We start from the raw sequence: 72,089 nt of genomic DNA on the forward strand, positions 1-72,089 counted from the left end.
TATAACAAGAAAGTAAGAAGTTAAAAACCACCAAGTTCCAGCACATTTCCATGGCATTCCTCATGTGCAAGTCCAACCAGTGAGTGTCAGCTGAATATTTGACCGTGGAGGTCATCACACCTAAAGTCTCATTTGGTGTTCACATACATGTAATTCCAGTACGAGCTGCTTGATTAACAGCAGGAACTATGGATAATTTTTCCTTTCCCTAGCCTTAGGACATTGAGGTCACAGAGCCAGTGGTTGAGAGTGGTTACCTCAGCACAGACCAAGAATTGAGGCTGAGGGCTAGAATTTGCATTGTTCACCGCCCGGTTTCTCGGCGATATTGGGTGAGAACCGGGTCGGCCAAAAATTCCCCAGCTGAGACACGGCAGCGGTTTCGAAGTCCCGCTGGGGAGCGGACCGCTGGCGTGCAATGTCCACAGATCGCCCTGGCGCGATCTTTGGCTGGGCAGGGACTCGTAGGTAAGTATTAAAAAACATTTTTTAAACCGCCCACGAGGATCAGCGGAGCTGGGCGGTAGGTAAGTGGGTCAAGAAAAAGGTAAGTGATTGTTTTACTATTTATTTTCAAAATGTGTTGGGGTGATTTAATTTAAAAGTGACTTGGGAATGTTTTTTTGGGTTTTTTAAGTTAGGTTTGTTGAAAAAAAAATTTTGGGGGGGCGTTAGGCCCAACCTGCAGCCTTGGTGTAAATTTTTAAGATTTTTAAAATTTTTCGCCCATTTTCTTTAGGCACCGCCCAATCTAGCCGAAATTGTACTTTTCTGCCCAGATTGGGGGTGCAATTTCCATATTTTTCATTGGGCGGATTTAAAAAAAAAATTTCGGGACATTTGTGCCACCGAAAATCTTCCTGGCCTTAGTGGGCTTTGGGGAAATTCTAGCTGAGACTTTCTCTGGCCCGTATAGCTTAGTATTTGGAGCTATGGAGGAGGGTGTTTTGCATCAAATTTGTTTGAAGATGTTCTGTATGTTCCAATTCTAAGTCCTCCATTACAATCTCAAGTGTATTTGAAGTTGGATGAATATTCTGCCAGTCTTTTAATTCCAAAATTGTATTTTTCATCTTTTGATTATATAGAATCTTGTAATCATGATACGGCATCAGAATAGAGCATTTATTACATGTTTTCTGGGAGGCATCATGCAGATTTTTGTAAAATTTATTGATGTCTTTCCCAAGGCAGTATTTTACACACGAACTAAAAATACTAGGAATATCTTTAGCTGAGCTTATTTGATCAAAATATACAATACTATACTTATGCAGATATGAGCCATTTTGCAAATCACTACAAAATATATTTAAGGCAGTAGAATACATGTCCCCTGAATTATTTATTTTTTGATCAATGTTTGTTTTACAAAAAATTGCATCCCACTTCATTTTGGCACCTTTTGAGCATACAATAATGACCTTATCTGCTTTCTCCTTTTGGGAGGCAAGCCACTGAACAGGGCCCATTTCTGCAATGTTTCTCTTTTGCCACATATCAATGATTACTTGGATTCCACTGGAACTCTGCAGGAATTCAGCAAAAGTAAGGACAATATTTTGGAAGAGTGCATTATCCATCGAGTAAATGATTAGAACTTTAACTGGTTGCAGAAGTTGTGTTTCATTGGTGAATAAGATTCTTTCATTGACTTTGTCTGTAAAAGAAGATTGGATTCCAAGTTGGTTTAAAAAATGCTGATTCAAATCACAAATAAAGTAGGTTTTCCATGCAGGTCAGTATCAAAATGATATATAGATTAGATTGTTGCAGTGAAAGACTAAGATTAAAATATATCTGTTATTGTGTTCAAGATCTCTAAAGGAATACTGGATTTGATGATTAAAACTATTGGTGAGGGAACCAAGTTGCCCTGATTTGATTGATGACACAATTATGTAATTAAATGGACTTCATTACTTTGTGGGAGGTTTGCAAAATTACTGGAGTTCAAATCATGCCATGTGTTGATAGGTGGATCCCTCTGACCAAATCTAAAGCTCTTCCTTTCCCTACTTGCTTAAAATCCGTTACATGTCTAATTTTTTCCAGTTCTGACAAAAGGTCATCGACCTGAAATATTAACTTTGGTTCTTTTTCCACAGATGCTGCCTGACCTGCTGAGTATTTACAGTATTTTCTGTTTTTATTTCAGATCGTAATCCACTTTCACCCAGCCTACGGTTCCTTTCTTCTTTGTGCACTTTCACGCAACACTGACTTAAGTTTTGGCTTTAATCTTTCTGGGCCTGAAAGATTAGAAAAGGCTTCTTTTTTTTTTAAATTTGTTCATGGAATGTGGGAGCAGCTTTAAAAAAAATTTGATCATGGAATGTGGGCGTCGCTGACATTTATTGCCCTTCCCTAATTGCACTTGTGATGGTGGTGAGCTGCCACCTTGAACCTCTGCAGTCAGTGGATTGATGGTTCTCCCACAGTACAGTTGAGGAGTGAGTTCCAGGATTTTGACCCAGTGATGATGAAGGAATGGCAAGATATTTCCAATTCAGGATGGTGTGTAACTTGGAGGTAGAGATCAAGGATTTGAGAGATGCTGTCAAGGAAGCCATGGCAAGTTGCTGCAGTGTATCTTGTAAATAGTACACACTGCAGCCACGGTGCGCTGGTGGTGGAAGGAGTGAATGTTTAAGGTGGTGGATGGAGTGCCAATCAAGTGGGCTGCTTTGTCCTGGATGGTATCGATCGTTTTGAGTATTGTTCGAGCTGCACTCATCCATGTAAGTGGAGTGTTCCATTATACTCCTGAATTGCACCTTGTAGATGATACTACAGACACCCCTTGCTGTGCCCATGTGAATATAATCATATAATGGGTGTGATTATTGACCACTACAGACAAGCTGGCTGATTGGCTAATGTCCCTGGTCATCTTGGCTAATGGGCCTAGGACAAGACAATAGCTCCTCTGGTAAGTGCTGCTTGACAGCACTGTCAATGACACCTTCCATCACTCTGCTGATGATTGAGAGTAGACTGATGGGGCAGTAATGGGCCGGATTGGATTTGTCCTGCTTTTTGTGGACAGGATATACCTGGGTAGTTTTCCACATTATCGGATAGATGTCAATGTTATAGATGTACTGGAACTGCTTGGCTAGAGACGCGGCTAGTTCTGGAGCACAAGTTTTCAGCACTACAGCCGGGATGTTGTTGGGGCCTATAGCCTTTGCTGTATCCAGTTTGAATTGACTGAAGACTGGCTTCTGTGATGGTGGGGACCTCAGGAAAAGGTCGATATGGATCATCCACTCCGTACTGATGATTGCAAATACTTCAGCCTTGTCTTTTGCATTCACGTGATGGGCTCAGTCATCATTGAGGATGGGGATATTCATGGAGCCACCTCCTCCAGTTAGTTGTTTAATGGTCCACCACCATTCACAACTGGATGTGGCAGGATTGCAGAGCTTTGATCTGATCCGTTGATTGTAGGGTCGCTTAGCCCTGTCGATATAGTATGCTGCTTCTGCTTTTTAGCATACATGCAGTCCCGTGTTTCAGCTTCCACAGGTTGGCACCTCATTTTCAGGTACACCTGGTGCTGCTCCTGGCATGCTCTTTATTGAGCCAGTGTTGGCCCCTTGGCTTGATGGTAATGGTACAGTGAGGGATATGGCAGGCCATGAGGTTACAGATTGTGGTGGAATACAATTTTGCTGCTGCTGATGGCCCACACTGCCTCAGGGATGCCCAGTTAAGCTGCTAGATCTGTTCTGAATCTATCCCATTTAGCCCGGTGATTGTGCCACATAATACGATGGAGGGTATGAAGACGGGACTTCGTCTCCACGATGACTGTGCGGTGGTCACTGCTACCAATGTTGTCATGGACAGATACATCTGCGACAGGTAGATTGGTTAGGACGAGTCAAGTAGGTTTTTCCCTCGTGTTGTTTCTCTCATCACCTGTGGCAGGGCCAGTCTGACAGCTATGTCCTTCAGGACTCGGCCAGCTCAGTCAGTAGTGGTGCTACCGAGCTGTTCTTCATGATGGATATTGAAGTCCCCCACCCAGAGAACATTCTGTGCCCATGCTACTCAGTGCTTCTTCCAAGTGGTGTTCAACATGAAGGAGTACTGATTCATCAGCTGAGGGAGGGTGGTAGGTGGTAATCAGCAGGAGGTTTGCTTGTCCATGCTTAACCTGAAGCCATGAGACTTCATAAGGTCTGGAGTCCCAGGGCCACTCCCTCCCGACTGCATACCACTGTGCCACCACCCCTTTACCAGTCCTCTGAGCCCAGTACATTTATAGAGCTAAAAGTGAAGCCTCCGAGTGTTCACATTTTGTGACAGTTGACATGGAGGCAGCAAAAGTGGAGGAAAATGTGGCAGAGGCAAAATGAGCAAGGGACAATCAGGACAGTGGTGGACTACACTAAACTTGACAGAAGAGGCAGCAAATGGATGCTTGTTTGATTATGATTCCTCATACCCAGTAATGTTTTATTATCAGAATCTTGTATTACGTAAATTAAGCTTCTAACTGCTCGGAAATAAAATTTTCAACCTGAAAGAAACCAAGATCTGTCATGTGCACTAACTTACATTTCTATATTTAATTTTCAAATAAATGCTCCCACATGTGAAACCAAGTTTACAAAAACATCAACATCAACTTGTTTTATTTAACAACTCGAATGACTTACCTAGTTTACAAATTAAAAACAGCCCAATTCCCAAAGCAAATAGGATCACACTCAGTACGATGGAACCCAAGATCAAATGTTTGTATCCTGTACAGAAAAAAAAAACAAAAATTTACATTTTGCAATTTGGAAATGTTGTCAACCCTTTCTTAGAACCTTCAACCATCAGTCATACCAAAATTATGGAAATGGTAAATTGCTAATTGTAGAAATTAGCTGTATTTTGACAAAGCATTTTCTAATTTTCTTTCACTACTGAAGCTTTATGTAATTTTGTGAGGCTTTGCTCCTGGCATGGAAACTCAGTTGATGGGAAGAGCATAGATTACAGCCCTAGCCTGACCTATGCTCCCACCTAGTCAAACTCCACACAGAATCTTGCAAAATTACACCTCATAAGATAAGAGATATCTCTATCTAATATTGGCCAGCTAAACTTCTGGAATTAATTTTAAAGCTGTGCATTGTTGAAGTATTGTTTACAGCTATAAATTAAGTATGCATCCAGCCACAGCAGTCTAAGGTTTGCAGGCAATTTGTTGTCATCAACTATTCAATCTGAATTTCTGGCCTGCAGTTACTTTTGTTTGTTTGTATCCCGGGCTGGCTGCCAAAAATACATTGTTTTCTTGGAATCCTTTACAGGGCTACTTTATATTAATTAATCTCAGTGATAGAATTCTAAAAATGTAGTTTCCTGTTGGATGTAATCCAGTCTGCTTGGGAGTGTATGAATACCACTCAAGAACAGACAATGTCTGGGTCATTCTTTGGCTAAATTTTGTTAATACTGTTGCCAGACTGCTACAAAGAAATTGTTTGAACTTCAAAGGAAAATACATCCTCTTAACCTAGGCATTTCATTGGGTTCTCCCATTTCTGTTCATTGTGCCTCAATGTGCAGAGGGGGCAATAAGATCTCTGCAAATACCATTGACTGCAATTCTAAAAACTTACTGATACAAACTTTTAAGAATTGTAGTCTTGTGTGGGAGATTTTCAGATAGAGGTCTGATGGTCTGAAAAGCCACAGCGCCTTAATCAAACACTGAGAAAAACAGTATTATACGACAGGATGTATTAGATATGTGGGCATTTGGCCTACTTATTATCCAATCATGCATTGCCAACATTTTTTTCCCATTCTTTGCTTGAGCTACTGTAGTTATTTAATCATTGAAGTGTAGTTTGTCCACGTGTGTAATTTCATAGATGATATTGCATTCATGGAATGCCCAGTTTATTATGAGTCCAAGAAGAATTATTAATCACAGATAAAATCATGAGTGTAATAAACTTGGTATTATGCTCCTCCGATGGCCCGGTGAATAAATACACCACATGAAGAAGCACTGAGCCACAGAGAAGAGGAAGGCTAATACGTTGATTGCCTGACTGCTGCAAAAAAATTCTGCCACGTTACCTGATCTTGGCTAAATCTCTTGGCTCCACTGTTAGTCTACCTATGTTTTTGGCTAGGTAGGAAAAAAAAAGCTACGGTTCATGTATGCAATCACACCCACTGACCTTACTGGAAAGTTTGGAAGTGTGGCTATTCAGTGACTGTTGTGATATGCTGTGTCCTGTCAAGTTTCTGGCTTGACAGATCTCGCACATATTGGGAGCGAGGACATTTGCAAGGGCAAGATTGCAGGGTTTACACATATCTTGCCCAGCAAATGTCCTCAAAACTCTTGCGCCTGATAAAAGCAGGCGCATAGTCTACTTTTACAGTCGTAAGAGTTTAAAAACATAAGAACATGATTAAAATAAAATTTTAAAAGACATATTTGTTAAAATCTGCCCACTCAGGTAATTTTATTTTAAACCATAATTAAAACTTTAAAAAGATCAGCAAATTTTTTTTCTTTAAAAAAACATTTCTATCAACTTTAATTTCTATAGTGTATTTATGTGAGGTGTTTTTTAAAAAAATGTTTTATGTAGTGTTTGGGTGTTTGTGGATGTTTATCATTCATAGTAATAGGAGTTTCCAATTTACGAAACTCCTATTACTATGAATGAGAAAATACTCTGTGATTGGGTGTCCAGGCCCACGTAACTCCTGCGGACGTCCCAATGTGAACGCGCTCCGTTGCGCAAGAAGAGGAAGCCTCAAGTCCGGGATCTCTGGCGGGCATTCGACCAAAAGGTAGGTGCGCACCTTCTCTCCTATTTTTAGTCGAACGCCTGCGGGAAGAAGAAACGGGGATTTCTGGACCAATAAACTCATTCTTCATATTTTTATTGGCTAGATTAAGAATTGAGGAATACAGTGCCTGATTTCCCTCATCTTTTCCACATCAATCTCTCTTCGATGATCATCATTTGTCTCGCTCTTAAATTTACCATTGCTCAGTTCTGTTGTTTGTGATGCCATCCCAGTTACAGTGTTTGGTATCCTGTCGTCTTGAAAGAAGACAATTCATTTAGTGTTTAAAGCCATTATTACATCTAAAAATGTCTTAGTATTTTAGCATTTGAATAAAAAAAGTGGAAACATTTCTGAATTGAAGAATTTCTAATTCTAGATTAGTACATTGATTAAAAAAGTGTCTCAATGGCTGGGAATTTCCTAGTCATTGCTCCCGCCCAGCTGGAAGTGCAGCATTACAAGTGTAAATGGGATGTCCACTGCTCTCCTGAAGTTATGGCGGCAGAAACTACCAGGAAATACCCGTCCAATGCTTTTATAGAAAACAAAAAGGGATTATGATGATGTTTATAAAAATATTGCGTTGTTCACGTATGGAGCAAAAGGAAAGGGAAATAGTCAATCAAAAACCTGCTGCATATATGTGCTGGTGCAGGCATACTTTTAAAATGTTCTTTTCTCCAACCCACCCCACCCACACACTTCCTATTTGGACAATTGAAAAAGGAGTAATACGTGATTAAGTGTATTCGACACAGACAAGATGGGTCAAATGGGCTCATGCTGTGTCGTAAATTTCCATGCTTCTAGGGGTTGTCTATACTGCTTGAAAAGGAAATGTGACATAGGAAGGACGTAGCTTGATAGCCAACCTCATTTGCCCAATAACCTGATTTTTGGCAGAGCAGCAGTGATGCAAAGCAGTTGGCTTCAATGTCTTGGCTAGGAAGGTGAAAAAATATCAAGGGTCACTGCTTGTGATCGCTATGCAGTGACAGGATGGTTGTCCCCCATATTCAAGCCCCACTCCAGAGACTTAAGCACAAAAATCTCAGCTGACACTTGAGTGCAGTACAGAAGGAGTGCTGCACTGTTGGAGGTGCTGTCTTTCAGATGGGACATTAAACAGAACACTCTCAATCTGCTCTCTCAGATGGACGTAAAAGATCCCACAGCACTATTTTGAAGAAGAGCAGGGAAGTTCTCCCTGGTGTCCTGGCCACTGTTTATCCCTCAAATCAACATCACTAAAAAAAAAACAGATCATCTGGTCATTATCACATTGCTATTTGGGATGTGGGAGCCTACTGTGTGCAAAATTGGTTGCTGTGTTTCCTACATTATAACAGTGACTACACTTCAAAAGTACTTCATTGGCTGTAAAGCAATTTGGGATATCGAGGTCATGGAAGGTGCTTTATAAATGTAAGTCTTTCTTTCATATGGTGAGCCACTGGCATTGTTCATGTTGGGAGGGAGGGTTTAGAAATTGGTCTTGAATGACTATCGAAAGAAATCACATCCAGGTTTCTTATAAAATGTCTCAGAATAGGATGCAGTACAAAGCTTGATGTTATAGTCTCATCCCCAATATAATTTCTTCCCAAGGGATGGAGTTCAATATGCTGGCAACCCTCCCATACCCATGCAGGTGGTCATTCTGCTTAAACAGTGCAAGTGGCTATTTCATAGGGGGGGGGGGGGACATCATAATTGAGCTCATCATTACAAAATATCTATGCATGCATATTTTCCAGGAGGAAGTTATACTTCAGTTGTAGAGCCTTGGTCAGACCCCATCTCGAGTCCTGCGTTCAGTTTGGGATACCATACCTCAGGAAGGATATATTGGCCTTGGAGGGGATACAGTGCAAATTCACCAGAATGATACCAGGACTTAAAGGATTAAATTATGAGGACATCAATAACTATCCTTCCAGTAAGTGCATCTCATTAAAAAGACAAACAAAATCCATCAAAAGGTGGGATTAATTTATTCTGAATTCTCCAAGTTCAGAACCTTTAAAGGGTGAGCAATAGCCAAATTACCCTGGGCTTCTTGTATCAATTTACCAATATGAAGATGATACAAGTGAGATTTTTGAAATTGTGAACAATTGGGTGACCTTAAAGCAAAATGTCAATAATAATTACAGCAAAAAACTTACCCATTTTTTTGGAACAGTTGAGCACTTCTTCATGAATTGTGCAGTCAGGGTCACATACAGGGATGTGTGGATATATCTAAAATCAACAGTAATAAATGTCTTCAGTTACACATTCAATATAGACTTCGTTTTTTTTTTTTAAAAAGACTAGAATTCCCAATGTATTGAAGCATTCCAAATTATGATCATCAAGGTAAAACACATTAATGAGAACTACTTACCGTTACACAAACTTGCTTAGAAAGATTCAGTACATCATTCCTCACAAATCTTACAGATATTCTTGATCCATTTGACTAGATGAAAAAAACAATTTTAGTTTGAAACAACAATAGCTGGAATTAGAGGGAGAGAGGGGTGGGTGAACGTGCAAAAAAAAAAAAACGGTTCTGGGGGAGGTGGGACCAGTACAAACCGGACGGTCTGCACCTGGGCAGGACTGGAACCAATGTCCTAGGGGGGAGTGTTTGCTAGTGCTGTTGGGGAGGAGTTAAACTAATATGGCAGGGGGATGGGAACCAATGCAGGGAGACAGAGAGGAACAAAATGGAGACAAAAGCAAAAGATAGAAAGGAGATGAGTAAAAGTGGAGGGCAGAGAAACCCAAGGCAAAAAAACAAAAAGAGCCACTGTACAGAAAAATTCTAAAGGGTCAAAGTGTAATAAAAAAGCAAGCATGAAAGCTCGGTGCCTCAATGCAAGGATTATGCGGAACCCAGGAGAGGGCTCTGAGCTAGTTAGAGTGGGTGAGAGCTCAGATGAACAGGACCCCAAGAAAGAATGCAAAAGGCAGGAGGCAACAGAGCAGAGTAGCACTGGGGTAAGTGTAAACCACAAGGTGATAGTAAGGGACAATATGTATGAATATAAAGGGGCTGCAGGAGGGGTCAAAACTAAAAATCATGGATTAAAAACTAGTATTAAAACACTACAGCATTCGAAATAAAGTAAATGAATTGACGGCACAAATCATTACAAATGGGTATGATTTGGTGGCCATTACAGAAACGTGGTTGCAGGGTGGCCAAGACTGGGAATTAAACATACAGGGGTATCTGACAATTCGGAAAGATAGACAAGAAGGGAAAGGAGGTGGGGTAGCTCTGTTAATAAAGGATGATATCAGGGCAGTTGAGAGACGATATTGGCTCCAATGAACAAAATGTTGAATCATTGTGGATGGAGATTAGAGATAGTAAAGGGAAAAAAGTCACTGGTGGGTGTAGTTTATAGGCCCCCAAATAATAACTTCACGGTGGGGCGGGCAATAATCAAGGGAATAATGGAGGCATGTGAAAAAGGAACGGCAGTAATCATGGGGGATTTTAATCTAGATATCGATTGGTCAACTCAAATCGCACAGGGTAGCTTTGAGGAGGAATTCATAGAATGCATACGGGATTGTTTCTTAGAAGAGTATGTTATAGAACCTACAAGGGAGCAAGCTATCTTAGATCTGGTCCTGTGTAATGAGACAGGAATAATAAACAATCTCTGAGTAAAAGATCCTCTCGGAATGAGTGATCACAGTATGGTTGAATTTGTAATACAGATTGAGGGTGAGGAAGTAGTGTCTCAAACGAGTGTACTATGCTTAAACAAAGGGGACTACGGTGGGATGAGGGCAGAGTTGGCTAAAGTAGACTGGAAACACAGACTAAACGGTGGCACAATTGAGGAACAGTGGAGGACTTTTAAGGAGCTCTTTCATAGTGCTCAACAAAAATATATTCCAGTGAAAAAGAAGAGCAGTAAGAGTAGGGATAACCAGCCGTGGATAACCCAAGGAAATAAAGGAGAGTATCAAATTAAAAACCAATGCGTATAAGGTGGCCAAGGTTAGTGGGAAACTAGCAGATTGGGAAAATTTTAAACGAAAGCAAAGAATGACTAAGAAAGCAATAAAGAAAGGAAAGATAGATTACAAAAGTAAACTTGCGCAAAACATAAAAACAGATAGTAAAAGCTTTTCCCGATATATACAACGGAAAAGTGTGACTAAAGTAAATGTTGGTCCCTTAGAAGATGAGAAGGGGGATTTAATAATGGGAAATGTGGAAATGGCTGAGACCTTAAACAATTATTTTGCTTCGGTCTTCACAGTGGAAGACACAAAAACCATGCCAAAAATTGCTGGTCACGGAAATGTGGAAAGGGAGGACCTTGAGAAAATCACTATCATTAGGGAGGTAGTGCTGGACATGCTAATGGGACTCAAGGTAGACAAGTCCCCTGGTCCTGATGAAATGCATCCCAGGGTATTAAAAGAGATGGCGGAAGTTATAGCAGATGCATTCGTTATAATCTACCAAAATTCTCTGGACTCTGGGGAGATACCATCGGATTGGAAATGTAATGCCTCTGTTTAAAAAAGGGGGCAGACAAAAGGCAGGTAACTATAGGCCAGTTAGTTTAACATCTGTAGTGGGGAAAATGCTTGAAGCTATCATTAAGGAAGAAATAGCGGGACATCTAGATAGGAATAGTGCAATCAAGCAGAAGTAACATGGATTCTTGAAGGGGAAATCATGTTCAACTAATTTAGTGGAATTCTTTGAGGATATAACGAGCATGGTAGATAGAGGTGTACCGATGGATGTGGTGTATTTAGATTTCCAAAAGGCATTCGATAAGGTGCCACACAAAAGGTTACTGCAGAAGATAAAGGTACGTGGAGTCAGAGGAAATATATTAGCATGGATAAAGAATTGGCTGGCTAACAGAAAGCAGAGAGTCGGGATAAATGGGTCCTTTTCGGGTTGGAAATCGGTGGTTAGTGGTGTGCCACAGGGATCGGTGCTGGGATCACAACTGTTTACAATATACATAGATGACCTGGAAGAGGGGACAGAGTGTAGTGTAACGAAATTTGCAGATGACACAAAGATTAGTGGGAAAGCGGGTTGTGTAGAGGAGAGAGAGAGGCTGCAAAGAGATTTAGATAGGTTAAGCGAATGGGCTAAGGTTTGGCAGATGGAATACAATGTCGGAAAATGTGAGGTCATGCACCTTGGAAAAAAAAAAAACAGTAAAAAGGGAATATTATTTGAATGGGGAGAAATTATAACATGCTGCAGTGCAGAGGGACCTGGGGGTCCTTGTGCATGAATCCCAAAAAGTTAGTTTGCAGGTGCAGCAGGTAATCAGGAAGGTGAATGGAATGTTGGCCTTCATTGCGAGAGGGATAGAGTACAAAAGCAGGGAGGTCCTGCTGCAACTGTATAGGGTATTGGTGAGGCTGCACCTGGAGTACTGCGTGCAGTTTTGGTCACCTTTCTTAAGGAAGGATATACTAGCTTTGGAGGGGGTACAGCGATGATTCACTCGGCTGATTCCGGAGATGAGGGGGGTTACCTTATGATGATAGATTGAGTAGACTGGGTCTTTACTCGTTGGAGTTCAGCAAGATGAGGGGTGATCGTATAGAAACATTTAAAATAATGAAAGGGATAGACAAGATAGAGGCAGAGAGGTTATTTCCACTGGTCGGGGAGACTAGAACTAGGGGGCACAGCCTCAAAATACGGGTGAGCCAATTTAAAACCGAGTTGAGAAGGAATTTCTTCTCCCAGAGGGATGTGAATCTGTGGAATTCTCTGCCCAAGGAAGCAGTTGAGGTTAGCTCATTGAATGTATTCAAATCACAGATTGATAGATTTTTAACCAATAAGGGAATTAAGGGTTATGGGGAGCGGGCGGGTAAGTGGAGCTGAGTCCACAGCCAGATCAGCCATGATCTTATTGAATGGCGGAGCAGGCTCGAGGGGCTAGATGGCCTACTCCTGTTCCTAATTCTTATGTTCTTATGTAAGTTGGTGTGAGTAAGAATGTGCAGGATTAGGGAGCAGGGTAGGGAAGGCAGAGTGATGGGGATGAAATTGAGTGTGGTATTGTATTCGCGTTTCATGATCTCCTGAGATCATTTAAATGTCCTGACCACATCCCTGCTTGTGCCTTCCTCTGCAATGTGCAGCTTCGCTGTTTAGGTCTCCTGGGATAGTCTCTTCTACCCATCAGAAGCGAGGACCTCCCTGCATGCTGTGACTTCTTCCATAAGCATATGGAGGAAGTCATGGGAGAACCTGAGTGCAGCCCTGTGCAGTCATTGTCAGTGTTTGCAGAACTTCAATGCTGTAGAACACTGACAGCACAAATGTCAAAATAAATTTGGACATGGTCCCTTTAAGGAAACCGGCTGATGACTGGTCATGAAATGACGTCACCACACCCGCTTCCTCTAACTGAGCCAGCTAATACTCTGGGCAGGCTTAACAAGCCCCATCAACGGAAAGTCATTTCACAGCAGGATGGAGCCAGCAGCAGGGCCATGATCCGATATCGCCTGCCATGGTCTTGCCGAGGTAAGTAAAGTCACGGCTTATATTTCTATTTATAAATACAACTATAATATATTTCTAATTCAACGGTTTCAATTTTTGCCCCCAAAACACTTGGGTTATTTGCCCTACTACTGCCCAGAAAATGTATATGTATGCCTGCGGGCCCAGGACCCAAAGACTATGAAGCCTGGCAGCCAATGGGTAGGTTTGTTTTTTTGGGGAGTAGGAGGCATACTCCAGTCGTACGCCTCCAACCACAAATTTCAGCCCTATATATTGCAGAATGAAATTATTGAACAGGAGAAACTTAAAGTGATTGGGAGGTTACCGCAGATTTCTAAATGCCAGGTTGTGCTTGATCAACCTTATAGAATTCTTCAAAGAAATGACAGAGGATAAATGAAGAAAGTGTAGTGGTTTCTATGGATTTTCAAAACATTGATAAGTTGCAACACAAAAGATTTGATACAAAGATAATGACATGGAGTTAAGGGAATTGTGGCAACATGTTAAGAGAAATGGTTGGAGAAATGGTTGGAGAATATGTATGAAAACCGGACGAGCCAGTTTGGGGAATGTCACACCTCAGTCTCTTTCCTGCACTCCCCCCTTCGCCTCCCTCCTAGAACCATAATAGGGTTTCCCTGGTCCTTACCTTCCAACTCCCCCAGCATCCACATGCAACGGATTATCATCTGCCATTTCCACCACCTTCAGTGTCATGCCACCACCAAACACATCTTCCCGTCCCCTTTCAGCATTCCAAAGGGATCATTTCCTCCGCAACACCCTGGTCCCCTCTTCAGTCACCCCCAACGCCCTCTTTCCCATGACACCTTCCCGTGCAGGCAACACCTGCCCTTTTACCCCCTCCCTTTCTATCATCCAGGGCCCCAAACTCTCCTTCCAGGTGAAACAGCAATTGTACTTCTTTCAATTTCATATACTGTATACGCTGCTCGCGATGTGATCTCTATATTGAGGAGACCAAACACAGATTGGATGATCACTTTGTGGAACACCTCCATTCAGTCTACAAAAGGTGACCCTGAGCTTCCGGTTGCCTGTCATTTTAATTCTCCGCCTCACTCCTACTCCGACCTCTCTGTTCTTGGTCTCCTGCACTGTTCTAATGAAGCTCGAGGAACAGCACCTCCTCTTTCAATTAGGCACTTTACAGCCTTCTGATCTCAACATTGGAGTTCAACAATTTCAGATCATAACCACTGCTCCCATTTTTCCAGAGAGCAGCTGTTGGTAATGGTTCTGCTGTTGCCATTTACACCTCCTCTAGACACATCTTTTGTTTCTTTACTTGTCCCATTACCACCCCATTTTGCCTTGTACCATCGTTCCTTTTGACATTTAATCATTCCTGCCTATCACAGACCTTCACTTTTTTTCTTTTCTCCCCTCCCCCCTTTCCCTGCCTCTCTTCTTGTTTAAAATCTATTACATCTTTGACCTTTCATCAGAACTGGGAAAAGTTATCAACCTCAAACGTTAACTGTGTTTCTCTCTCCACACATGCAACTTGACCTGAATAGTTCCAGCATTGTGTTTTTATTTATGAAAGGAGGAGCTACTGAGCCGTCCCAGGCCCATTAGCCAAGATGACCAGGGACATTAACCAATTTTGGTGGCCAATACCCATTATATGCTTATATTCACACGGGCACAGCAAGGGTGTCTGTAGTACCATCTACAAGACACAAGTCAGGAGTGTGATGGAATACTCTCCACTTGCCTGGATGAGTGCAGCTCCAACAACACTCAAGAAGCTCAACACCATCCAGGACAAAGCAGTCCGCTTGATTGGCATCCCATCCACCACCTTAAACATTCGCTCCTTCCACTACCAGCGCACCGTGGCTGCAGTGTGTACCATCTACAAGATGCACTGCAGCATTGCCAACGCTTCCTTGACAAGGTCTCTCAAACCCACAACTTCTACCACTTAGAAGGACATGGGCAGCAGGTGCATGGGAACACCATTACCTACAAGTTCCCCTCAAGTCACACACCATCTTGACTTGGAAATACATCATTCCTTCATCGTCACTGGGTCAAAGTCCTGGCACTCCCTCCTTAACAGCACTGTGGGAGAACCTTCAACCCACGGACTGCAAAGGTTCAAGGCAGGAGCTCACCATTTCCTTCTCAAGGGAAATTGGGGATGGGCAATAAATGCTGGCCATGCCAGCGATGCCCACATCCCAGGAATAATTTTTTTAATTGGTATGGCTGACCAGCCTGCTGCAAATTCCTGCACAGGAAGATGTCAGAACACTACCTAACTGATTGCTGGGGCCAGAATTAGGAGAGAGAAGTGTCAAAGGATAATCAGGTTTTGAACAGGCTATGAGGCACAGGCCGGAATTTTCCAGGGGGTCAGTGGGCGGAATGGGTACCAGCTGTCATTCCGCCGCAACACACCTTTCCCAAAAGCACGTCTGGTGATCTCAGATTGGACCCTACCCGCAGATGCGGGCGACCCAATTAAAGCAATTATTGGAAGACCCTTAATAATACATTTAACCTTACCTTTTAACTTTAACAGCTCGCCCACGGAGTCCACGCTGCTCGTGGACCATGTCTGTTAACCTGAGCGGGGAGTTGAATGGTCACTGAATCAGCTGATTAGTTGAGAGTTTGAAATGTAGTGTAAAAGCTCCCACCTCGCAGCTGTTTACTTTTCAAGTGCAGAAGCTGTTACTTACTGCATTTGGAAGACAGATTGAGCTTTATGCAGGCTGAAAGTGTTTGGAGCAAACTCTCTATCCAGTGTCACCTCATTGGAACAACCCCTCTCACCATTGAGATATGGCTTCTGTTATCTAAACTTTACCTGCCTTCTATTGCTTCATCATGTGTACCATTTATACTGGTTCACCTTGGTCTTCAGAATCAGTCCCAGCACCAGCAGCACCAGCCATACCAACAACACCAACTTTCTCCGCAATCACCTGATGCTGCACAGGACAGAGGGAGTCAGCACCTAGTAAACATTGCTGCCCGGGAGGCCAGGGATTTATTTCACTTGATGCGGTACACCCTGGCTGCCACCTGATGGGCCAGGTTGGCACCACCCCACACCAACACCATAAAACATCCCTATAATGTTCAAGCCATTCCTTTCACATGCATCACCATTGCGGGGGGTGCCATTATGTCTCACCATTCACTGCAACTCACTAAGCCTCTTCCAAAGGTGCACACCAATCAGACCAAGAATGGATGCGTTGAAAATAAAGGTTTCAATGCTTGACAGCACATTAACAGAAACTTCTACATGAACATTGGATAAAACACCTAAGTGGCTACCTTTGTGTGTTGTTAGCTGGTATGATTGGACTAAGGTGAGGGTGAGTGCGAGGAGTGGCCAGTGAGATGGGGATGTGTTCATGTAGATCGAGACAAAGGGATGGGTAGCGGTGCAAGGTAAGTTGGTATGAGCAAGGATGTGCAGGAGTAGGGTAGGGAACTCAGTGATAGGGATGTGAAGAGAGACACAGGAGGATGAAGGGGAGTGTGGCTTTGTACACACGTTTCCTGATCATCTGAGATCATTGAAAGGTTTGCGCCACTGCTTCCTGGACCTCCTGACAACATCCCTGCTAGTGCCCTCCTCTGCAATGTGCAACCAGGCTGTCTTGGTCTCCTGGGGAAGTCTCTTCAAGCCATCGAAAGGGAAGAGGAGCTCACTGCATACTCTGACTCCCTCCATAAGCATATGGAGGGAGTCACAGAAGAACCTTGATGTAGCCCTGCACCTCTACAGCGATTGTCAGTGTTTGCTGCACTTCAGTGCTGTAGAACACAGACATCATTAATGTCAAATGTAAATTGGCCATGGTCCCTTTATGGAAACAGGGTCAAGACACATCATGAATGACACCACCAGACCTGGTCCACCTGAGAAAAAAGGAATAGTAAAGGGAATAGGGAGGCAAAGAATAGCTCAGATGACTCATGCGGAGAAAAACAGTGGCATAGATTTGTTGGACCAAATGGCCCAATTCTATACGAAAGAATTCTATGATTCGATGAATCTTACTTTCTAAACGCAAAAATGTAATTTACATACCTGAGGAATAGTGGTTTTATTAAATATTGGTGTCATAAGGAGATTGCATATGATCAGTTCAACATCATAACTTAATGCATTTACACTGGGAGTAAAATTGACCACCACATCATTATTGACCACACAGACAGATATGTTTGGATTCCAATGATCATCTGTAAATGTATAATGATAGATACATAAATAAATGCCAGGATAATTTATTTCATCTAGATTTCTGTTTAAATGTTTCGATGAATGCAGTTTCAAAATGAAAAGACCAAAACCAATATTATACTGAAATCAATTGATTTGACTGGCTGTCTAGTGGACACACATTCGCAATATCATCCCTCATTCTGAGAGCATAAGAGATACTTTGCATCTAAACTATATTCTAAATGGATAAAATGTGGTAATGCCAAGATTTTGTTCTAACTTTGATAAAGGTAAAGCAATTATAAAATAAGCTATAATCATTACATATCCTTTAGAAAATCTCATGTGGTATAACTCAGATGTAATGCACAATGTAGAACTATCAATCTCTAACAGAACAATTTGTGTATACATTTTGTCCCTCACACTCCAGGATTCATATTTGTTACAGTAACAATAGTGTAAACAATCCAGTATCTTCTGACCTGGAGTGAGAAACTGATGGCCATTTTGGAAATATGTAAAAATAAAGGGAAGAATGTAAAACATTAAAATGGAGGCCAAATAATGGTCCAATTATGCCCAGCTTCTAATCACTTAACATGAAGATGAAATCAGATGGTATCAAACTTTATTTCATTTACCATTTAAAAGCGAATAGTAATTTAATGCAGGTTTATAAACCGAGAAATGCAAGGAAATATATTGGGGTAGAGTTTGCACTTTGGGCGCCATCGGGAAATTGCGTCCAAAATTCACTCAATATTGCACTGGTTAGGTTAGGCTTCAAGATTCCGCTAAAATTCATTTGCATAAATAAAAAAAATTAAAATCTTCCATAAACCAGTGGAATCAGGCAGCGTAATGCAATTGCTCCTTTTTCCTTTTCCATTCTAAAGTAGTCCTGATGTATTTAGGACTGCTGACCTAGTGCAGTTTTAATAAAAGATTTTATCACAAAAAATAAGCATTATCAATATGAGTGTCCAGTTCTCCAACCGTGAGTAACCCGATTTAAAAACACTGAAAAATGTCCAAAGAAATAACTATACTGAACCATTTAATAGTTTCATTGCTGTATACTAGTCAGTTTCTTGGTTAATTAAATACATTTGGTATGAAAAAACTTTTAAAATGTACTGTGTGCCTCGTAAAATTAGCGCAATTTGAAGAGCTTTCCCAAACCAACGCAATTGGCAGAATTCTTGCAATTTCGACCTGGGGACATGGCTAGTTTTGTGGGCGGAACCCATTCGGATGAATTGAATCTTAAACCAGTGTAAAATATTGCAGAAAACATGAGCGCAAGTGGTTTTGGGCGTAACTCAGCTATGTTTAAAATTCCCCATTCTTTTGCACTGGTTCGGCCAATTCCACCCGCATTGCGCTGATACAACAAGCGGAAACTCAGCCCCAAAATCGTGTTGTGATGTGGCATTAGCTTGTTATTCTAAATAAAGTGACAACAACAAATTTTGTTTCCTTCCTGCAATATCTTAATTAGACTCCAATATGGCCCGGAATTTCCTGAAAACTTGCACTGAAACATAGAAACATAGAAACATAGAAAATAGGTGCAGGAGTAGGCCATTCGGCCCTTCTAGCCTGCACCGCCATTCAATGAGTTCATGGCTGAACATTCAACTTCAGTACCCCATTCCTGCTTTCTCGCCATACCCCTTGATCCCCCTAGCAGTAAGGACCTCATCTAACTCCTGTTTGAATATATTTAGTGAATTGGCCTCAACAACTTTCTGTGGTAGAGAATTCCACAGGTTCACCACTCTCTGGGTGAAGAAGTTCCTCCGCATCTCGGTCCTAAATGGCTTACCCCTTATCCTTAGACTGTGACCCCTGGTTCTGGACTTCCCCAACATTGGGAACATTCTTCCTGCATCTAACCTGTCTAACCCCGTCAGAATTTTATATGTTTCTATGAGGTCCCCTCTCATTCTTCTGAACTCCAGTGAATACAAGCCCAGTTGATCCAGTCTTTCTTGATAGGTCAGTCCCGCCATCCCGGGAATCAGTCTGGTGAACCTTCGCTGCACTCCCTCAATAGCAAGAATGTCCTTCCTCAGGTTAGGAGACCAAAACTGTACACAATACTCCAGGTGTGGCCTCACCAATGCCCTGTACAACTGTAGCAACACCTCCCTGCCCCTGTACTCAAATCCCCTTGCTATGAAGGCCAACATGCCATTTGCTTTCTTAACCGCCTGCTGCACCTGCATGCCAACCTTCAATGACTGATGTACCATGTCACCCAGGTCTCTTTACACCTCCCCTTTTCCTAATCTGTCACCATTCAGATAATAGTCTGTCTCTCTGTTTTTACCACCAAAGTGGATAACCTCACATTTATCCACATTATACTTCATCTGCCACACATTTGCCCACTCACCTAACCTATCCAAGTCGCTCTGCAGCCTCACAGCATCCTCCTCGCAGCTCACACTGCCACCCAACTTAGTGTCATCCGCAAATTTGGAGATACTACATTTAATCCCCTCATCTAAATCATTAATGTACAGTGTAAACAGCTGGGGCCCCAGCACAGAACCTTGCGGTACCCCACTAGTCACTGCCTGCCATTCTGAAAAGTACCCATTTACTCCTACTCTTTGCTTCCTGTCTGACAACCAGTTCTCAATCCATGTCAGTACACTACCCCCAATCCCATGTGCTCTAACTTTGCACATCAATCTCTTGTGTGGGACCTTGTCGAACGCCTTCTGAAAGTCCAAATATACCACATCAACTGGTTCTCCCTTATCCACTCTACTGGAAACATCCTCAAACAATTCCAGAAGATTTGTCAAGCATGATTTCCCTTTCACAAATCCATGCTGACTTGGACCTATCATGTCACCTCTTTCCAAATGCACTGCTATGACATCCTTAATAATTGATTCCATCATTTTACCCACTACCGATGTCAGGCTGACCGGTCTATAATTCCCTGTTTTCTCTCTCCCTCCTTTTTTAAAAAGTGGGGTTACATTGGCTACCCTCCACTCCATAGGAACTGATCCAGAGTCAATGGAATGTTGGAAAATGACTGTCAACGCATCCACTATTTCCAAGGCCACCTCAAGTACTCTGGGATGCAGTCCATCAGGCCCTGGGGATTTATCGGCCTTCAATCCCATCAATTTCCCCAACACAATTTCCCGGCTAATAAGGATTTCCCTCAGTTCCTCCTCCTTACTAGACCCCCCGACCCCTTTTATAACCGGAAGGTTGTTCGTGTCCTCCTTCGTGAATACCGAACCAAAGTACTTGTTCAATTGGTCCGCCATTTCTTTGTTCCCCGTTATGACTTCCCCTGATTCTGACTGCAGGGGACCTACATTTGTCTTTACTAACCTTTTTCTCTTTACATATCTATAGAAACTTTTGCAATCCGTCTTAATGTTCCCTGCAAGCTTCTTCTCATACTCCATTTTCCCTGCCCTAATCAAACCCTTTGTCCTCCTCTGCTGAGTTCTAAATTTCTCCCAGTCCCCAGGTTCGCTGCTATTTCTGGCCAATTTGTATGCCACTTCCTTGGCTTTAATACTATCCCTGATTTCCCTTGATAGCCACGGTTGAGCCACCTTCCCTTTTTTATTTCTATGCCAGACAGGAATGTACAATTGTTGTAGTTCATCCATGCGGTCTCTAAATGTCTGCCATTGCCCATCCACAGTCAACCCCTTAAGTATCATTCGCCAATCCATCTCAGCCAATTCACGCCTCATACCTTCAAAGTTAGCCTTCTTTAAGTTCTGGACCATGGTCTCTGAATTAACTGTTTCATTCTCCATCCTAATGCAGAATTCCACCATATTATGGTCACTCTTCCCCAAGGGGCCTCGCACAACGAGATTGCTAATTAATCCTTTCTCATTACATAACACCCAGTCTAAGATGGCCTCCCCCCTAGTTGGTTCCTCGACATATTGGTCTAAAAAACCATCCCTTATGCACTCCAGAAAATCCTCCTCCACCGTATTGCTTCCAGTTTGGTTAGCCCAATCTATGTGCATATTAAAGTCACCCATTATAACTGCTGCACCTTTATTGCACGCACCCCTAATTTCCTGTTTGATGCCCTCCCCAACATCACTACTACTGTTTGGAGGTCTGTACACAACTCCCGCTAACGTTTTTTGCCCTTTGGTGTTCTGCAGCTCTACCCATATAGATTCCACATCATCCAAGCTAATGTCCTTCCTAACTATTGCCTTAATCTCCTCCTTAACCAGCAATGCTACCCCACCTCCTTTTCCTTTTATTCTATCCTTCCTGAATGTTGAATACCCCTGGATGTTGAGTTCCCAGCCCTGCTCATCCTGGAGCCACGTCTCCGTAATCCCAATCACATCATATTTGTTAACATCTATTTGCACAGTTAATTCATCCACCTTATTGCGGATACTCCTTGCATTAAGACACAAAGCCTTTAGGCTTGTTTTTTTAACACCCTCTGTCCTTTTAGAATTTTGCTGTACAATGGCCTTTTTGTTCTTTGCCTTGGGTTTCTCTGCCCTCCACTTTTCCTCATCTCCTTTCTTTCTTTTGTTTTTGCCTCCTTTTTGTTTCCCTCTATCTCCCTGCATTGGTTCCCATCCCACAATGGTGCAAGCACTGCACAAGGCTGATTTTGAGCGCTAAAAATTAAAGAAATTCAGGCATGTGACTTACGCCAGAGTTTCCCTCAACCAAAAATTTCTGCTGCTCAGCATTTGCAGATTTCAAGCATTTATGCTGGTTTTCTGCAGGCATAGATTTTAGCCAAATGTTTTGTTTTAATCTCGTCAAAGCCTGCACTGCATTTCTTTGATTGCTTGGATATGGCATCACAATTGAAAAACTTCCAGGATTGCATTTGCTTGAACATGCTGTGATTCATTTGCATAAATAATGGTTTGATGGCTTCAAACTTTAATTTTCATAAAGAGGCAATTACAGAAGGAATATGGGGCAAGTTCTCCACTTTCCTTCGGATTGTTTACACTGGTTTTCACATTCTGCAATATGCTAATTAGATTGGCAGAAAATTTTGGCTTAAGTGCCAGTTGACAAGATCGGGACAGTAAATTTCGGCTTATCTTTTGATTTACCCTGAAATTCCTGGCTGATGTTATCAAGAACATAACAAGTGGACCATTTGTGTATAATACATTAAAGTTTACATGAGGGTGATGGTATTTGTGCATTTTAGAAATCCTACTGCTAAAGGTAATGTCATTAAGCAAAATGTAATGTTTTTTTTTCATAAAGATGCTTACCTTCACACTTATGATGATTTTTCATTGCCACATCATCGCAATCTAAAAAAGTCAGGTTCACAAATGCTGTATAAAGTTTTTGAAATTACAGAAAATTTTACAAATTCACTTTTTACACACTTTTCATTGCTCTTGCTGTAGACTGATTGTAAGTAATATAAAATGAACATAGTGCAAGATGTATTGAATTAGCTGTGGACAGAACTATGAAGCTGGCCTAGACTTTCCAACTGGGCAATGGGTGCCATCTGATACATCACACAAATGGCCATTATTAATGGGTGGAACTGGACAATGAATTTCCACTGACTGTTTGACCACAAGGGTCACCACAGCAGAGCCAGATTCTGCTATCATCTGAGTCCACACACAAACAAGGGTTACTAGGTAGCAATCAGGCCGATTTCCTTCTTCCCTAATTCAAACGCACTGAAACTAATTGTAGCACCTTTTCTGGCAGATCAGCTAACACAGCAAAAGCCATAGATCAACCCTTCTAGGTCAGTATGGCTTATTTGCTCACTGCATAGATTCACTGAGCCATTAGAGAACTGAACATTCCTCTGAAGAGTGATAAGGGCAGACCATCGAGTGAGGACCAGGATATGGTTGGTTCATTATCAGAAGACAGGGTTGCTTGACAATTTCAGCATCTGTTTATAAGGTGATCAAGAACATAAGAAATAGGAGCAAGAGTAGGCCATACAGCCCCATGAACCTGAACATTCAATAAGATCATGGCTGTCCTACACAACTCCACTTTCCCACCCTATCCTCATATCCCTTGATTCCCTTAGTGCCCAAAAGTCTATCAATCTCGGTCTTGAATACACTTAATGACTGAGCATCCACAACCTTCTTGATGTAGAGAATTCCAAAGATTCACAATCCTCTGAGTGAAGAAATTTCTTCTCATCTCACTCCTAAATGGCTAATCCCATATCCTGATACTATTACCCCTAGTCCTAGACACTCCACCCAGGGAAAACAGCCGCTCAACATTACCCTGTCAAGCCCCTTAAAAATTTTATACGTTTCAATGAAATCACCTCTCATTCTTCTAAACTCCAGAGAATATAGGCCCATTCTACTCAATCGCTCCTCATAGGGCAGCCCTTTCATGCCAGGAATCATTGTAGTGAACCTATGTTACACCCCGTCTAAGGCAAACACATCCTTAGTTAAGGAGACCACAACTGAACACAGTTCTCATGGTGTAGTCTCACCAAACCCCTATATACTTGCAGCAAGACTTCCTTACACTTGTACTCCAAACCCCTTGCAAAAAAGGCCAACATACCATTTGTCTTTGTGGAAATGTATTTTTATCTATGCTGATACCATACGGTATTTGTGTGCTCTTTGCAATATATATATATATATATATAACAAAATGGAGTCCTGGCCCTTCCAGAACTTTCTGCATTTTAGCAGTCAGCTTGCATAAACAGCTAAACCTGGTTTGAGATGGCTGATGGCCATCAGACAGCTAGGAGACAAGTCATGCTGAGACAAGTACCCCCCCATGGGGCTCTCCTATTGTCAACACGACAAGAGTTCCATGTCACCCTACCCTTATCTTCTAGACTCAAACCACCAGCCATTATCTCTTGTAGAGACCTCATCCATTTGATGTAAACGATAAACTGACCAGGAAATTGAACAATCCTGACAATACAAGACAGGTGATAGCCCATTACCACACCTTCATGGAGTAATGGCCGGCTGGCCAACTGATAACCCTGACAAAAGGAAATATCTGTAAACCATGTCAGGACAAGGATATAGTAATTAACTCTTTATCTGTATTCACTGACTGTGAGACAGAGCAATACACAGGGAGAGGCCATAACTTGGGTTTTACTGTATAAATATCTTGTGAAACTGTACCATTTCAGAGGTGTTCACTTAGCCCTTGACTGAGTGTAACCTGCCCCTTGCTAGCAAGCGAATTAAAGAAACTTCTGCCAGAGCTGTAAGTGTCGGAGTCATTCTTTTTGGAGGTCGAGATTTCGACAGTTACTTCTTGGAGGTTCCACCGAGATGCATACTCTCTGTCCTGTGAGTAAAACGGATACAGGCATAGTGCCTCTCCAGTGAAAGGCTTCAGTGGCCAAACAAGGTGAGCCTTTTGCTCACAAGAGGTTTCTTCACTGTTGAATCGCATATGTAATCTGTTGTCCACAGGGGAGGTACTGCAATCTACAAGACTCGACATTTAAAAGCTAAAGGTATTTTTTATAACCATTTCTTTCTCAGCTCGCCAGCAGAAGAGAACAGGTTCTGGAAAAATCTCGAAACAGCCCGGGGAAGGTTTCAGTAGGTAAGGGAGCGCTAGTCGATCGAAAAGGGTTCCTGGTTCTTATGTGATAAGATTTTTATTGTTTTTAATTCGGAAGGGGTTCTTATGTGATAAGAGTAGAGAAAAAAAAAAAGAAAGCGCAATCAATCAAAGGTTCTTATGTGATAAGAGTTTGGGTATGGAACCATAAGTTTTATCAGTTTTTTTATTAGGATAAGTTAAGGACTCGGTCTGTAGTGGCATACAACGCAGACTGAGAATTTGTTTAGATAAGGTGTAAGGTTATGATTTGTGTACTCGCGGGAATATTGTTTGTTGTCCTTGTTATACTGTTGTGTGCAATACCTTTGAGAGACATTGCCATTAGAGAAACGGGAAGAGTCACTAGGGAAAGTTGTGATTCGAAAAAAAACACAAGGATTGATTAAGAAAAGAAACAGTAACTGATTGATCAACTACGATTGGTTCGTGCCAACATATCTCACACACCCAGACTGAGCCCGAATTAAGAGCCTTTTCAGACCACGTAAAGGCCAGGAGAAGTGGGCGTAGAGAACGCGGTTGGCCGAAAGGATTGAGAGATCAGAAACTGTGGAAAATCTTAATCATCCAGAATGGGTGCCAGAGCAAGTTAAAACACCACAAAAGGCACACCAGCCTATGTCATGCTCCAGAATTGTGGTCAGTCTTCAATTGACCAAAGAAACAAAAACGGTAAAGTGGACTAAGGGTGAAAACAGGCCATTTCCACCCGATGGTTCATTTAATTTAATTTAGAGAGAACAACATGTCTAGAGGAGTGTCTTATAAACAGAGATCCAGGTAGAAAAAAAAAGGAAAGTAATAGAAAAGGCCTGGGTTCCGATTCTTCAAGCCCATGTAAAATTAACAGAGGAAGTAAATCAAATGTAAAAAAAAAAAAAGAGAACCTGAAAGTGACTTATGGATTCAAAAAAAAATAAAGCTAGCTCAAAAAAAAGCTTTATTGAATGGAGAGAGACTTTTGTGAATGTCTTGTCTTTGAATGAGAGTGCTTCTGTGTTTCTTCCTTGTGTCTGGAAAGGTTGTGGAGCTGCCCGTTTGTTTTAGCTCCACCCACTTTTTCAAACAAAGTGAAGTTTTTTAACCCTTCATAGTGTTGTCCTGCATGTGGGAAGTTTAAGACATTTTAAGTTAGAAGCGCAGGTGTGGATTTATTCGGATGAGAGGTTACGGAGCTAGGAAATGCACAAAGGATAGGTTGGTTGGGACATGGTCCCGGTGGTTAAAAGTTGTAATGCCTTTTTTTTTAAAAAAGCCTTTGTGGGTCTCTCGAGGTGCAGGCTGGGGGAGTACACTCATTGTCCTTGGTGTAAAATCTTGGTACAAAAGCTTCTAGCTCAGTAAGAGGATTTTTTTTAGATAAAGAGTGGTAGTACAATATTTGAATTGGGATTTTGAGATATTTCAGGTGATCTCCTTGATCAACATTTTGGGTGTATTGGAAAAATCTTGGGTTTGGAAGCCTTTTAATAAGATTAGAAAACAAGTACTTTACATTCTGTGATCTGTGAATCACTACAAGCATAAATGAGAAGTCCGTGTAACACAGATTCGTCCAGTTCAGAAGCCCACACAAATGGAGGTTTGTCCATGACCTACGAGCTGTGAATGAATCTACTATATTCTCACAATGCTTAAAGAAGGATTTGGAATTAAGTATCCCGGAATGCTTTCCAGAGTCTTAAGCAGCCCCTCACTTCAGCACCAGCCTTGGGATTACCAGATTACACTAAGCTATTCAACTTATTTGTGCATCACAAGTCGGGTTTTGCACAATCTGTTTTGACTCAGTTACATGGGGACAGGCAGCAACCGGTAGCATATTTCAGTACCCAACTAGACCCAGTGGCACGCGGACTACCAGGATGTCTTCCTTCATTGGCAGCAGCTTATTATGCTATGCAACAGGCTCCGACAATAACTCTAAATCATCAGACCATTTTGTATATCCCACACTCTGTCGAGATTTTACTTACTAAGTGTGCCACCCAACACCTAACCTCCGCAAGAACCACTAAATACGAGGTCGAACGGTTATCAAATCCGAACCTCATCAAAAGATGCACTACCATAAATCCAGCCACTCTACTCCCTACGGAAGACGACGGCGAACCCCATTCATGTGAAATGGTAACTGAATTAGTGACTAAACCACGTATCAATCTAACAGATGTACCAATGTGTAACCCTGATCTAGTGTACTATGTTGATGGATCAGCCCTACGAAATGATAGGGGCCAACCTAGAGCGGCTTATGCAATTGTAACTCAGTTTAATGTTGTCGAAACAGCCTCTCTTCCAGACTCCTTTTCTGCCCAACAAGCCGAATTGTTTGCGTTAACTTGAGCCTGTATTCTGGCTGAAGGGCACACAGTTAATATCTACACTGACTCCAGGTATGCTTTTGGGGTATCACATGACTATGGACAAATTTGGAAGATTCACGGGTACCTGACTTCTTCAGGAACCACTATCAAAAATGCAGAACAAATGGAAAATCTCCTGCGAGCCATTCAATGCCCTTTGAAACTTGCCATTATCAAATGCCAAGCACATACAGGCCAGTCGAATGAGGTGGCACTTGGGAATGCCAGAGCTGATAATGCAGCTAAGTCAGCAGCTCTGTCAAAAGGGGGGGATGCAGGTGTCATTGTTCCCACTAAGGAAAAATAATTGCTCAGACCCGCCACCCACTATTAATGATGTGCTGGCCTTTCAGACACAGGCCAGTACAGAGGAGGTGGTGACCTGGACGAAGGATCAATGTTATAAAAATCCAGAAGGAATATGGGTTCACCACGACGGCCGTGTGGTGGTGCCCAGATCCTTACTTCCATGGATTGCCCGATGTGTTCATACATTCACACATGCAGGCAAAGAGGGATTGGCAGATTATATTTTGGCAACTTGGTATGCACCAGGTATTTTGGAAATTGCAAAACAAATCAGTGAAAATTGTGTTACCTGTCAGACAATGAATCCGGGTAAGACGGAAAAAGTAGAATCTGCCTCCCACCCAAATCCAGTCGGGCCTTTTGTACATTTACAAATGGATTTTATTGAATTACCTAGGTGTATGGGATTCAAGTATGTATTAGTTATTGTAGATGTGTTCTCTAGATGGATTGAAGCCTTTCCATGTAAAAAGGCCGATGCCACTACTGTTGCTAAATGTTTGTTAAAGGAAATCGTACCGCGCTTCGGAATCCCTGCTAAGCTTTCTAGTGATAACGGGTCACATTTCACGGGAACTGTTATAAGAGAAATGTGTAAAGCTTTGCAGATTAATCAACGTTTTCATTGCAGTTATCATCCACAATCAGTTGGACTTGTTGAAAGATATAATGGAATGCTTAAAAATAAGCTGGCAAAACTATGCAATGACACTGGACTGAAATGGACAGAACTGCTGCCCTTAGCTTTGATGGTAATATGATCTACAACCAACAGAACAACAGGCCTGTCGCCGCATGAGATAGTTATGGGATGTCCCCAACGACTACCTTTTACAGCACCATTTACTGCAAAACAGATGGACATCCACAAAATGGAGGAAAATATGTTGAATTATTGTATTGCACTAACCAAATGTATTTCCAGCTTTCATTCACAGGTAAAGGAAGCCCAAGTCAAGCCAGCGGAAGGGAAGTGTCATAACCTGGAGCCAGGGGAATTCGTTTACATCAAGATTTTTAAAAGAAAAAGCAGTCTACAGCCAAGATTCGAAGGACCATACCAGGTCTTGCTGGCGACTAATACTGCAATCAAGGTAAAGGAAAGGCCAACATGGATCCACGCACCCCATTGCAAACGGGCACCCGACCAGGAGGAAGGGAAGAAGGAATCAGAGGAACAGAAAAAGGAAGACTGAATAAGGAACTGTATGGACTATGGGGACTGATGGTGCTGGGCTTGACAGGGTTTTACTTCGCATTATTGATTACACCAGGGGTACAGACCCGCCACCGAAGGGAATTGCACGTAAACGTATTTATGGCACTGAGTCATAGGTATGCTCAAGAAAGAAACTTGTCAAGTTGTTGGATATGTTCCCATGTGCCTGTCCACTCCAAAGGGGGTATTCCCCTCAGATCTGTCCCCTCTAACGAATCAGAAATGGTAGAATGGTTGACAGTGCAAAATAGGACAAACCTAACTAAGGGGCCAGAAACGAAGGAGCAAACAGAATGGAGGTCGGCAGGGTATAAAGTTACAGCCTTCCAGGGATGGTACCAGCCCAATTATGATAATAACCATCAGCCTCCCTTCCTAAGCATTACTCCCAGAATAGAAAATCCCGAAGGTATAATATGTCTAGTGAGTAATGAGACTACAGGACCAGAAATGGGATGCAGCAAGTGTTCCCAAATGATTAAATGGCAAGCCACAACTAATCCCACTGAAAGAAAGATAGCAACCGTTGGCTGGACAAAGGTCCATAACAAAGCCCCAGGTAAAGGGTGGGAGAAACTATGTTACCTACCGAGACCACGGCTAGAGTTATGGTAGCAACAACTGCTGAAGGCTCTTGTGTGGAAATGGAAATGGAGAGACTGTACAAGATCAGAATGGATTGAGTTGTCCTTGTGAAGGACAAAATGGGGGAATGTGGAAATGTATTTTTATCTATGCTGATACCATACAGTATTTGTGTGCCCTTTGCAATATATATATATATAACAAAATGGAGTCCTGGCCCTTCCAGAACTTTCTGCATTTTAGCAGCCAGCTTGCATAAACAGCTAAACCTGGTTTGAGATGGCTGATGGCCATCAGACAGCTAGGAGACAAGTCATGCGGAGACAAGTACCCCCCCCCCGTGGGGCTCTCCTATTGTCTACACGACAAGAGTTCCATGTCACCCCACCTTTATCTTCTAGACTCAAACCACCAGCCATTATCTCTTGTAGAGACCTCATCCATTTGATGTAAACGATAAACTGACCAGGAAATTGAACAATCCTGACAATACAAGACAGGTGATAGCCCATTACCACACCCTCATGGAGTAATGGCCGGCTGGCCAACTGATAACCCTGACAAAAGGAAATATCTGTAAACCATGTCAGGACAAGGATATAGTAATTAACTCTTTATCTGTATTCACTGACTGAGACAGAGCAATACACAGGGAGAGGCCATAACTTGGGTTTTACTGTATAAATATCTTGTGAAACTGTACCATTTTGGAGGTGTTCACTTAGCCCTTGACTGAGTGTAACCTGCCCCTTGCTAGCAAGCGAATTAAAGAAACTTCTGCCGGAGCTGTAAGTGTCGGAGTCATTCTTTTCGGAGGCCGAGATTTCGACACCTTCCTAATTGCTTGCTGTACTTGCATGATAACTTTTGGTGATGTGCACAAATGTACCTGAATCCTTCTGAATACCAACATTTACTCGTCTCTCCCCTTTTTAAAAAAAAAATCTGCTTTTCTAATCTTCCTATCAAAGTGGATAATTTCACATTTCCCCACGTTATACTCTGCCACCTTCTTGCCCAATCACTTAACTGGTCAATATCGCTTTGCAGCTTCTTTGTGTCCTCCTCACAGCTTACTTTCCCACCTAGCTTGTTAGGTTATGGGATCATACACTTACTTGGTGTGAAAAGATTTGTGGATTTCTCAGGTGGGTATTCACGAATATTTGATGTTGGGATGTTGAAAGCACTCACGGTGTAATGGGATTCTGGATCAACAGGAAATTCAGCGTAATGAAACTGCCACTTGAAAAAGGAAGAAATGTTTAATGTAACAAGGTATTACATTTCAGGAAAGCTTATAATGTCCTGTACAATCCTAAACAATTCTGAAATGCAATGTATCCCATGATAGGCTGATAAAAGAGGAAGATTATTTTTATATACACAAACAAGGATCCTCAGAGATTACACGTCAGAAACCAATAATCATTTAGAAATAATTTTCAGAATTTCCTATAGTAATTACACTGTTGAGCTGTGTTGCGATTAGTGTCTCACATTTGTATAATCAAGTTTGAAACAATGGAATTACTGTAGAAGCAAATTATATTTAATTAATTCATGTCTTAAGTACAAGTGTACACATCATTTTATAAATGTTAGCTTATCCTGGTATAATAAATGTATCAGAAAATCTGTATAACTCACTGGTTGACCTTGAGGATTTTGTGCACTTTTGAACGGTGTATTGTAATTGCATCGAATACAGGACCATTCATGTTGACTTTGAATGCATATCATAGTAGCTCTAAGTTTTTGAATACTTCCTGGAAAAATAAATCACTTTTAGAAGATCTGAAGAATATAACACTAACAAATATGGCACTCTTATTGTAGTAAAATGTCCTAAGCCATAATAAAAAAAGCACTCAAAGTATCATTCATTCACGTATTAGTGACCTCAACAAAATGTTCTGAAATTAAGTGAATGGAAATCCACCAACATTTACACACTCTTACATTAAAATCAGCCACGATCTTATTGAATGGCAGAGCAGGCTCGAGAGGCCAAAGCCTACTCCTGCTCCTATTTCTTATGTTCTTAAATGGATTATTTGTTTTCTTCTTTTGATTTATGCACGATCCCTGTCTGTCTCATATTATTACATGATCTATTAGGGAAATCCAAGCATACAAGCAATGAATAAAAGGTTCCATATACTGTATCTGTGACAACCAGATTTTCTTTTCAAACGTTTGTTCATTTTTAAAGCAATTTGATCTGATTGAAAAGCTTCATGCAACCATCACACAAGCATATTTGTAGGTTTTTGATCAGAAAAGGCAATTCTAGAAAAAAATTACATCTGGAAAATTCCTCATACTTAATTATCAAAACTAATTTTACACCTTTTATGTAGTCCATACAGCAACTTGTATATATTAAACAAAATAAAAACTGGCCAAGAGAATGTTTCCAATTTTCTCCCCTCAATTATCTCCTCTGAATGTGGGCAACTACATTAAAAGCTATCACGCTAGACAAGCAATGGCTAGCATTTAAAGAATTAATGCATAATTTACAACAAACATACATTCCTTTAAGGCACAAAACCCCCACAGGAAAAGTGATCCAACCGTGGCTAACAAGAGAAGTTAAAGATAGTATTACATCAAAGGAAGAGGCTTATATTAGATCAAAGGAAGAGGTTTATAATGTTGAAAAAAAGCCGTAAGTCTGAAATTGGGAGGATTTTACAATTCAACAAACGAAGACCAAGAAATTGATAACGAAAGGGAAAATGGAATGAGAGAGTAAACTAGAGAGACATCAAAACAGATTGTAAAAGCTTCTATAGGTTTGTAAAAAAGGAAAAGATTAGCGAAGGTCCCCTACAGGCTGAGACAGAATAAATTATAATGGGGAATGAGGAAATGGCAGAGAAATTAAACAAATACTTTTTGTCTGTCTTCATGGAAGAAGACATAAAAAACGTCCCGAAAATTGTGGAGAACCAAGGGTCGAGCGAGAATGAGGAACTGAAAGAAATTAGTATTAAAAATTGTACTGAAGAAATTAATGGGACTGAAAGCTGATAAATCCCCTGGACCTGATGGCCTATATCCTTTGCTTTAGAAAGAGGTGGCTATAGAGATGGTGGATGCATTGGTTGTTATTTTCCAAAATTCCATAGATTCTAGAACGGTTCCCCCAGATTGGAAAGTAGCTAATGTAACCACGTTATTTAAGAAAGGAGGGAGAGAGAAAACACAGAACTACAGACCAGTTAGCCTGACATCAGTAATATGGAAATGCTAGAATCTATTATTAAGGATGTGGTAACAGGGCACTTAGAAAATAATTATAGGATTCGGCAGAGTCAACACGGATTTATGAAAGGGAAATCATGTTTGACAAATCTGACAAGTTTTTTGAGGTTGTAAATGGTTAAGGGGGAAACCAGTGGATGTGGTGCATTTGGATTTTCAGAAGGCATTCGATAAGGTGCCACACAAGCGGTTATAAAATAAAATTAGGGCTAATGGGATTGGGGGTAATATACTCGTATGGATTGAAGATTGGTTAATGAACAGAAAACAGAGTAGCAATAAACGGGTCATTTTCAGGTTGGCAGGCTGTAACTAGTGGGGTGCTGCAAGAATCGGTGCTTAGGCCCCAGTTCTTCGCAATCTATATCAATGATTTGGATGAGGGGACCAAATATAATATTTCCAAGTTTGCTGATGATACAACACTAGGTGGGAATGTAAGTTGTGAGGAGGATGCAAAGAGGCTTCAAGGGGATATAGACAGACTAAGTGAGTGGGCAAGAACATGACAAATGGAATATAATGTGGAGAAATGTGAAGTTATCCACTTTGGTAGGAAAAATAGAAAAGCAGAGTTTTTTTTTTAAATGGTGAAAGATTGGGAAATGTTGGTATTCAGAGGGACCTGGGTGTCCTTGTACACGAATCATTGAACGTTAACATGCAGGTACAGCAAGCAAAGAAAGCAAATGGTATGTTAGCCTTTATTACAAGAGGATTTGAGTATAAGAGTAAAGACATCTTACTGCAATTATATAGGGCCCTGGTGAGACTGCACCTGGGATATTGTGTACGGTTTTGGTCTCCTTGCCATAGAGGTAGTACAACAAAGGTTCACCAGACTGATTTCTGAGATGGGGGAAGATTGTCCTATAAGGACAGATTGAGTAGACTAGGCCTATATTCTCTAGTTTAGAAGAATGAAAGGTGATCTAATTGAAACATACAAAATTCTTAGAGCATGACAGGTTAGATGCAGGGAGGATGTTTCCTCTGGCTGGGGAGTCTAGAACCAGGGGTCACAGTCTCAGAATAAGGGGTCGGCAATTTAGGACTGAGATGAGAAATTTCTTCACTCAGAAGGTGGTGAATCTTTGGAATTCTCTACCCCAGAGGGCTGTGTATGGTCAGTCATTGAGTATATTCAAGACAGAGATCAATAGAGTTTTGGATATTGATGGAATCAAGGGATATGGGGATAGTGCAGGCAAGTGGAGTTGAGGTAAAAGATCAGCCATGATCTAATTGAATGCCTTGAAGGGCTGAATGGCCTACTTCTGCTCCTAATTCTTATGTTCACTAGCTTTTGGATTTCCAATTTTCTCCCCTCGACTCTCTCCTCACTTGAATGTGTTTATTGTTTACTGGAGTATAGTACCAGAGATGCATGAATCTGTGGTATCTCCCTCACATGCCTATTCTACATCTGTGACCCCAGGGAAGTAATTGGAGCATTACAGCCAAGCCCAATCCTGTGTTCGCCCAAAATATACATACATATACACACACACACAGCCCATATTATTTGTATAGAAATTAACAGCAGCAGCCCGAGGTGATTTTCCCTCCCTAACCTGGAGTACTGTAATCAATTGTAGCGCATTAACCTTAGCCCCATCTGAGATCTGCCAAATCACCACAAACCAGGAACTGAACAGGTCTTCCTGCTCTGCATGGTTCAGCTACACGTTGAGTCGGCCAGTTGAACCCTTGGGGAACATCACATTCCTCTTAATTTTATATATAGTTATAAAATAAAACAAAAAAGCTATTTATAATATATTAACGGCGGTAGTTTTTGTGGGGTTTCTCCCGATAGCAGTAATGCCAATCCCACAAATCATGAGACAAAGTCTTAAAAATGATAGATTTGCTAAGAAATCATGAATTGCTATTTTTTTCAAATATAAACAAAAAAAGATTAACAATTTGTTTATAAACCTCATGAGTGGCTTTAGTTAAGCTCCAACAGGTTACAGCTTTTTACAAAAACTACGGGCCCAAGTTTCGGGCCGCACCTAGAACGGCGCAGCCCCGACCTGGATGCCCGTTTTTCGCGCCACAATGTGCGCCTAAAAAAAAACTTAGATTCTCCGGCTCCATGCAGGTCCTCTGGCCCTCGGCGCAGCACAGCAGGAGCTGTAGGGGGCGGAGCCAGGTCCCTGCGCTGAAAACAGTGCCGGGACCTCTGCACATGCACGCTACAGTGGGCGCACATGTGCAGTAGCTCCAGGCGCCCAAAACAGTGTGGGAGGGGCCTGAAGCATGCAGCCCCTAGCCCTGGCCGAATGGCCTCACTGGGGCTGCGTGCATAAGGTTGCCTCCCACGCCCAGCTCCTGCCTCCTCTGGACCGGACCGGACTGGACTCCCGCTCCCCAACCCACCCCCCACCCCCCACCTCTGCTTCCCCCGCCTCCCCGACCCTCAGCTCCCGACCGATCTCCTCCCCCCACGACCGACCTCCGCTCCCGACCGATCTCTCTTTCCCCCCCCCCCCCCCCCCGACCTCCGCTCCCGACCGACCGATTTCTAAGATACTCCGTTCTACACCAGTTGCTCCAAAAAATCAGGAGCAACTGAGGCCGAAACTTGTGCCCTACATTACTGCATCTGAAAATGCTTTACAGAAAAAAACATTAAAAATCCCTCCCTTTATCACCATGCTGCCATGCATTTCATGACTAAAATAAATTAGCTATATAATTAAGCATATATATTTATGGCTTGGGCAACTTGCCAGTAGGAAGAGGCTAGCACTTCGTCCACTGCCTGGCTGTTTAATGCCTGATGTTAAAATCAAGCCTCCATACTCCTGTGAACCAAAACCTATGCTATTAAGGACACCCCTAAAGCCTCCTTGAGAAAATTCAACATCCCCACCGACATCTGGAACCCCTGGCCAAAGACCGCCCTAAGTGGAGGAAGAGCATCCGGGAGGGCGCTGAGCACCTCGAGTCTCGTCGCTGAGAGCATGCAGAAAAAAAGCGCAGGCAGCGGAAGGAGCTTGCGGCAATCCAGGCTTCCCACCCACCCTTTCCTTCAACCACTGTCTGTCCCACCTGTGACAGAGACTAATTCCTGTATTGGATTGTTCAGTCAGCCAAGAACTCACTTTTAGAGTGGAAGCAAGTCTTCCTCGATTTCGAGCGACTGCCTATGATGATGATGACGATACTGTACATGCAGTGTTTGAAATAGTTCAGAAGTAACAATACGCTTTATCGTTGTTTTGGGCACCACCATAAACTCTGCTCTTTGGCTGGGGAGGGGGATGGGGTCAGTGACACTCATTCAGGCTTAACCAGACAGTGCGAGACCTTGACCTCAGTCTGATCCAGAGAAGAACTCCAAACGCAACATCCTACCCATCACCACAACTTCTTGTTTCCATCTCTGCAACACGGCCGGTTTCTGCTCCTACTGTAACTCCAGCACTGCTGGAACCCTTTATCTATGCTTTTGTCACCAACAGAATATTTTTCTCCAATGCCCTCTTTCTGGCTCTGACTCTCCAACCTCCATCATTTCTGACTTGTCCAAAATATCTGCACTCAGTCCTGTTCACCCATTATCCTCATTTTCTCAAAATAACTTTGACTGCAGGTCCCCCAGCACTTTTTAAATTTAGAAAATTTGTCGGTACCTTCCAATCCCTTCAGGCTGGACTGCAGATGCTGGATGCACTGTAGAAGTCACCGAATCTCCAGCGAGGTTGGGGGTCAGGGAACTCGGGTGCCTGAAGCAGCCCGGGTCCCCATACCAGTTGTCATTGGCCAGGAGCAACATCATCCCCCGGCCATCATACAAGAAAGATCATGGGGGGAAAATTTCCCCCATCCTCAAGGCCTCTAAGAGGCGGTAATAGTAAGGCCTTTCCAACCAGGGGCAGGACCGACCCATCTGCAATTGCCCCCAGGCCGGGGGTGGCGGGAACGGGTTTCTGCTGCGCCCTGTGTTTCCGCCCAGCGGCAACCCCTTTTCTGCCCCGCAGGAGACATTGCCCCGCGGGAGCACAGCCGCCGCTGGTCGATGCCCCCGACAGCTTCGCGTGGCGAGAAGCTGCCAGTGTCTGGGCGGAGCGGCCACCCTTAGAGAGGTTGCACCGCCACGGCCCCCATTTTGTTTAAATGGTTGGCCGACTCCAGAGTTTGCCCGACAATGGCGGCCGCTGGGTTACAGCCCGGCATCGCCTCTTGGGTGCAGGGCCATTGGTGGCCCAGTGGACTCTACGTAGACCTCGCTGCATCCATCCGCGTTAAGTGAAGGGGAGGGACGCTGCGACGAGTCACGCTGACATGGTTGGCATGGTGGTGGACCCTGCTCCCGACCCAAACCCACCCTTACACTGCCTCAAACAGCGCCCCAAAAGCGCTGGGAGGTGGTGTCAGAGATAAAGAGCCGAATTTTCCAGCTCTTCTCTCTGATTCCCGCTGGGCAGTAAATTCTGGATAAATGAAGTGCCCTTCCCAATTTCCCACTGAAGGCAATTCTGGCCCCCAAAACTCCTCAACCAGTGGACAAGCAGTTAGCCCTATCCCCTCCCCTGGGTCATCCTGCAGGGTCATTCAGTCAGTATCTTACTAGCACGGTCACGCCTCCTTTATATTTTGCTAAGATTCCATTAAAACATGCTTGTCAATTAATTAGTGTCCAGGTAATGAGAGACATGCCCCTTTCGGCACTGGAACATTAATAGACTAGAGGTGCGCAGGCAGAGTGCACTATTTTTTCTATACAGAAGTACAGAATTAATGAACTGTTCAACTCGTGACTCTTCCAGAGGTGAATTGCGAGATCGGGAATTTTCATTAAAAATCACGTCTAGTGATTAAATCGTGAGAGTTGGCATAGAAACATAGAAAATAGGTGCAGGAGTAGGCCATTCGGCCCTTCTGCAATTACTGCAATAGTCCGCTGGAATTTTGACAGAAGATCAATAAAAACAGACCAGGAAGGTTTGAGACCGAAGCAGAAGAGGATAGTCAGAGAAGCAAAAAAAAAAAGAGGGAGAAACAAAAGATAGAAACAGCAACACAAAAGGTAGCAGAGGCCGGTAAAAGAGGCCATATTTTCTGACTTACCAATGTGCAATGCCATAGGAGATTTATTAATAATTCTTAAAGCCCAGAAATACAAATGTACAATATATGTTTCAAAATAAATTGTGCATTTTGTATGTAAGAAAATATTACCATCTTGGCTAATGATCCAGCTGACATTAAGCACTGGAAGATGATTTTCTTTAGGCAGTTGTAGCTCAACTTTAAGATCTGAAATATCTGAAGGGGTTTCCTCATGAGTTATTGACCACTCCGGCGGATGTTCATTAACTAAACAAAAAGGTTCTATTTCAGATTTTTACAAGCAATTATGCACAATTGATACATTACATAACATTAAAATGAATATAATTCACAAGCGGGATGTTTGAAAATCGATCCAATAAATGCAGGATTTGTTTGGCTTATTATGTGGCATCATTTCAGGATGAAGCTAAGGAAAACTGAAATATCTGTAAAATTTGATCCTGGAAGTTGCTGGGAGCAGAGAAAGTAGTAAAATATTGTACAGGGATATCAATAACTTTGTATTATCCTTTATATTGCAGGGAAGGAATATACACATTGCATCTGTTAACAAAACGGAATGGTCATTGGGAAGCCAGAGGTAAAGAGGTTACAATCAAACAGCACGCTTGCACTTCGGGAACTGATTTAGCTGCTGCAACCAATTTTAGAACAAATAAAATATAAAGTTAAGACAAGGATGGCTATCAATTCCACAATAGATTTTCAAACTGGGGATCCCAGATCCCAAAGGTCTGCAAGGAGACCAAGGATCTACAAGGTCAAATTATATTTGTTGATTTACTAGCACATTATTTCTATTGCTGTAAACCAGTAAAAATCTGCAATGATCATACTTAATCCTTTTATAGTGGACACTGTGTTTTGGAATTTAGAACAGTGCATTAAAATCTACAGTGAATGCCCACATAAAAAAGTTTGGAAAACACAGAATTACACCACCATGCCCTTCCTACGATTATTCCCCCTTCCCAAGAGGGATCCTCAAATATGTTAAGTGTTCCATAGCGACCATTAGTTCCACTCATTATTAACTCACATTTTCTGAATTTCTGAGGTGTGAATGGTACCAATCCATTATCTAACCAAAAACCACTGAAGGATAAGTGTGATCGAGTTTATTCAGTAAGTAGTTAAGTCATGCAGATCAGGAAAATTCCAGATTCGATCCGCCATCCTCCTCAAACTCCAATTCATCCAAATCTCTACTGCTTGTATTCTAATGCTGAACATGACCCTATGGTCTTCTTAGGGGACAAAGGGAGATTGGGGAATGGCCTTCAAAAGGGAATTAGATAAACACTTGGAGAAAAAAAATTGCAGGGATATGGTGAAAGAACAGGAGAGTGGGACTAACTGGATTGCTCTTTGAAAAGCTGACTCAATGGGCCAAGTGGCCTCTTCTGTGGGGAACCAAGGGTCTAGTGAGAATGAGAAACTTAAAGAACTTATTAGTAAAGAAATAGTACTGGAGACATTAATGGGACTAAAAGCCAACAAATCACCTGATGGCCTACATCCTAGGGTTTTAAAAGAGGTAGCTACAGAGATAGTGGATGCATTGGTTTTGATTTCCAGAATTCCTAGATTCCAGAACAATCCCCATGGATTGGAAGTTAGCAAATGTAACCCCACTATTCACGAAAGAAAATAGGGAACTATAGACTAGTTAGTCGGATATCAATAGTAGAGAAAATGCTAGAATCTATTATTAGGGACACGGTAACCCGACACTTAGAAAATAATAATATTGAGCAGAATCAACATGGATTCAAGAAAGGGAAATTGTGTTTAACAAATCCAATGCCGGTTTTTTTTATGTTGTAACCAGCAGGGTTGATAGAGGGAACCAGTGTATGTAGTGTATTTGAATTTTCAGAAAGCATTCGGTAAGAGGTTATTAAACAAAATTAGGGCTCAAGGGATTGGGGGTAATATATTAGCATGGATTGAGGATTGGTTAATGGACAGAAAACAGGGAGTAGCAATAAATGGGTCATTTTCAGGTTGGCAGGCTGTAACTAGTGGGGTGCCGCAAGGATTGGTGCTTGGGCCCCAGCTATTCGCAATCTATATCAATGATTTGGATGAGGGAACCAAATGCAATATATCCACATTTGCTGAGGATACAAAGCTAGGTGGGAATGTAAGTTGTGAGGAGGATGTAAAGAGGCTTCAAGGAGATTTAGACAGGCTAAGTGAGTGGGCAAGAACATGACAAATGGAATATAATGTGGAGAAATGTGAAGTTATCCACTTTGGTAGGAAAAATAGAAAAGCAGAGTACTTTTTTTTTTTTAAATGGTGAAAGATTGGGAAATGTTGGTATTCAGAGGGACCTGGATAACGGACCGAAAACAGAGAATAGGAATAAACAGGTAATTTTCAGGTTGGCAGACTGTAACTAGTGGGTTACCGCAAGGTTCAGTGCTTGGACCTATTTACTAGTTATATCAATGACTTAGATGAAGGGACTGAGTGTAATGTATGAAGTTTGCTGACAATACAAATCTAGGTGGGAAAGTAAATTGTCAGTAGGATGCAAAGGGATATAGGGCTAGATTTTACACTTTTGTACAGATCGCCCAAAAATGGGCAGTAAAAATGGGTTTTCAGATCGCCAGCTTGTCACCCATTTTCAAAGCCCCTAATCTCCATTTTAAAAATTGTGCATTATCGCGAACGATCTGAAATGGGCATTAGCGTTAAAGCTCTGACCTTCTGCCGTAAAGTGTCGCCGTCCTTAGCAACGGCTTGGCAACGCTCATTTCCCGCGATTCAGGAGGTCAGGGGTCATCATTACATGCACAGAAGAGCGAGAGAGGAGCAGAGAGGGACTGAAAGCGTGTGGGGTGTGCTTGTTTGGCTGTTGTGGGAGGTACAAGGGAGATTCACCAGCAGCAAAAAGCCTACTAAACACCAAGAATGTAGTTGGCACCGAGTTTTTGTCCAACAAATAATACATAACATGGAAGGGATGGAGGAGACCTTGGAGCTGTTAGCCAGGATCACTGGTAGCAGAGGGCTCCCAGTGGTCCTGAGCATGGCACTGCAGCCCAAGGTGCTGCATCCCCATTGTCAACGACACACGAGAGCCAGGAGCAACATCTTGCTTCTGGCTTGGAGCACGTTCCCACCTCTGGACTGTCCTCTCCCGTATCCATCCAATCAGCGGTTCTGCCATCATACCCCCCCCCCCCCACCAATGAAGCAATGCCTGAGGAGCTCCGCGGCCAGACGGCTTGGAGTCAGGAGGGGAAGGGGTAGAGGTGGGGAGGAGAAGCGGGCAGGGTGGGCCGGGGGGAGGAAAGTGAGGTGCATGGCCTCAGGTGTTGTCTGGGGCATATTTTTAGGTTGCTGCTGCTACTTTGGTGGGAGGGTCAGGGCAAGGGACGAGGGGACTACCTTGTTGGTTTGCATTTATGTTCTGTATTGCGTGAAATGGGGACCATTCTAATGATGTAAATGTGATAAATTTGTTGTGGGCGGGGGTGAGGTGGGGTGGTTTTTTACAAATATACTTATGATTTCAGACAAATGGTCAGATTAAATGTTTTTTTATTTAACATAAGCTTGTTGCGCATTGGCTCAGATAGCTGCACCGTTACACACTGGTGATTCCTTAACATGAAAGAGTATAATTACACTTAACGTGAATCAACTTAAACTTTAACCGTCACCAAGGTGATGCCCAACATTGATGTATGACCTGCACACTCAGCAGTGTGTAAGCTTTGTAAATACCACCAATGTTCTTTCAAGCAAACGCTCATTTATGAGCTCCTGACGCAAGAGTCTTGCAGCCATGATGCCACCACGGGCCCTTTCTTGCGGTCTAGAGGGCAGGGGCATGGTTTCAGCATCAGCCCGATTGTGTGGCCCGATGTCAGCGTCCACCTCCTCATCCTCCTCTCCTGAGGTGGACCGTCAGACCCCTCTAGTAATTCTTGTCCCCTCCTGATAGCCAAGTTGTTCAGCATGGAGCACAGCACCACGAATTGAGCTACCTGCTCAGGGTGGTATTGGAGCTCGCCTCCCGAGTGGTCTAGGCATCTAAAGCGCTGCTTAAGCACGCCAATGGTTTTCTCCACGATATTGCAATCAGCTGTGGCTGTCATTGTATTGATTCTCGACTTCGGTGTGGGTGTCACGCAAGGGGGTCATCAGCCAGGTGGCGAGGCCATATCCTTGGTCACCAAGCATCCAGCATTGACCTTGTGGCTGATTGTTAAACAAGTCAGATACATTGCTCACATAGGATGTGAGCATCATGGATGCTGCCTGGAAATTTAGCATTCACTGCCTGTATAATTTGCTGGTGGTTGACAATGAGTTGTACATTCAGGGAATGGAAGCCCTTGCGGTTCCTGAAAACCTCTGCATTCTGAAAAAGGTGCCTGCGTCACGATGTGCATACAGTCTATTGCTCCCTGCACCTTAGGGAAGTTAGCAATTCGGTAGAATCCTAAAGCCCTCAGTCTGAGCCTCCCTGGTCATAGGGAAGCTGATAAAGTCCATCCTGTGTGCGTACAGGGCTTCAGTGACCTGTCTAATGCAGCAATGTGTGGCATGTTGAGACAGACCGCAAATGTCGCCAGCTGAGGCCTGAAAGGAACCAGACGCATAGAACGACAGTGCCACGGTGACCTTGACCTCGACGGGCAGTGCAGTCCTGATGGTGCTGGCAGGCTGCAGATCTCCCCTGATGAGGTGGCATCTCTCAGTGATAACTTCTTTGTGGAAGCGCAGTATCCGAAGGCAGGTGGTGTCGCATAAGTTGAGGTAAGACCATTTCTCCCTGTACTTGCGGGGGGTGTAACGTCTGGTCCTCCTCATCTGTCTTGCAGATCTTACAATGGGCACATTATGCTGCCAAATGTACCTTCTGTCACCTCGAGTCTGCAGCATGTGCGTGGTCATCAAGAGAGGGTGAAAAATGACAGGCCCCATTCCAATAGCTATCTGTTTTCCACCGATTGTTCACAAAGAATGAATGTCCCCACTAAGACACCAAGTAAATTCCAATCGTTCACAGTATGAAAAGATGTTTGTTCAGATGTTCGCATCACCTCCAGAGTACATCCAAACTCCCCCGAGGTTGAAGCAGAGCAGCCTTTTAAATGATGCGACCTGCGATTTAGAACATGGTGTCCATACTGCTGTGAGTAGTTCCAGTCAGTTCAACTTTTTCCCAGAGGTTTTTTCGGCAAGCGATATTATCGGCGAGATGTGTGCGAGGTGCCGAAAGTAAGGATGGGCGATATATTGGGCATTAGTTTCGGCAAATGTGATCTTTCCGACAAAAAAAAAGTGGGCGGTCGGTATTATTAAATCTCGGCGTTAATTACATGCCGAAAGTAATGCTGGGCCATATTATGGGTGTTGGGATCGCCCATTCTGATGGTTCCACCCAAAAAAAGTGGGTGGGCGGTATTATTTTTTCTAAGCGTTACGCACATGTGGGAAGTAACGCTCGGCGGTAAGTGACCGAGAAATGGACGTCAGTTTACATTTTGTGGCTAAATGGGCGCTATATGGGCATTGCTCCTCATTTCAGCGTTAAAATGGACGTTAAGTGGGCGGTATGCATGCAAAAATAATGGAAAATCTAGCCCCATAGGCAGGTTAAGTGAGTCGGCAAGTGAGTCAGCAAGAACATGACAGGTGGACCCGACCTGTGAGAAACACCAGAGGCAGGTTGGTGCCTTAAAAGAGCGTGGAAGCATGCTACTACAAGACACAGAGCGTGCTGCTGGCTGCAGGAGGGTGACAGCTATGAAGAGGGTGACTGGATTTGACGTCACCCAAATCCAGGTCACTGATTCGAGCGTGGGCATGTACAGCAGGAGCAGTGAGGTTGGGGAAAAGGAGCGTAGAGCGACTTGATCAGGGCCCAGGAGAGGCGTGAGTTCAGGCCCAGAAGAAGCGAGGGCCCAGCAGCAGCACGGATCAGCTCTCACTGTGATATGTGTGCGCACTAGGTCTGTGCAGCAGAGCAGGTTTTCAGTTGTCTTGGTTAATCCTTGCCACTGGACCTAGACCTAGTTCTGTCAAGGCCGTATGATGGCTGGTGTGCAACGGCCACCACACATTTAAAAAATCTACGCATAGGCATCTTCCACCCTTCAAGATGTAGTTCGGGATCTGAATATTAGGTCCTTCATTGAAACACCTGTGAACTCATCCCTTTTTGGCGTGGAAGCAAGTCATCCTCGCTTCGAGGGATTGCCTATGATGATGATGACAGGTGGAATACAATGTGGAGAAATGTGAAGTTATCCACTTTGGTAGAATAAATAGAAAAGCAGAATATTTTTTAAATGGTGAGAGATTGGGAAATGTTGGAATTCTGAGGGCCTAGGTGTCCTTGTACACAAGTCACTGAAAAAGTTAACATGCAGGAATGGCAAGCAATTAGGAAAACAAATAGTATGTTAACTTATATTTCAATCCTTTTGTAATAAAGGAGTAAAGAAGTTTGACTGCAATTATATAGGGCCTTGGTGAGACTACACCTGGAGTACTGTATAGTGTTTTGGTCTCCTTACCCAAGGAAGGATATACTTGCCTTAGAGGGAGTGCAATGATTGCTGAGATGCAGGGGGATGGGGAGGGGGAATTGTTCTATTAGGAGAGTTTGAGGAGACTAGGCCTAGAATTTAGAAAAATGAGAGGTGATTTCATTGGAACGTGTAAAATCCTTACAGGGCGTGATGGGGTAGATGCTGGGAGGATGTTTTCCTTGGCTGGAGAGTCGAGAACTAGGTCACAATCTCAGGATAAGGTTTCGGCCATTCAGGACTGAGATGAAGAGACATTTCTTAACTCAAAGGGTTGTGAATCATTGGAACTCTCTACCCCAGAGGGCTGTGGTTGCTCAGTCGTTGAGTATATTCAAGACAGAGACCGATAGATCATTGGATATTAAGGAAATCAAGGGATATGGGGATAGTACGAGAAGATGGAGTTGAGGTAGAGATCAGCCATGATCTTATTGAATGGCGAAGCAGGCTCAAAGGGCAGAATGGCCTACTCCTGCTCCTACCTCTTATATTCTTATGTTCTGTGCTGTACTATTCTATGATTTTTTAACAGCTGCTGGCGTGAAACCACAAGCAAAAGATACTCAACTACAGGAGACCCAATTTTTAATAAGGTAAATTCAATAACAACTGCGGAAGTCACATGGTCAGACATCCAGGAATATTTCCAACCAGAGTTAGCAATCCTTTTGGTGGAAGCCTCATGTCATGATACAATCAATGTTCTCACATCAAGAGAACAAATTAGCTCCATGCATTTAGGCAGCCTGAAGTGAAGTGAATGACAATTTGCAAAACCCACAATAAAAGTGGGTCTACACTGCCATTGGAAAACAGTTGGACCATTTTTGTTTTCAAAAACAGCTATTGATGAGGAATGCGCATTTACTGTCAGCTGTACAGTAACAATGCAAGAGCTCCTCAAGTCAAAAGTTTATTGTTACATCAAGAAGCGAGGATGGAAAGAGGAAAATCTGCAGCAGGATGAGTGAGATTAGAACTGAAGGAGGAGGAGGGGAACACACTAAACCCAAGCTTGTTTAAGTGGAATGATCAATTAGCTTTGTTAAGAACAGCTGCCAGTGCGTGTCCACAGAGGATGCACATCCCAATCTCCTGTATGTGCAGCTGGTGGACAAGACTCTCCATCGGCAGCACGAACTTGGAATATTGGCCCTTATTTGTATAAGCATGTATCTTAAGCTTTAGGCATATATAGAGGTTAAATAGAGGTTAGATTTTTAAATGCAAAAATGAAGTCAATAAGGGTGATCACTACAGTACTTTAAATGAGACATTCAAATGATGTGACTAGATCTTGTCACTTGTTACTGTGATAATTCATGACTTTTGAATTCAATATATGTTTATACAATTATGTTAATAAACAGTTCCACCAATATTTTACTGAGCACTCCTTAATGCTGCTATCAACGTGTGCATTTGTGATTAGTTGCAACCAACCTTACACATGAAAATTTATTGTGTATATATATATATTATATATATCTTGAGCTTTTATCCTGTGCATTAATACATTTATGTACAACTTTGCAAATGAATAATGAGGATGCACACTTACATTGCTTTCTTTCACAGGTCATCTGTCATCAGAAAAAAAGAGTTTATTTCAAGAGGTGAATTGAAACTGAATACTGTATATACTATTATCCACTTCAAGTACAATTAATATTTAAGAAAGATTTCCTGTTATATAGTGCCTTTCACAACCACCGGATGTCTTAAAGTATTTTACAGACAATGAAGTACTTTTGAAGTGCAGTCACTGTTGTAATGTGGGAAACGCAGCAACCAATTTGCACACAGCGAGCTCCCACAAACAGCAACGTGATAATGACCAGATAATCTGTTTTTGTTTGTTGATTGAGGGATAAATATTGCCCAGGACACTGAATGAATGAGTGTATGGTTAAATAGAGGTTAGATTTTTAAATGCAAAATGAAGTCAATAAGGGTGATCACGACAGTACTTTAAATGAGACATTCAAATGATGTGACTAGATCTTGTCACTTGTTACTGTGATAATTCATGACTTTTGAATTCAATATATGTTTATACAATTATGTTAATAAACAGTTCCACCAATATTTTACTGAGCACTCCTTAATGCTGCTATCAACGTGTGCATTTGTGATTAGTTGCAACCAACCTTACACATGAAAATCTTACTTCATGTAATTTAAAACACATGTTAAAAGGTCATTTAAGTTTCAACCTTTTCCAAAGGTTGCCGCAGATGTCTTTAAAATATCCTTGCTGCACTATTTCTTACACATGGGCAAGTGCTGAGAAGTTTGCTTGTGTGGCTTTGTACCATGCCAAGCGGCAATGGAAATGCTCATGGAACAGGAAGGCTCTCCATGCTATTGGTCCAACACTAAAGGTGATCTAAACGTACTAAAAAGGAGATTTGTTTTATTGTTCCACAGAGCATGTTATACCGTGCCCCGCCCCCCCAACCGCTGCACAGGGAGTTAAGACTAATAATGACTCGACTCCAAAGTGACATCGTATACTGATAATTTTAAGGTTTTTTAAGCAATGTAAATAGTAAAGTGGGATTTTGGTCCTAAAATAATTGGATCAGATATTTTAAGTAATTTAAAAATTATTAGACTGTTGCGTTGCAGCAATAAAGCAACTGGGATCACTAAACATGTTAACATTAGTCGTTCTTTGGTTCACATTTATCCGTAACATTACCAACCAGTTCATAACAGAATACAAAATTTCATTTGTCAGATTACGACACAAAGTACACAGAAAACTAACAGATTACCGGCGTTCTTAAAGCAAGAGATTTGACATAAACGTTACTTAAATCCCACAGCGCAATGAAGGGAATACAATTGGTTAATTACCCAATAATGTAAGCCTTTTTGTCTTTGATTTACAAAATTATGGAACCTTTCAATAGCTTGTTTAAAATATTATTGGTAAAGTATGTATAATTCATTTTAAAATGCTGTATAAAGTCACGAGAAGTGCAAACTTGAAAATGCCAATATATTCCTGGCTTTATACACTATATGATTCCAAAGTCGGGAGTTATTTTTTCTCGCCTGTTGCCATAAAACTGTAAATTGCTTTGAAACATCTGAAGAAAATCTGGATTCATTTACAAAAACAATATTTTTCTTACCGATACAGAGTCAGTTGCCATACCAAGAACAGCAAAATAAAGTAACACGAAAGATGCTGCGATTATCTTCATTATTGCGGGTCTGTTCTTCATGCCGAGTTTCTCACTCACTCACTCCGCCAGCAGCACTGAACGCCTCTGAAGTTATCTGTAGCATCAGGGGCGTTTTATAACTTTTTGGTTGGAAATATAATCTGAATCATTGTTGATGACGCATTAATGTCACCATGCGCGACGTGAGTGAGAAGTGGTCGGTTCGTGGAACTTATGATCCCTGACAATTTGGGGAGTTGCCTGTTCCTTGTGACTATCTGGTCACCCACGCGTGAAAGGCGAACAAAGAAAGCTCGACCTCCAGGAAGCTGCTGCAAGGGAGATATCTCAGGGCTTTAAATTCAACGCCGCAGCAGCCACCCCTGCCTCATCGAACCAATGAAATTAAAATTGTTAAACAGTTTTCTGCTATTTCAGCACTATCTGCCCATCGTTCTAAAACCAGCAGATTTATAAAATAATGAAACTAATGGAAACTAAATTGGTTGCAGTTGTAAAGTTGATAATTACCACACTGAACTAATTGGGCACGTGATTTATTCTGATTTAATTTATACAATATGCATCTTGCCCAGGCCAGACTTTCCACTTCACATCACCCATATATCGCCCAAAAACAGACGTCTATCGCTCATTTTGAGCAAAAAATAGAAACTCAGACCTCAACATCGCCGGAAAATTAAGCCCCCAAGTTTCAGCTCACTTCGCCGAGCTGATCCGCCGAGCTGATCGCGTGCACGTCGCCGATTTAAACTTCCGCCACATTGTCGTCACATCGCCGGGCTGATCACTCGCCGAGAATATCGCTGTATAATAGTTGCTTTTCCCAGGCTTTCCTGACCAAACTGGGCACTACGGATGCCATTTTGCATTTCGTAGGAAGGGAGGAGGCTGCTAAAAAAATTGAGCTAAGATATTTGATAGTTATTTAAGGGTCTTTTATAGATAGAACCACTCAGATTTATGCTTATATTTAGTTGTATTAAGAGTAGATTAGTAGATTAGGCATTTTATACTGAAAAGTGCATTTATAGCAAGTGAAAATAATTATTGATAGTGATGGTGCCTATGCTTTCTATGCCATTACTCGTAACTGCTCACACGCTGGTTTCTGAAAGGATCAATCGAAGAGGCGGCAGGGTAATGCGCAGTCAGAGACCGAGGTGACGAGCGTACAGCCCCACGAAGGTACAAAGAAACACAATCTTACCTCAATTTGTCTGAAAACACGTGTCTTGGGAAGCAGCGCTTCCGGAAGGAGGTCATCGATGAGATTTGTCATCTCACCAACATAGAAACATAGAAACATAGAAAATAGGTGCAGGAGTAGGCCATTTGGCCCTTCGAGCCTGCACCACCATTCAATAAGATCATGGCTGATCATTCACCTTAGAACCCCTTTCCTGCTTTCTCTCCATACCCCTTGATCCCTTTAGCTGTAAGGGCCATATCTAACTCCCTCTTGAATATATCCAATAAACTGGCATCAGCAACTCTCTGCGGTAGGGAATTCCACAGGTTAACAACTCTCTGAGTGAAGAAGTTTCTCCTCATCTCAGTCCTAAATGACTTACCCCTTATCCTTAGACTACGTCCCCTGGTTCTGGACTTCCCCAACATCGGGAACATTCTTCCTGCATTTAACCTGTCCAGTCCCATCAGAATTTTATCCCGACGCGTAGAAGGATAGTGCGGTTCTGATGGTGCTGGAAGGCTGCAGATCCCCCCAGGTACAGCAGGCGGTGAAGAAGGCAAATGGCATGTTGGCCTTCATAGCTAGAGGATTTGAGTATAGGAGCAGGGAGGTCTTACTGCAGTTGTACAGGGCCTTGGTGAGGCCTCACCTGGAATATTGTGTTCAGTTTTGGTCTCCTAATCTGAGGAAGGACGTTCTTGCTATTGAGGGAGTGCAGCGAAGGTTCACCAGACTATTTCCCGGGATGGCGGGGACTGATGTATGAGGAGAGATTGGATTGACTGGGCCTGTATTCACTGGAGTTTAGAAGAATGAGAGGGGATCTCATAGAAACATATAAAATTCTGACAGGACTGGACAGGTTAGATGCAGGAAGAATGTTCGCGATGTTGGGGAAGTCCAGAACCAGGGGTCACAATCTAAGGATAATGGGTAAGCCATTTAGGACCGAGATGAGGAGAAACTTCTTCACTCAGAGAGTTGTTAACCTGTGGAATTCCCTACCGCAGAGAGTTGTTGATGCCAGTTCATTGGATATATTCAAGAGGGAGTTAGATATGGCCCTTACGACTAAAGGGATCAAGGGGTATGGAGAGAAAGCAGGAAAGGGGCACTGAGGTGAATGATCAGCCATGATCTTATTGAATGGTGGTGCAGGCTCGAAGGGCCGAATGGCCTACTCCTGCACCTATTTTTCTATGTTTCTATGAAAAGACAATTGGAGACCTGAAGCAGCGCTTCAGATGCCTGGACCACTCTGGTGGCAGCCTACAGTGCCACCCTGACTAGGTCGCTGAGTTTATTGTGGTGTGTTGCATGCTGCATAACCTAGGTATAAGGAGAGGATAACTAATGCCAGATGAGGTTGCAGGTCCACCTCCAGAAGGAGGGGAGATGGAAGAGCCAGTCAGCGAGGAGCAAGAGGAGAAGGAGGAGTTGGAAGAGGAGACAAGTGAGGACCTTGGGGAGGCCAATCAGCCTGGCGATCTAGCCGTGGTCCCGCCCCCCCCCCCCCCCGCCGCCCCCAGAAGACCAGAACCCAGTGGCAGTTACGCGGCTGCTAAACTGTTGCGTCAGCAGTTCATTTATGAACGCTTTGCATGAACTTACGTTGGGAACAGTCACATTTACATTTACAGATACGATTCAACAAAAGTTGCATTTGCATTGAGTTACGTTTTTGCCTTGCCTGCACTGGGCCTGGCATTTGCATTAATGCTTAACTTAAGTAAACTTATGTTACTATACGAGAATGCACAACAAATGAAGAACAATTGTTAAATGTTATGCTTAATATAGTGTATGAAATGATACAATGAACTCCGTACTGTGAGCCAGTGACCAGGTGTAACCTGGTCAGTCTTTAATGTCTTTGAGAAATGACAATACAAAGGAGAATTTCAGGTTATATACCGGGCCCAGCACGAGTGTACTTATGACCCTAGGATCTCTGATGGTAGTGCCCTCTGGTGGTGGGCAGACCTTATGTACATACATTACATCATTCCCCCCCCCCAGTTCTTGGCACAAGTCCACATTACAAGTTCGGACGGTCCGGAGCCCTTCGCTCCCTGGCTGACCGTCTCAGTACAATCCCAGTGCTTTCCGAGTCTCTCACGACTTGGGGCTGAGCATTGACCACAGTGGATTCTTCTGATGGCTGGACGTGAGTTGGTTGGTCGTTTAAACATGCGGTGTCTTCTTCCAATTGTTCTGGTTCGTCAGAGTGTCTTAGCTTGATTTGATCAATGTGTTCCCTGCACATCTGCCCATTCTTGAGCTTCACCATATATATCCGGTTACCTTCCTTATCCGTAACATTGCCTGGGAGCCACTCGGACCCTTGACCATGGTTAAGTACATACACTGGGTCATTTACAGATATGTCGCGTGACACTGCGGTACGGTCATGATACCACTGCTGGCGTTGACGTCAGGTTTCGACATGATTGTTAAGGTCAGGATTGACTCGAGAGAGCCTGGTTTTGAGGCCTCTCTTCATCAATAGTTCTGCAGGCGGGATCCCGGTGAGTGTGTGTGGCCTTGTCCTGTAACTGAGCAGTATGCGTGACAAGCGTGTCTGCAAGAAACCGTGAGTTATGTGTTTCAGGCTCTGTTTGATGGTTTGAACTGCCTGCTCTGCTTGACCATTGGACACGGGTTTGAACGGGGCTGACCTCACGTGTTTTATGCCATTGCGTTTCATGAACTCTTGAAACTCCAGGCTCGCGAAACACGGTCCGTTGTCGCTGACAAGGATGTCTGGCAGACCATGTATGGCAACATGGCTTTCAGGTTTTCAATGGTGGCAGTGGAAGTGCTGGATGACATGATCACACATTCTATCTGGTATGTCTGTAATGTACTTATGAATGACTCCACGAGGCAATGTGTTGTACTCAAACTGTAGTGACCTCGGACCTTTATTCGTAACTCCAGAGTGAGGCAGCCGCATGGTGGCTACCGTTTTATACAGCCTCTGCCACCAGGGCAGGAAACCCCAGTCTCCACCAGTTGCACCCTCTAGTGGTGCCAGCATAGTATACACACAATGCAAACCTTATTGAAAGTACATCAGGTAAACAAGTCTCCATCTCATGCAACTGTACAGTGACTAAGAGAGTATATCTATAGTCTGCATATATAACATCACTCTCCCCCAAGTCCTTTGTGTAAATTACCTTTGCACTATGTGCTCTGGCTTAGCTCTCCCCAGACTTAAGTGCCAATAGCCCTTGCACCTTGGCTCTGCTCTTGCTTGGCTCTCTCCCTGTTAACCCCCAAGTTCTTTTGCCACAACATTGGGAAGTGGTTACCAATTTGGATCATTCGATGATGCAGTGGAGATTCCAATGGGTTCTGGGTGTGACCCATGTGTGTGTCCGTGGCTACATACATTCATTTTCCATTCCCCACAGCGAGAGCATGCAGCTGGCCCGTTACATTAACATACAGGATCAGACACAGTGCAAGTACAGGTTGCATCGTGACACCTTGGTTCAGTGACTTACATTCGTTACGTTTTACGGTTGTGCGCCAGGATTGCGTAGATTGCATTCATGGGTTCAGTCATGGTCAGTACTGAGGTAGTAGTACAGGTGTGCGAGGACGCTGGTTCCAGAGCAACCGGACGGAGTCCTAGTCGTCTGATGGCGGCGCCGCACCCACTGCTAGCGGGGTGGGCTTGGTTCGCTCACCTAACCAGGACTCAGGGCCTTTGCATTGCCTAATGATGGGCAGAGCCACAGATCTGTGTGGCCTCCCTGTCCTCCTTTGAGGGCTGCAGAATCTTCTGCCTGCTCTCTAACAGTGTTGGGAACCTTGCTGTTCCAGGTCCTGTTTGGGGAACTCGTTGATTCTGACCTTTTGCTCCCAGACATGGCCGAGATAGCGACTGGGTCTGGGGACTGCGCCGTCTCCAGCCGAGTGGTGGGCAACGGCGGCCGACTGCGCGTATTGACGCCATTTTCATTTCCAGGTCCGTGGCGCATAGTGCCATCGGGTGCCTGCAGCGTGGGATAGACCTGGGGCAGGGTATCAGGATCAGTGTCTTCACCCTCCTGAGGTTGCTGGCCTATAACTTGTGGGGACACCTGGGGCAGAGCATCAGGATCAGCACCTTTACCCTCCCGAATTCGCTCGCTTGCTACTTTTGCGGACACTCTATTCCCGACATCTTGCAACAACATTTTGTTCTTTACATTTGGAATAGTACCGACATCTCGCAACAACATTTTGTTCGCAATCTTAATCGGTTCATTACATTGATTGCCATGCATACAATATATCTTTAAGTTCAGTTGGTTGCAGGTCTCCTTTAAGAGAACCCTGCTGGCTTTACCCCAATCAAATCCTTTGTTAGACACCACGTGTTGGTCCCTCAGCGTTGCATCTCGTGTTCTGGCCGCGGCCATCTTTTTTTTCAGCCATGCTGCCCTTGCTGCAGCAGGGACGCCATCTTGCCTCTGTCCTCAAGGTCGACTGCCTTGATCCTTCTCTCCCGCGATTCTGGCACAAAAGCTGGAAGAGTGCCTGTGAATTCGATCTTCCTCCCCAGGAGTCCTGCCACTGGAGCCGGGAAGGTACTTTTAGATCGTTCCGGTCGGATCATTGCCACGCAGCCGTGATGGATGATCTGTGCCTCAGGTGCTGCGCTGGTCTGTTCTCTGGTGCTTGGCTCAAGCGAAGGTGAGGTTTTGCTCTGCCTCTGAGCACAGGGGACATCGATTGCTGGAGTGAAGAGATATTCCCATTTCCACTGGATCTTCCCCATCCACCTTCTTCCGAGTAGCATTGGATCATCACCTGCAACACTCCACAGAGGTAACTTGTGCACCACACCATTATGGATTACACTTACATCCTCACTACCAAGGACTGGGATCAGCTCCTTGGTGTCGGTGCACAACTTTTCCTGTACTGGAACCAGTTCGGGTCGTTTTTTTGTTCCATAACCTCTCAAAGGCATCCTGGCTCATCACTAACTGGCTCACTCCCATGGCTTCCATGAAGACTGGAATGCCGTTTATCTCAACTTCCATCTTCACTGGAGGACAATCGGTGGTGCAGATATATACTCCATACACTTCTTGGGGCAGAGCTGTCTCTCTGGCCAAATCACCATATTCTCCGCTGGATTCAAAGTCATCTACCGACTCCTCTGCTAGATGGTGACTCGTATTTTTTTTACACATACGCTGGAGGTGGCCCTTCGTGTTACAGGCTTTGCCTACGTACTCAGCAAACCATCACTGGTGAGCCATATGGTTTCCTCCACATCGCCAGCATGGTGCTACTCGATTAGCACCCCTCGGCGGACTCAGAGTTCTGGAACCCTGAGGTCTGTGCTCTCTGCCCTGAGCAGAGCCACGTTCTACAGTCTTGCCTGTGAAAGGCACTATTCTGTGTACAATACTTGCCGAGTTTGAGTCCACAGGATGAAAAATTTGCTTGGAGCTGTAGGTCGAGGCCATGAATGCCTGACTGATGCTGATGGTCTTCTACAGGTTGACTGTGGTGTCGGCAGATAATAGCTTGCAAAGGAGGCCCTTGTGGCCAATTCCCATAACGAAAATGTCTCGCAATGCTTCGTTGAGGTGCGTGCCCAAATCACACGGTGCCGCAAGTCTCCTGAGGTCGGCAGCATATTTTGCAATCTCTTGGCCCTCAGGTCTGCGGTGAGTGTAGAATCTGTGCCTGGCCATGAAGATGCCCTCTTTTGGTTTCAGTTGGTCACAAATGAGTTCAGTCAGCTCATTGCATGTCTTATCCTTGGCCTTCGTGGGTGCCAGCAAGTCCCTGACGAGGCAGTAGACCTTGAGCCCACAACTGGTCAGCAGTATAGCCTTGCGCGTCTCCGACAATGCATCCATCTCCCCTGCCAGGTCGTTTGCCGCAAAATATTGCTCGAGCCTTTCCATGAAGGCATCCCGATCATCACCCCCTGCGATGTCTTTTAGTGTGTCAAAGTTATCCATAATCGCGTGGTGGTCCGTATACTTGTCGCCAGTTGTTATGTCTGTAATGTACTTATGAATGACTCCACGAGGCAATGTGTTGTACTCAAACTGTAGTGACCTTGGTCCTTTATTCGTAACTCCAGAGTGAGGCAGCCGCATGGTGGCTATCCTTTTATACAGCTTCTGCCACCAGGGCAGGAAACCCCGGTCTCCACTAGTTGCACCCTCTAGTGGTGCCAGCATAGTATATACACATGGTAAACCTTATTGAAAGTACATCAGGTAAACAAGTCTCCATCTTATGCAACTATACAGTGACTACACAGAGAGTATATCTATAGTCTGCATATATAACATCATCCATTTGGAGTATGCATCCACCACCACAAAAAACATTTTACCGAGGAAGCGGCCCGCAAAGTCGATGTGGATTCTATACCACGGTTTGGATGGCCATGACCACAGACTGAGCGGAGCTTCCTTTCGGGCATTGCTTAACTGCATGCAAGTGCTGCACTGATGCATGCATGAATCTAAGTCCGAGTCAATGCCACGCCACCAAACATGGGACCTGATGATGGCCTTCATCATGACAATACCGGGATACGTACTATGTAACTCCCATACAAATCTCGTCCTACCTTTCTTGGGCATTACAACACGATTACCCCACAGTAAACAGTTGGACTGGATGGAAAGATCATCTTTGCGACAGCTGTACGGTTTGGTTTCATCACCAATTTCCTTGGAGATGGTCGACCAGACCATGTAAAGAACACAACATTTTACAACCGATAGGGTCGGATCCTGATTGGTCCAGGTCTTAACTTGTTGAGCAGTGACAGGCGACCCTTCACTCTCAAAAGCATCCATGACCATGAGTAGCTCTGCAGGCATTGGCGTTTCCAGTAAACCGGGGAAGGTGGCTCAACCATGGATAACAAGGGAAATTATTGATAGTGTCCAAAGAAGAGGCATATCAATTGGCCAGAAAAAGTAGCAAACCTAAGGACTGGGAGAAATTTAGAATTCAGCAGAAAAGGACAAATGGTTTAATTAGGAGGGGGAAAATAGAGTATGAGAGGAAGCTTGCTGGGAACATAAAAACTGACTGCAAAGGTTCTATAGATATGTGAAGAGAAAAAGATTAGTGAAGACAAATGTAGGTCCCTTGCAGTCAGAATCAGGTGAATTTAGAATGGGGAACAAAGAACTGGCAGACCAATTGAAGAAATACTTTGGTTCTGTCTTCACGAAGGAAGACACATATAACCTACCGGAAATATTAGGGGACCGAGGGTCTAGCGAGAAGGAGGAACTGAAGGAAATCCTTATCAGTCAGGAAATTGTGTTAGGGAAATTAATGGGATTGAACATAAGAACATAAGGCCAATAAATCCCGAGGGCCTGATAGTCTGCATCCAAGAGTACATAAGGAAGTGGCCCTAGAAATAGTGAATGCATTGGTGATCATTTTCCAACAGTGCATCGACTCTGAATCAGTTCCTATGGACTATGGGTAGCTAATGTAACACCACTTTTTAAAAAAGGAGGGAGAGAGAAAATGGGGAATTATAGACCGGTTAGCCTGACATCAGTAGTGGGGAAAATGTTGGAATCAATTATTAAAGATGAAATAACAGCGCATTTGGAAAGCAGTGACAGGATCGGACCAAGTCAGCATGGATTTATGAAAGGGAAATCATGCTTGACAAATCTTCTGGAATTTTTTGAGGATATAACTAGTAGAGTGGACCAGTGGATGTGGTGTATTTGGACTTTCAAAAGACTTTTGACAAGATCCCACACAAGAGATTGGTGTGCAAAGTTAAAGCACATGGTATTGGGGGTAATGTATTGACATGGATAGAGAACTGGTTGGCAGACAGGAAGCAGAGAGTAGGGATAAACGGGTCCTTCTCAGAATGGCAGGCAGTGACTAGTGGGGTGCCGCAGGGCTCAGTGCTGGGACCCCAGCTATTTACAATATACATCAATGATTTAGATGAAGGAATAGAGTGTAATATCTCCAAGTTTGCAGATGACACTAAGCTGGGTGGCGGTGTGAGCTGTGAGGAGGATACTAAGAGGCTGCAAGGTGATGTGACAGGTTAGGTGAGTGGGCAAATGCATGGCAGATGCAGTGTAATGTGGATAAATGTGAGGTTATCCACTTTGGTGGCAAAAACATGAAGGCAGAATATTATCTGAATGGCAGCAGATTAGGAAAAGGAAGGTGCAACGAGACCTGGGTGTCATGGTACATCAGTCATTGAAAGTTGGCATGCAGGTACAGCAGGCGGTGAAGAAGGCAAATGGCATGTTGGCCTTCATAGCTAGAGGATTTGAGTATAGGAGCAGGGAGGTCTTACTGCAGTTGTACAGGGCCTTGGTGAGGCCTCACCTGGAATATTGTGTTAGTTTTGGTCTCCTAATCTGAGGAAGGACGTTCTTGCTATTGAGGGAGTGCAGCGAAGGTTCACCAGACTATTTCCCGGGATGGCGGGGACTGATGTATGAGGAGAGACTGGATCGACTGGGCCTGTATTCACTGGAGTTTAGAAGAATGAGAGGGGATCTCATAGAAACATATAAAATTCTGACAGGACTGGACAGGTTAGATGCAGGAAGAATGCTCGCGATGTTGGGGAAGTCCAGAACCAGGGGTCACAATCTAAGGATAAGGGGTAAGCCATTTAGGACCGAGATGAGGAGAAACTTCTTCACTCAGAGAGTTGTTAACCTGTGGAATTCTCTACCGCAGAGAGTTGTTGATGCCAGTTTGTTAGATATGGCCCTGACGGCTAAAGGGATCAAGGGGTATGGAGAGAAAGCAGAAAAGGGGTACTGAGGTGAATGATTAGCCATGATCTTATTGAATGGTGCTGCAGGCTCGAAGGGCCGAATGGCCTACTCCTGCACCTATTTTCTATGTTTCTATGTTTCTATGTTTTCACCTCCGCTGGCTCAATGCATCAGCGCAGTTGTCGGTGCCTGGTCTATGGCGAATGACAGAATCGTAGGCAGATAATATCAGCGCCCACCTCTGGATGCGGGACAACGCGTTGATATTGATACTTTTGTGTTCCGAGATCAACGATATAAGCGGCTTGTGATCGGTTTCCAGCTCGAAGCGAAGCCCAAACAGGTACTGGTGCATTTTTTTTAACCCCATAAACACATGCTAAAGCCTCTTTTTCTACCATGCCGTAGGCTCTTTCCGCCTTGGACAGGCTTCAAGATGCGTATGCAACTGGGTGTAGTTTGCCTAACTCATTGGCTTGCTGGAGTACGCAGCCGACGCCATAGGACGACGCATCACAGATCAAAACTAGATGCTTGCATGGGTCATACAGTACCAGTAGCTTGTGGGAACACAACAGATTTCTAGCCTTCTCAAAGGTTCTGTTTGAAGTTCACCCCTCACCCAGTCATCTCCTTTCTTGAGCAGCTTGTGCAAAGGCTCTAATACTGTGCTCAATTTGGGTAAGAAGTGGAGAAGACCAGGAACGAACACAGCTCCGTCACATTCTGGGGCCTGGGTGCATTTTTGATGACCTCTGTTTTCGCATCTGTAGGCCTGATTCCGTCTGCAGCAATCTTTCGTCCAAAGAATTCGACCGCTGGTGCCATTAAAATGCAACGAACGTTTCAGCCTGAATCCCACTTTGTCCAGGCGATGCAGAACGTCTTCCAGATTGTGCAGGTGCCGGTGATGTCACGACCTGTGACTAGGATGTTGTCTTAGAATACCACAGTCCTGGGGACGGATTTCAATAGGCACTCCATGTTTCTCTGAAATATGGCTGCTGCCGAACGAATGCCAAAAGGGCATCTGTTGTAAATAAACAGTCCTTCGTGCGTGTTGATACACGTAAGTTTCTTTGATGATTCAACCAGTTCCTGTGTCATGTAGGCCGACATTAGATCCAATTTGGTGAATGATTTTTCCCCGGCTAGCGTTGCAAACAGGTCATCAGCTTTCAGTAGCAGATACCGATCTTGTTTCGAAACTCGTTTGGTCGTGACCTTGTAGTCTCTACAAATCCTGACCGTGCCATCGCTCTTTAACACCAGAACAATGGGACTAGCCATTGTAGCCTGTCCAATTCGAGCTCGACCTTTTCTCTCATCATGTGCGGGACCGCCCTGGCTTTGTGATGGATGGGCCTTTCGTCTGGGCCGAGGTGAATCTGCACCTTGGCTCCCTTGAAGCTGTTAATTCCCGGTTCAAACAGTGAGGGAAATTTGCTCAGCGCTGGAGCACACAAATCATCATCCGCTGATGACAAAGTTTTGATATCGTACCATTTCCATTTTATTTTCTCAAGGCAACTCCTGCCAAATAACGATGGGCTGTTACCCGGGATAATCCGTAACGGGATCATGAACCGCTCCCTCGTACGACAGTCTTACTGCTGCACTACCGATCACTGATATGAGCTCTTTGGTGTAGGTACGCAACTTCGTATTTATCGGACTCGGCTTGGGTCTCTCTGCCTTGGTCTCCCACAGCTTTTCAAAAGTTCTCGGCTCATTATCGATTAACTCGCTCCCATGTCTAATTTCATGAATACCGGCACACACCGTTTAATTTTACCTCCATCATTATCGGTTGGCTCTTTGTTAGGAACGCACGTACACTATACACTTCCTCCTCAGAGCTTTCAAATGCCTCGGGCTGCATCGCCAGATCCACGCTGAATTGATCATCATCCACGTGGTGTGTCGCAGCTCACTTGTTCTGCTGTGGACACATCCACTGAAGATGCCCCGCCTTCGCACACTCTCTGCATACATACTGCCTGAAGCGGCACTGATGGGGTCAGTGATTGCCCCCGCATCACCAACACATTGAGCTTGGATTTGATGGCGGGCTTTGAGTGGCTCCCGTTCTCGCATACGCAGTCGAGTAGGACCTCGATGGCAAACTTTGAGCGGCTCCCGGCCTTGCAGACGCAGTCGAGTAGGACCTCGATGGCGATCTTTGAGCGGCTCCCGGCCTTGCAGACGCAGTCGAGTAGGCCCTGCCATGTGCAGCTCTGCCGGCCGTCGATACAATTTTGTACACAGTACTTGCCGTGGAGTTCCTGTTTTGTTGCGATATCTGCTTCGTACTTTTCTGCGTGGACATGCAAGCCTGGGCGATGGTGATGACCTTACTGAGGTCTGGCGTCTCCGCAGCCAGCAGCTTACTTAAGATCGCCTCGTCGTTGACCCCGATTACAAAAAAACAACTTTGAAAGCACATGAACTATAAAAAATGTAGCATTAACATTGCAAAAACAACCCCCCTCCCTATCTGTGGCCACGTTTCCCTCCAGGTCTTTACCACCCCGTGTTTTAACACCACCCACCTGTTTTGGTCCCCGCAGACCAAGATGACGCTGGCGTGCAGCGGGCAATGGCAAGACTTCCTGCCGTAGTGGAGGTGTTGGAGTGGAAGACAAAGCTGGCTGTTCGTCTTCTGAGTCAAGAGAAAGTGTATCCTCCGTACTCGCTTAAGTGCTTGGGGCTGTACTTAGACCCAACACAACACCTTGGGGTGCAGCGCCATGTCCAGCCAGCAGCGCATGCCGAAGGACATTTGTTGCGACGGTCTGCTCTCGAATCCCCTCCAGGGTCTGCCGTGCTAACTCCACTTGTATAGCAGACACCTTGCAAAGTTAGAGGAGAACTGATTGGACCCCTGGAGAAGCTCGCGACCGTCTCCGTGCACAGGGAGATCAAGCACTCCGTCTGCCCGTCCGAGGTCGGCGATTGCTGACCTCGCTGACTCGGTCTCCGTGGGGTCGGCGTGCGCAGCATGATGCACCTTGGCGTTGCCGGCTGCACACCGCTTGGTCCCGGTGCCTCTTCTACCTCCATTGAGATGGCCGCAGGTTCATCCCCTCCCCCTCCACAGCTGTCTGCAGCTGCTGCTGGTGCTCCTCCTCCTCCTCCTCCACGAGCTCAGTGGTGTTCATAATGTTCTCCAGCTCATCCTCCTCCTCCTCCTCCTCCACGAGCTCAGTGGTGTTCATAATGTTCTCCAGCTCATCCTCCTCCTCCTCCTGCTCTTCAGCAGGTGCTGGTGCAGGTGCTGGTTGCATCTCGACCAGCCTCTCAGGATGACCTTAACACATCTGACGTTATTACAGAGCTAATTAGAACATAACGGTGCACATTAACGAGAGACGTTACATGTCAATACATTTCACTACCCCAGAAAGCTGTAGCTGCTGCATCCCCTGCATGCCCTGCTTCTTATGCACGAAGGCTGCATGACATGACATGACACCATTCCTATATTGCATATTGCATTATAATTACAGGACATTACCTTACTCACGAGACGCATAGCTGGGCTCCGCCAGATCACGGGTGGTGGCCGAACGGGTTTCGTGGCCCACGAGCGCGGTTGCACGCTCCTCCAGGTCGGTCAGCGGTTGAAGCTGAGCAGAGCCCCCCCTCCCGGTGCGCCCCTCATCAGCCCTATTGAGTGATGGCTTCTTCTGCAAACGAGAAAAGAGGATAGCATAAGCGAATTGACTAGGTAGTACCATGGAGTCACAACAGTTTAAAATGTTACATGCTATATCTTGACACAAATACATCTCCCAAAGCTCCCTCCACGCTGTCCCATCAAACACTCCCAGGGCAGCTGCAGCACGGGGTTACATTCCCTCCACACTGTCCCATATATAGTCCCAGGTTCAGAGCCCTGTCCAGAGCTTAACATGTAGTTAATGTAAAACATTTATGAATAAACAAATTAAATTCAATACAGGAGATTCATTATTATAATTAAAACTTGCATCAGTACAATATAAAATGCAATTTACTCTTGCTGCAGCTACCAAGCTGTTCCAGTGTTTGCGGCACTGGTCCGACCCCCTCGCCTCATGGGATGCGGAGGACACCACCGCAGCGATCTCCGCCCACATTTTTCTCTAAACTCGGGGTGGGGGTTTCCCGTGCGCACTCTATCCTAGTCTATCAGTCTATCCTAGCCAATTCACGTCTCATACCTTCGAAGTTACCTTTCTTTAAGTTCAGGACCCTAGTCTCTGAATTAACTGTGTCACTCTCCATCTTAATGAAGCATTCTACCATATTGTAGTCACTCTCCCCCAAGGGGCCTCGCACAACAAGATTGCGAATTAATTATTTCTCATTACACAACACCCAGTCTAGGATGGCCAGCTCTCTAGTTGGTTTCTCGACATATTGGTCTAGAAAACCATCCCTTATACACTCCAGGAAATCCTCCTCCATCATATTGCTACCAGTTTGGTTAGCCCAATCTATATGTATGATAGCTGCTGTACCTTTATTGCACACATCCCTTATTTCCTGTTTGGTGCCATCCCCAACCTCACTACTATTGTTTGGTGGTCTGTACACAACTCCTGCTAGTGTTTTCTGCCCTTTGGTGTTCCACAGCTCTACCCATACAGATTCGACATCATCCAAGCTAATGTCCTTCCTTACTATTGCGTTAATCCCCTCTTTTACCAGTAACGCCACCCCTTCTCCTTTTCCTTTTTGTCTGTCCTTCCTGAATATTGAATACCCCTGGATGTTGAATTCCTAGCCTTGGTCACCCTCAATGAAAAGACATCGTACATCGCTGGACCATCGCCCATCTGGGCGTGGGGGACAGGCAGCTCCAACAACCCTCCTCACAGGTCCCTTGCATCCGAACCCGTGGGTGGCTAAACACTCGCATTGGCCCTGAATTACTCACCTACATCTCCGCTTGGTTGAGAACAGCTGCCGGCATGGGCAGCACTTTTACGAGCTAGAGAATAGAGCAGTGATGTCGCAGCCTGCCTGTAAAAAAGAGTTTAAAAAGAGACTTCACAGAATTATGCCACTCGTACAAAATGAAAATGGTGCAAGGCCATTTATTGGAGGTAGTTTCCTTTACAATGTACACTGGTCGCCTTAACAAAAGTCTCAGAGCAGTAACAGTGTGAAACATGCAGATTAGCAGCAATATTAGTGGTGTGGTCATTTTGAAAGGAGATGACTTGTGGAAATGTTCCATTATCAGACTGCCTTGCAGCAATAAACCAACTGGAACCAATTTGATAGGTTGGGACTGTTTTCTTTGGAACAGTGGAGGATGAGGGGAGACTTGATTGTGGTGTATATAATTATAAGGAAGGATCTATATACCCTAGCACGGAGGTCGAAAACCAGGAGGCATAGATTTAAAGTAATTGGTAGGAGGTTTAGAGGGGATAAAAACAGAATATACTGGAAATCTCAGCAGGTCAGGCAGCATCTGTGGAGAGGAGCAGAATGCATGTTTCGGGCCTGTGACCCGTCGTCAGAGCTGGAAAAGTTAGAGATGTAACAGAAGTTTAAGGAAGTGCAGGGCACTGAAAGGGGGAGGAGAGGAAAGGACAAAAGGGAAGATCTGTGATAGGGTGGAAGGCAGGAGAGATTAAAGAGATAAAAGGAATGATGGGCAAAAATGAGATGGTAATGGCACAAGTTAGGAAACAAAAGATGAGTCTAGATGGGGTGTGAATGGTGCAATGATCACCAGCTGCCATGGGAAAGGGAAAAAAAAGGGGTTTGTAAAAAAAGAGGGAAGAAAGGGGAAAAAATCGAAGTAACTATTGGTGCGGCACTTTTTTGACCGACAGGCGACAAGCCCCTCCCCCTGTGAAGCTCCGCCCATCCCCCTCCCCCTCCCCCCACCCAGCTGAATCATTCCATGCACGTGGTGCCGAGAAGTAGGACCTGAGGCTTTGAATCTCTTTCCCCCCCACCCCCACCCCAACCCTCCGGCCAGTGTGACGGACCGAGTGTGGCTGGTGTGAGGAGTCAGTGTGAGGGGTCGGTGTGAGGGGCCGGTGTGAAGGTCAGAGTGTGGCCGACGGGGACCCGATAGCAGCGGTCCTGGGCCCGATGGAGAGAGAGGCTGTGTGAGGCAGAGGTGAGAGAGAGAGGCTGGGCAGTGGGGGGGGGGGGGGGTTGGGGGGAGAGAGAGAGAGAGAGAGAGAGAGAGCGAGAAAGAGAGAGAGCCACAGGGGGTGGGGGAAATCGGAGGGGAGAGAGAGAACTCAGGGAAGACAATCACGTTCTTCCAACCCTCTACAAGGGACATCATTGGAGTACACGATATCCAGACGTCATGACATTGTCACTATTCACTTCATACCCAATAAACCTGTTAACTGTTGTGTATGCGATAACTGTTAGACTGAGAACTGTTTAACTCCAAGAGATATGACCTTGGCTCTGCTTTATTGAGGCCCAAAGTGGCTAATACACAAAATGGCTGGCCTTTTATACTTGGGCTGCACACACATGACCGTCTCAGTTCAACTCCAGCCTTGGGCGAGTGTTCAGAGTCTGTTACGACTGATGGTTGGGTGGCTAACCTTGTGGGAGTGGCAGTGGCCATGTCAGTGATTGAAAATCCATTTTCATTGAACATATCAGTGATTGAAAGTCCCGATTCACTGATGACCACTAAGTCCTCTGATGACTGGGGGTAGGTTGGTTGGTCGTCGTTTGGCTCTTCCTCCGACTGTTCCAATTCGTATGTGTGCCGCAGCTTTGTCTGATCCATATGTTTCCTGCATGTTTGCCCATTTTTGTGCTTGACAATAAATACTCTGTTGCCCTCCTTGACCATGACAGTACCAGTGATCCACTTGGGACCCTGACCATAATTCAGAACATATACAGGATCATTTACAGAAATATCACGTGACACAGCTGCACAATCGTGATACCCTTGCTGACTTTGTCTTCTATTATCAACATGATTATTCAAGTCAGGGTGTACAAGACATAGCTTGGTCTTAAGACTTCTCTTCATCATTAGTTCAGCAGGCGAGACCCCGGTAAGTGTGTGTGATCTTGTCCTGTAACTAAGCAGTATGCATGACAGGCGGATCTGCAGTGACCCTTAGGTTACTCGCTTCATACTCTGCTTTATGATTTGGACAGCATGTTCTGCTTGCCCATTGGATGCAGGTTTGAACGGTGCTGACCTTGCATGTTTGATACCATTGAGTTTCATGAACTCTTAAAACTCCTGACTGGTGAAGCACGATCCGTTGTCGCTAACAACAATGTCAGGCAGACCATTTGTCGTGAACATGACACTGAAATTCTCAATGGTAGCTGTGGATGTGCTGGATGACATGATTATACACTCTATCGAATATGCATCCACCACAACTAAAAACATCTTCCCCAGGAAGGGACCTGCAAAGTTTATGTGGATCCTGGACCATGGTTTGGACGGCCATGACCATAGACTCAGCGGCGATTCCGCTGGTGCTTTGCTGAGCTGCATGCAAGTGTTGCACTGATGCACACATGATTCCAGCTCAGAGTCAATTCCCGGCCACCATACATGAGACCTGGTGATGGCTTTCATCATTACAATGCCGGATGTGTACTATGTAGCTCATGTACAAATTTCTCTCTCCTTTTCTTGGGCACAACAACACAATTGCTCCACAGTATACAATCCGACTGAATAGACAGTTCGTCTTTGTGACTCATGTAAGGTTTGGTCTCCTCACACCTTTGAGGATGCAACTCTTCACCACTGATAAAATCGGATCCTGGCTGGTCCAGATCTTAACTTGTTGGGCTGTGACAGGGGTTCCTTCACTATCAAAAACATCAATAACTAACAATAGGTCCGCAGTTGTGGCGTTTCCACCTCCGGTGCCGTGTCTATGGCGAATGACATAATCATAAGCGGATAATGTCAGCGGCCATCTCTGGATGTGGGATGAAGAATTGGTATTGATACCTTTGTTTTCAGAGAACAGTGAAATGAGCGGCTTGTGATCTGTCTCCAGTTCAAACCGAAAATCAAACAGGTACTGATGCATCTTTTTAACTCCATACACACAGGCTAGTGCTTCTTTCTCTACCATGCTGTAGGCTCTTTCCGCTTTAGACAAACTTTTTGAAGCATATGCGACTGGTTGAAGTTTACCCGACTCATTAGCTTGTTGGAGTACGCAACCAAGTCCATATGACGAAGCATCACAGGCCAATACTAAACGTTTACATGGGTCATAATGTACCAGCAGCTTGTTAGAGCAAAGCAGATTAGTGGCTTTCTCAAAAGCTCTGCCTTGAGACGCACCCCACACCCAGTTGTCGCCTTTTCTTAGCAGCATGTGCAGTTGTTCTAATAAGGTACTCAATTTAGGTAGGAAGTTACCGAAGTAGTTGAGTAGACTCAGGAACGAACGCAGCTCCGTCACATTCTGCAGCTTGGGTGCATTCTTGATGGCCTTGGTTTTCGCATCTGTGGGCCTGATGCCCTCAGCAGCAATTTTCCTCCCCAGGAATTCGACCTCTGGTGCCATGAAGACGCACTTTGAGCATTTCAGTCTGAGTCCCACTTTGTCCAGACGATGTAGAACCTCTTCCAAGTTGTTCAGATGTTCCTCGGAGTCACGACCTGTGATCAGAATGTCATCTAGGAACATGACGGTTCTGGGAACAGACTTCAGTAGACTCTCCATGTTCCTCTGAAATATTGCTGCAGCTGAGCGAATTCCAAAAGGGCACCTGTGATAAATAAACAGTCCTTTATATGTGTTAATGCACCCAAGTCTCTTTGACATCTTGACCAGCTCCTGTGTCATGTAGGCCAACGTCAAGTCCAGTTTCGTGAACGACTTCCCCCCGGCTTGCATTGCAAACAAGTCATCAACCTTCAGTAACGGGTACTGATCCTCTTTCGAAACCCTGTTGATCATAGCCTTGTAGTTTCCACAGATTCTGACTGTGCCATCACTTTTCAGCACAGGAACAATGGGGCTGGCCCATTCATTAAATTCAACTGGTGATATGATCCCATCACACTAGAGTCTGTCCAGTTCGATTTTGACCTTCTCCCTCATCATATACGGAACTGCCCGAGCTTTATGATGGACGGGTCGTGCATCCAAGTCCACGTGAATCTATACCTTGATTCCCATGAAGTTGTCGATGCCTGGTTCGAACAGCGAGGGGAACTTGCTGAGCACTTGGGCACGTATCTTTCTCCGACGACAACGTCTTGATGTCGTTCCAATCGCATCTGATTTTTTTCAAGCCAGTTCCTGCCGAACAACGTTGGGCCTTTGCCTGTGACAATCCATAGTGGTAACTCGTGAACCACACCATCATACGACACTTTAATTGTGGCACTGCCAATCACCGTTATGAGTTCTTTGGTGTACGTTCGCAACTTGGCATTGACTGGACTCAGCCTGGGCCTCACAGTCTTAGTATCCCAAAGCTTGTCGATATCGATTGACTCACCCCCATGTCCAGTTCCAGCGATACCGGCACCCCATTAAATTTCACGTTGATCATTATCGGTTTGCTCTTAGTTAGGAAGGAGTACAATCCATACACTTCCTGCTCCGGTATCTCGGATTGCATATCCGGATCCACGCTAGTCTGACTATCATCCTCCACGTAGTGTGTCGCAGCACGCTTGCTCATCTGCGGACACTTGCGCTGGGGATGCACCACTCTCAGACAGCCTTTGCAACTATATTGCTTAAATCAGCACTGCTGGTGTTGGTGATTTCCCCCACAACGCCAACGTAGAGAAATCGGATGTATTCCCGCTGGTGGACTTTGGGCAGCCACAGGTTTCGCGTACACAGCTGGGTCGGCCCTACCATGTGCTGCTCTGCCGAACGGCGAATCAAACATATTTACAGTACTTGCCAAGTTTCTATTTTTCACTGATACCTGCTTTAGACTTCTATCCATCGTCATGCATGACTGAGCGATCGTGATGGCCCTGTTCAAATCCAATGTCTCCACCGCCAGTAGTTTACGCAGGATCACCTCGTGGTTGATGCCGATTACAAAAGAATCCCGCAGCATGTCTGCCAACGCAGCCCCGAACTTACACGGTCCTGCTAGACGTCTCAGGTCGGCAATGAATTCCGCCTCATTCTGGCCCTCTGAGTGAACGGGTGTGTAAAATCTGTATCTCGAGATGATGATGCCTTCGTCTGGCTTAAGGTGGCCCTGTACCAGTGTACACAATTCTTCATACGTCTTCTCTGTTGGACTCGCAGGCAGGAGTAGATTCTTTCAGACCATAAATTTTTGGACTGCAAACCGTAAGGAACACCGCCTGGCGCCGATCTGCATCACCGAGCTCCTTTATTTTGCTGGCCACAAAGAACTGGCTCAAACGGCTCACAAAGTCTTCCCAATCTTCTCCTTCCACAAATCGCTCAAACAATCCAATTGTGTTCAAATTTGCATACAAAGGTTCTTGTTATCTTGTCGCCAAAGGTTGTGTATGCAATAACTGTTAGACTGCGTACTGTTTAACTCCCAGAGGTATGACCTTGGCTCTGCTTTCTTAAGGCCCAAAGTGACTAATATACAAAATGGCTGGCCTTTTATACTTGGGCTGCAGACAGTGACGCCATCTAGTGGCTAATGATCCCAAAAGTACATACATGACATTAGCAATCCATACACAATGCCTGCCCATCTATGGTGGTGGGGGAGGATGCAGTTGCACTGGAGTAAGGCACTTAGGATGGGGGAGGGATGTACTTGGACTGGGGTACAGGACTTTGGCTGGCCCTTGCTGTCTTCTGGGGAGCTTTGTGCTCTGTCGATCCAGGAAGTCAAAGTGGATCAAGTTACAATTTGCCAAGTCAGTGAGACCTTGGGATAGGCAGTTCCAGTGACACATTCCTGTGAAACTTTAATCTACATATAGATTGGGCTCACCAAACTGGTAACAATACAGTGGAGGAGGATTTCCTGGAGTATATTAGGGATGGTTTACTAGACCAATATGTCGAGGAACCAACTAGAGGGCTGGCCATCCTAGACTGGGTGATGTGTAATGAGAAAGGACTAATTAGCAATCTTGTTGTGCGAGGCCCTTTGGGGAAGAGTGACCATAATATGGTAGAATTCTTTATTAAGATGGAGAGTGACACAGTTAAATCAGAGACTAGGGTCCTGAACTTAAGGAAAGGTAACTTCGATGGTATGAGACGTGAATTGGCTAGAATAGACTGCCGAATGATACTTAATGGATTGACAGTGGATGGGCAATGGCAGACATTTAAAGATCACATGGATGAACTTCAAAAATTGTACATTCCTGTCTGGAATAAAAATAAAACGGGGAAGGTGGCTCAATCGTGGCTAACAAGGGAAATTAGAGATAGTGTTAAATCCAAGGAATAGGCATATAAATTGGTCAGAAAAAGCAGCAAACCTGAGGACTGGGAGAAATTTAGAATTCAGCAGAGAAGGACAAAAGGTTTAATTAGGCGGGGGAAAATAGAGTATGAGTGGAAGCTTGCTGGTAACATAAAAACTGACTGCAAAAGCTTCTATAGATATATGAAGAGAAAAAGATTAGTGAAGATAAACATAGGTCCCTTGCAGTCAGAATCAGGTGAATTTATAATGGGGAACAGAGAAATGGCAGACCAATTGAACAAATACTTTGGTTCTGCCTTCACGATGGAAGACACAAATAACCTTCCGGATGTACTAGGGGACCGAGGATCTAGTGAGAAGTAGGAACTGAAGGAAATCCTTATTAGTCACGAAATTGTGTTAGGGAAATTTATGGGATTGAAGGCCGATAAATCCCCGGGGCCTAATAGTCTGCATCCCAGAGTACTTAAGTAAGTGGCCCTAGAAATAGTAGATGCATTGGTGATCATTTTCCAACAGTCTATCGACTCTGGATCAGTTCCTATGGACTGGAGGGTAGCTAATGTAACACAACTTTTTAAAAAAGCAGGGAGTAATGTTATTGGGGGTACTGTATTGACGTGGATAGAGAACTGGTTGGCAGACAGAAAGCAGAGAGTCGGAATAAACGGGTCCTTTTCAGAATGGCAGGCAGTGACTAGTGGGGTGCCGCAGGGCTCAGTGCTGGGACCCCAGCTATTTACAATATACATCAATGATTTAGATGAAGGAATTCAATGTAATATCTCCAAGTTTGCAGATGACACTAAGCTGGGTGGCGATGTGAGCTGTGAGGAGGATGCTAAGAGGCTGCAGGGTGACTTGGGCAGGTTAGGTGAGTGGGCAAATGCATGGCAGATGCAGTATAATGTGGATAAATGTGAGGTTATCCACTTCTGTGGCAAAAACAGAAAGGCAGAATATTATCTGAATGGTGACAGATTAGGAGAAGGGGAGGTGCAATGAGACCTGGGTGTCATGGTACATCAGTCATTGAAAGTTGGCATGCAGGTCCAGCAGGCGGTGAAGAAGGCAAATGGCATGTTGGCCTTCATAGCTAGGGGATTTGAGTATTGGAGCAAGGAGGTCTTACTGCAGTCGTACAGGGCCTTAGTGAGGCCCCACCTGGAATATTGTGTTCAGTTTTGATCTCTTAATCTGAGGAAGGACGTTCTTGCTATTGAGGGAATGCAGTGGAGGTTCATCAGACTGATTCCCGGGAAGGCAGGACTGACATATGAGGAGAGACTAGATCGACTGGGCCTGTATTCACTGGAGTTTAGAAGCATGAGAGGGGATCTCATGGAAACATGTAACATTCTGACAGGCCTGGACAGGTTAGATGCAGGAAGAATGTTCCCGATGTTGGGGAAGTCCAGAACTAGGGGTCACAGTCTAAGGATAAGGGGTAAGCCATTTAGGACCGAGATGAGGAAAAACTTCTTCACTCAGAGTGTTGTTAACCTGTGGAATTCTCTGCCACAGAGAATTATTGATGCCAGTTCATTAGATATATTCAAGAGGGAGTTAGATATGGCCCTTACGGCTAAAGGGATCAGTGGGTATGGAGAGAAAGCAGGAAAGGGGTACTGAGGTGAATGATCAGCCATGGTCTTATTGAATGGTGGTGCAGGCTCGAAGGGCCGAATGGCCTACTCCTGCACATATTTTCTATGTTTCTATGTTTACTGAGGACTGATCGTTCCGGGTCAGAGAGTGGAAGGTCAGAGTGGATAGTGAAAACACAGCAGCGGTGAGATTGGAAGTAGAGATGGGATCAGAGGGCAGTGAAGGAGAAGAAGGTTCCAGAGGGGCATTGGTGTCCAAGAATTGTTGAAGCTTATGATCCTTGACACCTGAAAGGAAGGAAAATAGTTTTTTGTTAAAGCACCGGATGAGGCGGAGGATGAAATGGAACTGCGCACCAGGACAGCTTGGAGATGGCATGAGTCGGTGCTGCTGAAGAGAGGTCGAGAGTGTGTATGTGGTGGGGCAAGGCATTGAGTGTGGATCCCAGGATGCGGCAAGAGCAGTGGTTCAAGAAACGCTGAATATCTTGGCGATATCTGTAATCCTGGGTGGATCCAAAACATGACGGGTGGAATTTCAGTTGGAATCCATGTTGATTAAGTCGGAGACAGAGACAGTTACTGAGGAAAGAGATGTGGCTGTGAAAGCGAGTTTCAGTAGATACCTGACCAAACACAAGAAGGGAAACTGAAAGCAGTGAAGATGAACAAGGTAAAAGAGACAAACAGAAATCCCGTCTGAGTGAAGAGCAGAACTTCTTCAAGGTGGGCATTTCTAGAAGAGAAGTGGCAGTGAATTAAAAACTAATACAAAAGCAAAATATTGCGGATGCTGGAATCTGAAATAAAAGCAGAAAATACTGAAAATCTCAGCAGGTCAGGCAGCATCTGTGGAAAGAAACAGAGTTAACATTTTGGGTCTGTGACCCTTCATCAAAACTGAACAAGTTTGAGATGTAACAGATTCTTAAGGAAGTGCAAGGGCACTGAAAGGGGGAGGGGAGGAAAGAACAAAAGGGAAAGTCTATGATCGGGTGGAAGGCAGGAGAGATTTAAGAGACGAAATGGATGATGGGCAAAAATGAGAAGGCACAAGTTAGGAAACAAAAGATGGGTCGAGATGGGGTATGAATGGCAGAATGATCACCAGCTGCCATGGGAAAGAAAAAAAGGGGGTGGTTTATAAAAAAAAGGGAAAAAAATATGTTCAGAGGATATGGTCTGAAATTATTGAACTGCAGTAACTCTAGAGGGGTATAGAATCTGCAGGGGCGCAATGAAAAAAAAGGAAATTAGGAAAACAAAGAGAGAGCAAAGAGAGAGCATGAAAACATTTTGGAAAGTAAAATCAAGGAAACCCCAAAGATGTTTTATAAATACATTAAGAGCAAGGGCATAACTAAA

General features: G+C 44.1%; 1 protein-coding gene across 1 annotated transcript; it reads right to left on the reverse strand.

Moving 5' to 3' along the window:
- Positions 1-443: 443 nt before the first annotated feature.
- Positions 444-47,806, reverse strand: LOC139277185 (interleukin-17 receptor B). The gene is made up of 12 exons (XM_070895303.1): positions 47,728-47,806; positions 46,146-46,167; positions 38,127-38,264; positions 31,311-31,429; positions 30,779-30,905; positions 22,838-22,879; positions 17,424-17,578; positions 9,218-9,292; positions 8,997-9,072; positions 7,023-7,082; positions 4,674-4,760; positions 444-1,660 (listed from the first exon to the last, which is right to left on the reverse strand). Exons 1-12 carry the CDS (start codon positions 47,797-47,799, stop codon positions 918-920), a joined length of 1,716 nt encoding a protein of 571 aa, XP_070751404.1. The 5' UTR covers positions 47,800-47,806; the 3' UTR covers positions 444-917.
- Positions 47,807-72,089: the final 24,283 nt, after the last annotated feature.

This window comes from Pristiophorus japonicus, chromosome 12, assembly GCF_044704955.1.
Source record: "Pristiophorus japonicus isolate sPriJap1 chromosome 12, sPriJap1.hap1, whole genome shotgun sequence".
NCBI classification, from domain to species: Eukaryota; Metazoa; Chordata; class Chondrichthyes; family Pristiophoridae; genus Pristiophorus; species Pristiophorus japonicus.

Excerpts from the sequence above, each read along its gene's own strand:
- LOC139277185 (XM_070895303.1), bottom strand. The coding sequence starts at position 47,799 with ATGAAGATAATCGCAGCATCTTTCGTGTTACTTTATTTTGCTGTTCTT. Across the intron at positions 38,265-46,145 it reads GACCTGTGAAAGAAAGCAAT|TTAATGAACATCCGCCGGAG; the intron begins GTAAGTGTGCAT and ends CTTTTTGTTTAG. Across the intron at positions 7,083-8,996 it reads CAACTGTTCCAAAAAAATGG|ACGACAGGATACCAAACACT; the intron begins GTAAGTTTTTTG and ends TCTTCTTTCAAG.